At 45.7% G+C, this 70,430-nt stretch overlaps 1 protein-coding gene across 1 annotated transcript; it reads left to right on the top strand.

The window, feature by feature from the left end:
- Window positions 1-18,903: 18,903 nt before the first annotated feature.
- Window positions 18,904-43,905, top strand: LOC141198612 (uncharacterized). Its single transcript, XM_073663045.1, has 9 exons — window positions 18,904-18,942; window positions 31,730-32,015; window positions 33,252-33,324; window positions 37,805-37,886; window positions 38,016-38,195; window positions 38,278-38,401; window positions 38,485-38,582; window positions 38,777-38,867; window positions 42,254-43,905. Exons 4-9 carry the CDS (start codon window positions 37,809-37,811, stop codon window positions 43,756-43,758), a joined length of 2,076 nt encoding a protein of 691 aa, XP_073519146.1. The 5' UTR covers window positions 18,904-18,942; window positions 31,730-32,015; window positions 33,252-33,324; window positions 37,805-37,808; the 3' UTR covers window positions 43,759-43,905.
- Window positions 43,906-70,430: the final 26,525 nt, after the last annotated feature.

Raw genomic sequence — 70,430 nt, 5'->3', positions numbered from 1 at the left:
TGCAGCAGACACAACAGCACACTGCACATTGTTCATGATGCTGCAAACTGAAAAATATAAAATGAAAACATGAGAAAAGTTAAAAAAAAAAATAAAGCAATAAATGCATTCCATTCCGTTAGCGCGCATGCCAGAAAACATGCTGTACGGGTGTGCACACACGAGACCCCCTAAAGTGGCTGCCCATGCAAAAGCATATGTACACAGATAGAAGCCAAGCCCTCCCTCCCTCCAGAGCAATGATAGCAGATAATTAGTAGGTGTCCTATAAATTAAGAAGGTAATGGGAACGCATTTGAGACCCCAAACGATACTTATCGTGCACAGAGATAGATGTCAGAAGAACCGTTGAAGAATCGATGTGGAGCGCAGCCCAGAGAACTCTACTACAAGCTGCAATCCACCACGCAGTCAGGAACAAAGGACGGAAGCGCTACTATGTTCCCTTCTGTTTAAGACAAGGCCGCCCAATCAGAACGCAGTAGCGACCACCAATCGGAGTTGAGGGGTGCGGAAAAGGCAACGCAAATGCACGCCTATGTGTCTCAATTCTGAGTCGCTTACTAGGTCGTTGGTAAGGTGTCAAACGCACCGATGCATGCTACCCAGCGGGATTTCAACGATCAAAAAAAGGTCCAGACCTTTCCGACACGACCAGCGATTTCACAGCAGGGGCCTGCTCGCTGCTATGTGTCACTCTAAGCGAGATCGCTACTGAGGTCGCAGTTGCGTCACAGAACTTGTGACTCAGCAGCGACCTCGCTAGCGATCTCACTTAGTGTGACGGTGCCTTTAGGCTGTGGGGCAGAGAATGTTGTGCCACATGCAGTTTTTCTGTCTTTTCGCCCCTTCATTAATGTGGCTGCCTCTCCCATATCCTCCTCACCCGACTCCTCTGCTCCGGAGGCCATGCACAGCTATGGGGTAGCTGCTATAAGAAGATCATTGTCACCTGCTGAGACCTGTGTTTCTGTGGGGGCAAATTGCTCCAGCCTGACCACCACTTCCCTCCTCCTCATCTCCCCTGCTCAATCTGTCTCCAGATTACCTTAACCATGGTGTCATCTTGGAGCTGAGAGCCTGCTTCTCCCACCATTTTTCTGTAGCTTTTCCTTGTCATTTTTATCCCCCGCAGCAAAGTACCTACACACTAAACAAGATATCCGGTAGATGAATGGTGATTTTCAGGATGATATCCAGGTCCTATATCAGATACATAGCTAGATGTTCTGCAGGACCTCCTCCATCTCCTTATTCTCACATGCCGTCAAGGTGGTTCTCCTTTTACTTGGTCTCCAAGGAGGATAAACAAAGTACTGCTGCTTTCTGTGTGAATGGGATAGTCTTGCAAGAGAATATCACTACTATAACAGAGACTGGCCTCCCTGACATTCACTTCAGCCAGGGAGTAAAAATGTCCTGCATCCAGAGGTTGTTGACCCACCTAAGATTTTTTTACCACCATTGCATATCACATTGGGCCTAATGAAGAACAATGTAAAGGCAATGGATAAAAATGTAAAGACATTCAAGTATCTCATTGACAAATTTACAAGGTTAAGTGAAGCAAAAAAAAAGATAGGAGTCTTTATTGGACCTCAGATTTGTAAGCTTCTTCAAGATGAGGAGTTTCCCTGTTTGTTGCAGTGCAAGGAAAAGGCTCCATGGGTAGCATTCACATCAGTGGTAACAACTTTTTGGGGAAACTCAAGAGTAAATAACTATGAAGAGTTGGTGGAAAATCGCCTCAAAACATATAAGAATCTTGGCTGTAACAAGTCATTAAAGATTATACATTTGCATCTAAACTTCGCAGTGAGCGACGAGTGATAGATTTCACTAAAATACTGCGGCTATGGAGAAAAGATATCAAGGAAAATGGAATCCATCAATGCTTCCAGATTACTGTTGGACAATTGCTGCAGGGTGTTACCTAACCTACTAAGCATAGTATTAGATTGTGTCATAATTGGTAGCAGATGAGGAATGTTGCTCACCTTATGGGGTTATGCATACAGGCACAACTCCAGGATAATATATAATCTGTATTAATACTTGATAGCGGTCTGCTGCCACCTTGATATACCATGGAGGATCCTCCAAAAGGTTCTAACATTAATTTGGCAGGTAACGTTCCTCAGTTTCTGAAGCTACTTCCCCTTATCGGGTGGATGAGTGGGTTGCAGACACAATGCGGGATTTGGAAACATTTTCAACACTTATCAGTGAGTTCATTTCCAAACAATTGGACAATAAACCACTCTAACACACAGCTTAGTGAAATATAATGTGGATATAAAAGGAAGTATGTTCCTGCACGCCATTTGGTAATAAATTAGGACACAAAAAATAGGAATGTATTTTAATATAACATTGATCCTGTTTATATAAAAATTAAAAAAAATATAAAAAAAAATGTATAAAAAATAAGTAAAAAAAAAAGAAGAATGGCACAATACCACCTGCCCCATATATAGAAATGTTGTTTACCTAAGGCTAAGTGCCCACGATGCAGAAATGCTGCAAATTTTTTTCGCTTCACCCTGGCAGGAAAAACGAATGCGGTTTTTACATGTGCTTTTCCTGCCAGGTAGAAGCGTTTGTGAAAAGTTTTTGCATGCGTTTCCGCATGCGGATTGACAAGCGCTTTCCAGGCGATTTTAGCATCACTTGGAAAGTGCTTGACAACTTGGTCACACTATATAAATCCATGCAACCGGCATGGATTTATATAGTGTGACCAAGTAAATAGTTAAAAAAAAAGAATAAGAATGATAAAAAATTAAAAATAAAGATTATACTTACCTTCCGATGTTCCCCGGTGTTTTCTCCGCTCCGTCCGGTCTATTGTATGGGTCGCGGTGGTGAGAAGGACCTGTGGTGACGTCATTGAGTCATGTGACAGGTCACGTGACCGGTCACATGACTAAATGACGTCGTGGCAGGTCCTTCACACCACCGCGATACCATTGGGCAGTGAAGAAAACATAATTATATTTTTACCTCAAAAAAATGTTTTACCCTCAGATTTTACATTTTCACACAGGGCAATGGGTAAAAATGGTGCCGAAATGTGTCACACAATTTCTTCTAAAAGTGGCAATACCCCATATGTGGCTGTATCATACCACTTAGCCATACGGCGAGATCTGGGGGGGACGGGGCGCTATTTGACAATTGGAGAACAAATTATTGTAGAATAGGCATTTGGATTTGGGAGCACAAAATTTTCTGAATTTCTTTAGGGGGGCAAGGGCCATTTCGCTTTTCCAGAGCCTTTCTGCTACCAGTAACTTGGAAGTCCCTTATATTTTTAACAGATGACGGACCTGAGTGGGGACTAGCTTTTTTTGAGGACCGAGTTGAAGCTTTTATTGGGAACATTTTACGTAACATTTATCCGGCGCTCTAGGCTAAGCACATACATCGGGGTTTCCATCTAAATTTCCAAGTGATGTAATTCATATGAAACCCCTGCAATACGCGTCAGTGCCCTGGGCTTTAAGAGCATGACCCGTATTAGTACGTCATCGCGCGCGCACACAGGCTGTGCGGGTGCGATCGCCGCCAGGTGTCAGCTGATTGTCACAGCTGACACCCGGTACTATGTGCAGGGAGCGGTGCCGCACCGCTCCCAGCACATTAACCCCCGCAATGCTGCGATCGAAGTTGATCGCAGCATTGCGGAGGCAAGGGGAGGTGATCGGTATACTCATCTCCTCTTCCGGCCTCCAGCGCTGTCTGCCGCGGCTTCCCGGGTGTTGCCATGACGACCCAATGTCGTCATGACAACATCCGGGTCACCAGACAGCAGTAAGATTGTTTGGACATGCGCAGTGCATCTCCAAACTATCTTCTCCCTGTCCAGCGCTGACTGCCTGCATGGCTCAGGGATGGTGCTCCATCCCTATGCTGTGCAGGCGATCAGAATAAAAAAAGTGAAAGTCCCACAGTGGGACGAAGTAAAAAAGTGTAAAAACTCCCAGAAAGTGAAAAAAAAATAGTAAAAATATTTAAAAAAAAAAATAAATAAATAATCCACTAAAAATAAAAATATAATGTACCCATCAATAAATATTATTATGAAAAAAAACAAACAAACAATAAAAGTACACATATTTGGTATTGCCGCGTCCATAACGACCTGGCCTGGCCCACTAGTTAACCCCTTCAGTGAACACGGTAAAAAAAAAAAAAAAAACAGAGCAAAAAACAAAAGCTTTATCATCATACCGCCAAACAAAAAATGGAATAACACGCGATCAAAAAGACAAATATAAATAAAAATGGTACCGCTGAAAACGTCATCTTGTCCCGCAAAAAACAAGCCGCCATACAGCTCCATCATCCGAAAAATCAAAAAGTTACAGCTCTCAGAATAAAGCAATGCAAAAAAATAATTTTTTCTATAAAATAGCTTTTATTGTGTAAAAGTGCCAAAACATAAAAAACGATATAAATGTGGTACCGATGTAAACGTACTGACCAGAAGAATAACGCTACCTTATCAATTTTACCACACGCGGAACAGAATAAAAAAAAAAAAAAAAAAAAAATTCCTGAATTGTTGCTTTTTTGTTTATTCTGACTCCCAAAAGCTGGAATAGAAAGCGATCAAAATACGTCACATGCCTGAAAATGGCACCAATAAAAATGTCAACTCATCCTGCAAAAAACAAGCCATCAAATGACTGTCGGCCAAAATATGGCGATGCAAAAACTAGATTTTACAAAATGTGTCTTTTAGTGTGTGACAGCTGTGAATCATAAAAACCCAATATGATTCTGGTATCGCTGTAATCGCACCGACCCGAAGAATAAAGTAATCTCATCACTTATACCGCACGAGGAACGGCGTAAAAAATAAACGAACGCTAGGGCTGGGGTAGGGGTTGTGCTAATGTTAGGGTTGGGGTTGTTTTTTTTTTTTCAAAAGTAAAAAAAAAAAAAAAAAAAAGAAAAAAAGATGACGATATGGCAACTAGTGTTGAGAGCAAGTGCTCGCTACTTGAGTTTGTATCGGGTGCTCGGGTATGCACTGAGCATCGCGGGTGATCGAGTCTCTGCCCCATATGCTTCGCGACCAAAAAAACCTCGCGTGGATTGCCTGCCATGCACGAGCGATCCCCGCATGTTTTTTTTAGGGTGTCTAATAACCGTGAAACATGTGGGCGGGGACTCGAGCATTTCACTTGAGCACCCGTGATACATGGTGCATACCTGAGTACCCGATGCAAACTCAAGTAGCGAGCACTTGCGCTCAAAAGTAATGACAACTTATTCAATATGATGACCTAATGTTATCAAATTCTGTGTCGTACCTCTGGGTTCAAAATGTTCACTATACCCCTTAATAAAATCCTTGAGGGGTATAGTTTCCAAAATGGGGTTACTTGTGGGGGAGCTCCACTGTTTAGGCACATCAGGGGCTCTCCAAACGCAACATGGTGTTCGCTAACAAATTGAATGGAAAATCGGCTCAAATTGTTAGCGGACACCATGTTGCGTTTGGAGAGCTCCTGATGTGCCTAAACAGTGGAGCTCCCCCACAAGTGACCCCATTTTGGAAACTAGACCCCCCAAGGCACCTATCTAGATGCATAGTGAGAACTTGGAACCCCTAGGTGCTTCACAAATTGATTCGGAAAAATGAAAAAATATTTTTTTTTCCACTTTTTAATTTTTACGAATATATTTGTGAAGCACCTGAGGGTTCCAAGTGCTCACTATGCATCTAGAAAGGTGCCTTGGGGGGTCTAGTTTCCAAAATGGGGTCACTTGTGGGGGAGCTCCACTGTTTAGGCACATCAGGGGCTCTCCAAACGCAACATGGTGTCCGCTAACAATTTGAGCCGATTTTCCATTCAATTTGTTAGAGGACACCATGCTGCGTTTGGAGAGCCCCTGATGTGCCTAAACAGTGGAGCTCCCCCACAAGTGACCCCATTTTGGAAACTAGACCCCCCAAGGCACCTATCTAGATGCATAGTGAGCACTTGGAACCCTCAGGTGCTTCACAAATTGATTAGTAAAAATGAAAAATTGGAAAAAAAAAAACTTTTTCAATCAATTTGTGAAGCACCTAGGGTTCCAAGTGCTCACTATGCATCTAGATAGGTGCCTTGGGGGGTCTAGTTTCAAGCAAATTTTACAATCAAAAAGTCAAATGGCGCTCCTTCCCTTCCGAGCCCTGCCGTGCGCCCAAACAGTGGTTTTTCCCCACATATGGGGTATCTGCGTGCCCAGGGGAAATTGCACAACAAATTTTGGGGTCCATTTTTTCCTGTTACCCCTGCGAAAATAAAAAAAATTGGGTCTAAAGTAACATTTTTGTGAAAAAAAGTTAAATGTTCATTTTTTTCTTCCACATCCCAAAAATTCCTGTGAAGCACCTGAAGGGTTAATAAAGTTCTTGAATGTGGTTTTGAGCACCTTGAGGGGTGCAGTTTTTAGAATGGTGTCACTTTTGGGTATTTTCTGTCATAAAGACCTCTCAAAGTCACTTCAAATGTGATGTGGTCCCTAAAAAAATAGGTTTTGTAAATTTTGTTGGAAAAATGAGAAATCGCTGGTCAACTTTTAACCCTTATAGCTCCCTAACAAAAAAAAATTTTGGTTCCAAAATTGTGCTGATGTAAAGTAGACATGTGGGAAATGTTATTTATTAACTATTTTGTGTGACATATCTCTCTGATTTAAGGGCATAAAAGTTCAAATTTTGAAAATTGCTAAATTTTCAAAATTTTCGCCAAATTTCCGTTTTTTTTCACAAATAAATGCAAGTGATATCGAAGAAATTTTACCACAATCATGAAGTACAATATGTCACGAAAAAACAATCTCAGAATCAGGGGGATTCGTTGAAGCGTTCCAGAGTAATTACCTCATAAAGTGACAGTGGTCAGAATTGTAAAAATTGGCCTGGTCATTAAAGTGCAAACCACTTTGGGTTGTAAAGGGGTTAATTCGCTGAGGTTATAATATCAAAAATGGAGTCACTTTATGGGACTTCTACTGCTCTGGTTTTCTGCCATTTTGTCACATTAGGGCTTCTGCAAATGGTGTGTTCCATCTCCTCTGGGATCTGCTCCAGCGACGTCTTCTTCTCTCACCAGGAGTCTTATTCATCCTGCAGGTGGCGCTGGTGATTGAGGAGACGTCAGAACTAGAAGCTCTGGGTGGCGCAGGCTCTGTCCAGCCACTAAGATTAGGGTGCCTGGTACCTGTAGTACTATCCAGTCTGGCAGTATGGGTGTGTGCTGTCCAACTGGAGTAATCTGCTCCCTGTTTCAGCCATTTGGAGAGCACCGCACCCTACTAAAGCTGGAAGCATATTGCTGGAAGCTGCTAGATACAGCCTTGTTCTCCTCTGGTTCAGTCCTCTGTGCTCAGCTCCCGGCTTGTGGATTTGTTTCCTGTTGTGATCTCGGCCCGTTTACTGACTACTCTTGTGTCTTCTGATTTTGTATTTTCTCTGCCCTCCTGGTTCTGACCCGGCTACCTGACTATTCTTCTTGTCATCTTACACCACAGAACATTAGATAACACTGTGGCCCAAGCTTAGGGGGTCTCTGTGTAAGTCCAGATCCATGTAGAGGGGTTAAAGGGTGATGAGCAAGGCAATTCGTGGGATCTGGAAAATGAAGTAGATAGCACCAAGCCTGTTTGTGGGGGCCATCTTTTGAACTGCTAGGTGACCATGAACAGTGCCCCCAATACATTGTGCCTGCAAACTATTCAAGCAAGATCTGCATTCAAATAGCTAAATGGCGCTCCTTCCCTTCTTAACCTGCCATGTGCCCAGACAGTAGTGTACAACCATATATAGAGGATTGTCGGATTCAAGAGAAGTTGGTAAATAATTTGTAAGGTCCATTTGTTTCCTATTATCATTTGAGAAGAAAGTTATCACCACATAAAGTGACACGCGTCAGATTTGAAAAATGGGGCCTAATTAGGAACAAAAAACTGGCTGCAGGAAGAGGTTAAATTAGAGTATTTTAGGAACTAACTACTATAGTCAAAAACTGACTATAGACAATAACACATCTACTGAAATGATCAAACTCAACACTTCATGAGTAAAAAATGAGTAACTAGTGGTGAAACCTCTCTGGGGTAATTGGAGTATGGGGCTCGACGGCTCTTGGCAATCTAAACTATCGTAAGGAACAATATTTTCTGTCAGATAAGTTTCAGGCTGCGTGCCCACGTAGCGTTTTTCAAGCGTTTATGCTGCGGAATTTCCGCAGCGTAAACGCTTGTGAAACGCTAGGTCATCCGCACCCCATGGTCCCCAAGGGGATTCCGCAACTTCTATGCACATGCTGCGGATTTTTCCGCAGCATTTATGCTGCGTTCAAAAATCCGCAGCATGTTCATTCTTTTTACGTTTCCGCAAGCGGAATTGCCATTTCCAATGCATTAAAAAACGCAAGGCAATTCCGCATGTGGAAATCGCGCGATAAACGCGTGCGGAATTCCGCATGCGTTTTAACTTGCAGAAATGAAGCAGAAATTTTCTGCTTCATTTCTGCAACGTGGGCACATAGCCTCAAGAAGAAATATTAGACATTCAAAGAGAACTTTTTCTAATAGTGCAGAGCTGAGGTGTCTTAAATTTAGCCCTCGGGCATTGGGAAGACGTAATGGAGACCTTCTTTTAAAGACTACCAGGGAGTTACAGACTCACATAATTGAGGCAGGCCGATCCCACCACAATCAAACTATCATACAAAATGACAATAAAGAAAAAACATCCTCAACAAGAACATATGTATGAAGGGAGAGCTCCAACACTAAACTGGAGTTGCACTCAACCATTGCATGAGCTGGACCATTGGAGCTACCATGAGTCCTGACCAGAAGAGTAGAGAAAGTATTAGCGCCCCCATTTCAGGAGAGATTGTGCAGTAATCTGAATTCCTTAGAATAAAAAACATAATGTAATTTATGACGTGGAGTGATTCCATGAAACCAGGGCTCGAGCCATGCCAACACATCTCCTGCAGGCGTGAATAAATGTATATTACAGCCATCAGCCAGGCACAGCTTTGAGATATATCATGGCACAGGTGTAATGTTTTTTATAATAATATTTTTTATTTTTATATAGCGCCAACATATTCCACAGCGCTTTACAGACATTATCATCGCTGTCCCCAATGGGGCTCATAATCTAAATTCCCTATCAGTATGGTCTTTGGAGTGGGGAGGAAACTGGAGAACAAGGAGGAAACCCACGCAAACACAGGGAGAACATACAAACTCCTTGCAGATTTTGTCCTTGGTGGGACTCGAACCCGGGACCACAGCGCTGCAAAGCCACTGTGCTGCCCTTTTTATTTTTTATGAAGTCTTATCACAATCCTCTTTGAAGTTAGTCAGTTTTAAAAGAAATTGAAAAGTATAAAGGGAAACTCTGTTGTTATTGTGCAGAAAATCACAATTGGCCCTCACTGCACATTTAATGTTGTCGATCATAAAAGTAAAGTTTGGTCAGAAAGACTGGACCTGGTCTTGTAGGGACCATATGAGAACATTCAGCAGCACAGAAAGGACTTTCAATGCCCGAAGTCATTTGAACAGTTTTGCTTTGGGTGGAGGAGAAAGTTTTGGTTTAGAAGCAAAATGGTGATCACACGATTGTGATACGGCCGGACTACACCACCGATAAAGCAGCCACAGCCTGTGACTGAGAAGAATCTGTGACTTCTCTGTATTCAGTGGTTACTACTCACCTGGACAGTTATCTGTAGGAATCTCCTCTTTACATCGCTCATCACCCCTCACATATGTCTCTGTAGTATTAATATGGGTCAGAGCTTCACCCTGAAACAAATATTGTAAAAGTCACAGACAGATGGAGAAGTCACATCTATGATCAGCTCTAATCCTGCCATCTCCACCGTCCTCATTACACAAGTATAAAACATATAATACTGGTGGATAAAACAAGACTCAACACAAAAGTTTCACGGCCGTATACACATCATAGGGGAGATCTCATGACACCTTCTCTCCATCTACCTGATGATCCTGAGGAACATTGGGCTCTTCTTGTTTACAGTCCTGTGGAAGAAGAGGACGGGGATATCTCTCTGGTATTGTCCTCTTACTGGATAGATCTGGAGGAAACACATACAGGGACTGAATTCATTCTTTACATACAGATAATTATAGGCCGTGTGTATTCAGTCCTGTCTATTACCTGGTGATGTGAGGGGCTGGGGAACCTCCATCATGACGTCCTTGTACAGATCTTTGCGTCCTTCTAAATACTCCCACTCCTCCATGGAGAAATAGACAGCGACATCCTGACACCTTATAGGAACCTGACACATGCAATGATACTGTCACCCCCCCGATCCTTTCATAGCATTACTGTATAATGTCCCAGCATTCCCAGCAGTGTCACCTCTCCAGTCAGCAGCTCAATCATCTTGTAGGTGAGTTCTAGGATCTTCTGGTCATTGATGTCCTCATGTATCAGGGGGTGAGGTGGAGGCCCTGTGATTGGGCTCAGGGGTTTTCCCCATCCCTCAGACACAGGGTCCTGACAGCGCTCACTAGAGGTCTTCTTCACTACTGTGTAATCCTGGTGATGGAGAGACACATTACTAAATCTCACTCCAGACATTTCCAGAGTCCTCACCTCTCCAGTTCTGTCCATCTGTTATTCCCATAGATAAGAATGATGTAATGTGACGCCATCAGAATCTCTCACCTCTCCAGTAAGCCGGAAGAGGATCTCTAGGGTGAGGTGTAATATCTTCTCTGCCATCTTGTCTATGTCCATATCCATCTTTGATGGGATAATCAGCAAAATTCTCTTATATAGAAGATCTTCACTGAGAGGATCCGATATTGTAGAGACCTGAATGAGAAGATGATGAGCTGATGTAACATCATAAAAATCCTGTGTAATAATACAATTACTGGAGATAATAAGGGAAACATTTGAGGAGATTTATGTTTTACAGTATTTAGTTTTCTGCTTTACATCTAGTAATAAAACCTATATATTTTAGGCCACAGACAACAAGCAGTTTCTTCCTCGGAGTCTATAGCTGAATACGTTTCTCACAAGATGGTGGTTTGATGGCTTTACGCGATGGTTGTTTGTTCTCGGCCCCGACCCTTTCACAACTCCTGTTTCCTGGTTTAATCGCAAGAGAAACACATAATGAGAACCTGGCTTACACCTCTGGGTTTTCACAAATGCAGCATTGATAAATGTCCACCATGTAAATATGCCGAACACAAGAAATAGATTTAATCACATTAAATAAAAACATTTCATTAAACAATTTATGTGGATGGGAACCAGCTAAGCCGCATTTTGTCCACAGCTATTATGTCACTGTTCACACCACACAGACCCCCTAAAAGAGTCTCCGTGTAATGGGGGATCCCCACATACCTCCACCTGCAGAGCCACCACCACATATATGGCTGCTCTGTGTGCACAGGACCTGTGATGAGGTCACAGGAGGGGAGGAGTCAGGGGTCACATGATCAGGGGCCTCAGTGGATGCACAGTGTGAACTGTGCTTCTCCTGTACAGTGATATCCAGAGTGAAGGTGCTACATGGAGACGTCTCCACAGTCAGTGACATTTCCGGCATTATTTGCCCCTCACTACTGGCACAATGACCCCGCTCCGCCATGGACACTTCTCCGGCCAATTGGCGGCAGATTTAAAATAAGTACGCCACCGTCGGGAGACATATTCTAGAATACCCGATGCGTTAGAATCGGGCCACCATCTAGTATGTTATAAATGTGCACCCTTTAGAGCCTTTCATGTGGAACTAAAGGGTGTTTAGCCTAATAAATAATTTAAAAAAACGACATGGAGTCCCCTTATTTTTGTAGCCAGCAAAGGAAAAGCAGACAGCTGAGATCTGATATTATCAGATTGGGAAGGTCTCTGGTTATTGGTCCCTCCTCAACCTAAAATTACTTACGATTATGTCTTTTTGTCTTTGCTCTTCCTGATTGCCCTCATGCGTTGACAATTGGTGTAAAGTGTCTTGGGATTGATGTAAGCTGTAGTTTGTCAAAAATCACAGCTGGCATCAGGCCCTAGTGTTAGTAATGGAGATGTGTCTATCAGACAACCCCATTACTGACCTAGTAAGTGTTAAATAGTTCATTATGGATATTCATTTTATTCTTAAATCTGAGTTCTATACATCAGCCATCGTGTCTAGTTGACATGCGCTATTTGTGTGTGTATTTTTAGTTCACTACCATATGTAGAACAGGTGTGCCATACGACTGACTATAAAAGCCCATGGTGCAGAAAGGGGGGGCTCTCTCTCGCTCTTCCCATTCCACAGAACACAGAAGAAGGATCTGTATGCTGAGGAAGCAGCTGACATGTAGGCCCGGACACGTGCTGGACAAAGATGTGATTTACCAGCCAGGATCCAAGGAAAGATGGGTGAATCTCAACAATTAAGCTAATTATGGACAAATGGACAATTACTTTATAACTAATTATTGTATGTACCTGCTGCAATCTGATTCTTTTTAATGGACAATCCAAGAATAAATCGATACATTTTTTTATAAGAATATCGTGATATTGATACTTTGAGAAGTCCTCAGTAGAAAAAATAATACAGAAATGAGTATTATTTAACACTTATGAAAAATATTCCCCACATCCTGCATTGAACTACTGTACCCAATGTATTATATATTTTAGGAGTTGGAGTCGGTCCATTTTATAGCGACTTCAACTTCGACTCCACTAAAATGGGCTCTGTCTCTGACTCCACAGCCCTGGCGAGGACTGCCAAACACACACGGCTCCGCTCTGTACGCCTCGTACATGCGCGGCTCCACTCTGTACGCCTCGTACACGCGCGGCTCCGCTCCATACGCCTCGTACACGCGCGGCTCCGCTCCGTGCGCCTCGTACACGCGCGGCTCCGCTCCGTACGCCTCGTACACGCGCGGCTCCGCTCCGTACGCCTCGTACACGCGCGGCTCCGCTCCGTACGCCTCGTACACGCGCGGCTCCGCTCCGTACGCCTCGTACACGCGCGGCTCCGCTCCGTACGCCTCGTACACGCGCGGCTCCGCTCCGTACGCCTCGTACACACGCGGCTCAGCTCCGTACACCTCGTACACGCGCGGCTCCGCTCCGTACACCTCGTACACGCGCGGCTCCGCTCCGTACACCTCGTACACACGCGCGGCTCCGCTCCGTACACCTCGTACACACGCGCGGCTCTGCTCCGTACACCTCGTACACACGCGGCTCTGCTCCGTACACCTCGTACACACACGGCTCCGCTCCGTACACCTTGTACACACGCGGCTCCGCTCCGTACACCTCGTACACACGCGGCTCCGCTCCGTACGCCTCGTACACACGCGGCTCTGCTACATCCACACTGTAAACCCCTCCTGACCCCACACATAAACTTCAGCTCATCCAGCACCATGACAACCAGCACAGCAGAGTCCTGCATCCACTGAGGCCCCTGATCATGTGACCCCTGACTCCTCCCCTCCTGTGACCTCATCACAGCTCCTGTGCGCACAGAGCAGCCATATATGTGGTGGCGGCTCTGCAGGTGGAGGTATGTGGAGATTCCCCATTATTCTCTATTATTTCTTCCTCTTCCTTCTATGTCGCCTCCATACTCTGCAGCGCTGTACACACATTGTTATCACCGTCCCCATCGGGCCTCACTCTTTCCTTAGTCTTTCTTCACATTTGCCGCCTTCTCCATCTGTGTAATGATGTTTTCATCCATTTTTAGGAATATTTAACCCCTTGGCATCGGGTGATTTAAAGATTTTGTGCTTTAGAACTGAATTCACTTTAAAATGCACTGACAAAAGAGAAAACCCTTCATGAAATGTCCGGTGTGAATGAGCGGCGATGTTTTCCTCCCGGTCGGTGCGATACCGAAATTAAGAAGAATTTATTATTATTTATTGGTTAAAATAAAATTCTGAATTTGGGGAAGAAGGGGAAGGATTTATAATGTTTATTGTTTTTATATATATTTTTATAGATTTTCAGTTATTCCCCATTCGGCCCCTGCGCATCCCCCCTCCCACCTCCATAAGGCTATAACCATCCATGGGGGCCTAGATCCAGGGGCTAGCTGGCACATTATATCCCGGGGTTACAAGCCGTAGCCCATGAGAAGCGGCCCGTCCCTAATGGCCACCATCCACAGGACTATAGTTAGGTGAATCGATGGGATCCGCCAGCAGTCTAATGTGTATGGGCGCTTTCCTATTCCTATGAAGAAGATGATGTTGGAGAGAAAAGGACCCGAAGCTTTGGATTTCCGGAGGCCGATTCTTTTGTTCTCAGGGAGATAAGCGAATGCCGGAGCAGCTCTCTCATAGAGAACACAGAAGCTCGGAGCAGAGACCAATGTTCTAGTGTATGGGGGAGTCACGGAAGATAGATTTTGGATGTATCTGATGTGTTTGGGGCCTTTATCTATTTTCCTTTGGCTGCCTTATAAAGGTAACTGAGTTATTAGACTTTAAAGCAGCCACTATTAACCCCTTGATGAAATATGAAGTACTAGGTATGTCAAATGCTAGCTCCCTGACATTCATGCAGGCTCGTAAGACAAGCCCGCGTGTTTGCCAGCAGATGATGGCTGTGATAATCAGCCATCATCTGACCCACTGTTAAATGCCGCTGTTAATCTGTGACAGTGGCATTTACAGCGCGTCAACAAGGGGGCGCACTGTTCTAACTGTTCATCGGCCCTCCCCCGATGCGATCGTGTAACACCGATGGGTCGTCGTGACAGCCAAGGGTCAGCTGAAGACCCTGTGCCTGTCATGACAGTACTCTTGTGAAAGCCAACCTGTGACCTGTGCCTGCCATTGATAGGAGACTTATCATTTATGATTTTTGCTATACACAGCAATACTGTGGCATTGCTGTATATAGCTCAAGCGATCAGATGATCTCAGGGGGAATAAAACATTTTTTAAAATATGCAAAAAATGAATAAATATATTTATGTGTGTGTGTTCAAATCACACCCCTTTTTGCCTAATTAAAAATTAGGAAATAAAAAACAACAACACCTATTTGGTTGATATCGCTACGTTCATAAAAATCAGATCAAGATATAAAATAAATTAATCCAATCTTGACTGAAAAAAAACAGAAATGTAGAAATTTTTGCAAATTTATTAAAAAAGAAAAACTGAAATATCACATGGTCATAAGTATTCAGACCCTTTGCTCAGTATTGAGTAGAAGCACCCTTTTGAGCTAGTACAGCCATGAGTCTTCTTGGGAATGTTGCAACAAGTTTTTCACACCTGGATTTGGGGATCCTCTTCCATTCTTCCTTGCAGATCCTCTCCAGTCCCGTCAGGTTGGATGGTGAACGTTGGTCGACAGCCATATTCAGATCTCTCCAGAGATGCTCAATTGGGTTTAGGTCAGGGCTCTGGCTGGGCCAGTCAGGAATGGTCACAGAACTGTTCTGAAGCCACTCCTTTGTTATTTTAGCTGTGTGCTTAGGGTCATTGTCTTGTTGGAAGGTTAACCTTCGGCCAAGTCTGAGGTCCATAGCACTCTGGAAGAGGTTTTCATCCAGGATATCTCTGTACTTGGCCGCATTCATATTTCCTTCAATTGCAACCATTCGCCCTCTCCCTGCAGCTGAAAAACACTCTCATAGCATGATACTGCCACGACCATGTTTCACTGTTGGAATTGTATTGGACAGTGATGAGCAGTTCCTGGTGTTCTCCACACATACCGCTTAGAATTATCACAAAAAAGTTCTATCTTCGTCTCATCAGACCAGAGAATCTTATTTCTCATAGTTTAGGAGTCCGTCATATGTTTTTGAGCAAACTCTATGCGGGCTTTCATAAGTCTTGCACTGAGGAGAGGCTTCCGTTGGACCACTCTGCCATAAAGGCCCGACTGGTGGAGGGCTTCAGTGATAGTTGACTTTGTGGAACTTTCTCCTATCTCCATACAGCATCTCTGGAGCTGGCTCTTCTCCCACGATTGCTCAGCTTCGCTGGACGGCCAGGTCTAGGAAGACTTTTGGTGGTCCCAAACTTCTTCCATTTAAGGATTATGGAGGCCACTGTGCTATTAGTAACCTTGAGTAATGCAGAAATTGTTTTGTAACCTTGGCCAGATCTGTGCCTTGCCACAATTCTGTCTCTGAGCTCCTTGGGCAGTTCCTTTGAGCTCATGATTTTCATTTGATCTGACATGCACTGTGCGCTGTGAGGTCTTATATAGACAGGTGTGTGCCTTTCCAAATCAAGTCCTATCAGTTTAATTAAACACAGCTGGACTCCAATGAAGGAGTAGAACCATCTCAAGGAGGATCACAAGGAAATGGACAGCATGTGACTTAAATATGAGTGTATGAGCAAAGGGTCTGAATACTTATGACCATGTGATATTTCAGTTTTTCTTTTATAATTTGCAAAAAATTCTACATTTCTGTTTTCTTTCAGTCAAGATGGGGTGCAGAGTGGACTTTAATGAGAAAAAAATGAACTTTTTAAAATTTACTAAATGGCTGCAATGAAACAAAGAGTGAAAAATGTAAAGGGGTCGGAATACTTTCCGTACTCACTGTATATATTGTATCAGAGAAAACTTACCGCATAGAAATAATAACAGATCCATACTCGCTATGTAGATACAGTAACACAATCAAGCTTGCTACATTGATACCACAACAATTGTATAATAAAAAGCGTGTGGCTTGGAAACTGCTGTTCTAATTGTGCTGCATTCAAGCAGCATTGTGATAACAATAGTGAACATTACATGAGGGTCTTAGTAAAGTCCCCACACACCAATTATTTTTTTAATTCACCTAAAAAAACTGATAGGAAGGTTATGTGTACATAAGTCTCTGAATCATAATGGGGATTATTTGGGAAGCCTGGGGAACCTGACATGATCGAGAGGAGATGAGTTTAATGACAAACATATGAAAACATCATGTCTGCATAACCTGTGATTTCGTACATCATAAGACACAATATGTATATCCACATCATTCCATATAAACAGCACATAATTGACAAAGTTGTATCCTTTTTTTGTAGTAGACACATAAATATATAAAAGCACATATAGTGTATGTGCAGATCTTATCATTCATACACCCACATATAGACAGGCTTACAGTATATGTAGCCACACAGAGAGTCAGCACTTGTGAGGGAGCCAGCAGGCAGATGCCCCCTTGCCCATCCCAGCCCTGCGGTAATAGTAATACACCCCAACCCTCCCCAATTGCCATAGACAATAATAATGCTCAACTTTGTTCCCCTCCACAGTTATTGTGCTCAACAATACTAAGGGCTCATTTAGACGTCTGTGCAATGTATGACCGTGGATCTCCTGACCTGAGCATGACGACTTCATAGAAGTATATACAGCTCCATGGTGAAGTCCCGGTGATAAGAAACAGGGAAGGGTCGATGCAATGTTCCCACCACCTGGTGGAGTTGATCCCGTCAGGCTCAACTGTGATGAGAGAAGTAGCACAATGGTATTCCTCGTATAGACTGCTTCTCCACTGTTGAAGTCAACAGAAGGAGGCAAAAAATGAGGAAAAAAGCTTTATGATGGTCCTAGGAAGATGTCAGATCGATTTTGAAACACATTGCTATCTTTTAATATGTTTGTTGTTTTTCTACACCTTCTCATCCTTGTCTTCAGCATGACAGTGCCCACCATAAAGCTTCTTTTCTCATTTTTTACCTCACAATTATAGAAATATATGAGGCTGTCACGCTCCGGTCAGGAGACTCGCGGCCAGCCCATGCATTGTAGTCTGTACTTGGACATTAGAATGAGCTGTAACGAGGTTGTTTTTATCCTCTTTGCTGTAATGTATAGGACACAGTTCAGACTGAACTTTCGTCAGTCCTCATAGAGCAGAGACGCTTAGCATGTGATACCAATAGAGCTCACAGTATTAGAAATATTTATTTTTTCTCCCACCACATATTCAAAAAACCTCATGGAAAAAAGGCGGCCATATTTACCAAAACCAAGATGCTGTTACACTGACTCACTTCTCACGGACAAGCCGCGAGTCAGGATAGTCAAGGAGTTCGAGGTCAACAGCCAGGAGAGTACATTATAAAAAGAGGGAAGATACAAAGGCCTAGTCAGGTCACAGTCCAGAGTCAGAATTCCAAGGTCAGCATGTGTCAAGGCAAAAGGGGTAATACAAACTGGAAGTCAATAGGGAAAGCCAGGGTCCAGCAACAGAAGATCAGAATGTCTGAATTCAGAGCATAAAGTGCAGAGGGAACAGACCACATTGAGCTGAAAGCTACTACCAGCAGCTATCGGGGACTTACAGCTCGGCTAAGTAGCTGGGTAATTACTAGAAACAGGGAACACCTGAAGTAAACTCAGCACCTCGCAGTCTCAGATTGGGCGGCTGAGCTGTCAATCAAAGTACCGACAGCTCAGCACGTCCCTGCACTAGATTGGATGACTGAGCTGTCACTCACTGCGTCCAAGACACACTGAGCGGAGGAATCGTGACAGACACAATATCAACTACACTGCAGGACACAACAGTCCCCATGATAAAGGCGGAGGCAGCACAGGTGCAAAATAGATGAAACAACCACTTACACCGACTGTTCATGGAAGGGCGGCTGCGTAGTATTATCTGTGTGACTGGCGCCCTATATCGGCCTTATCCATCTGCACTTATAAGTGTGGTACATAGTGTCTGGCCTATAACCTAATAGAGACGCTCACCACACACTTAACACTTATACAGGCTCCATCCTGCAGGGTACAGCAGAGTCCTGTATACACTGAGACCCCTGATCATGTGACCCCTGACTCCTCCCCTCCTGTGACCTCATCACAGGTCCTGTGCGCACAGAACAGCCATTTATGTGGTGGCGGCTCTGCAGGTGGAGGTATGTGGAGATTCCCCATTATTTTCTATATCGCCTCCATACTCCGCAGCATGTACACACATTAATATCACCATCCCCATTGGGGCTCACACTCTCTATAGACTTTATTCACACATTGCATTTTGCAGCTACAAAAACAATTAGATTTTTACATTTGTCTGACCTCCCAACTGTCAGGGAATATAAAGAGGGATAGATTGTACATCATGACATCTTAGTCCACGTCCATAACCATTCCTCCAACCCCTAACCACACCCATTACCATTTAATTCTACCCTGAACACATAAAGTAAATGGACGACCCCTTTACACTTAAGCCGTCTCCTCGGTGTTCCTTTCTATCCTCAGACCATCTCCTCTGCATTTTTTGTCGGTCTTCTCAGCGCTCCTCTTTACTCTCAGGCCGTCTCCTCGGCGCTTCTCTTTACTCTCAGGCCATCTCCTCAGCACTCCTCTTTACTCTCAGGCCATCCCCTCAGCGCTCCTCTTTACTCAGGCCATCTCCTCAGCGCTCCTCTTTACTCTCAGGCCATCTCCTCAGTGCTCCTCTTTACTCTCAGGCCATCCCCTCAGCGCTCCTCTTTACTCAGGCCATCTCCTCAGCGCTCCTCTTTACTCTCAGGCCATCTCCTCAGTGCTCCTCTTTACTCTCAGGCCATCTCCTCAGTGCTCCTCTTTAATCTCAGGCCATCTCCTCAGCGCTCCTCTTTAATCTCAGGCCATCTCCTCAGCGCTCCTCTTTAATCTCAGGCCGTCTCCTCAGCGCTCCTCTTTACTCTCAGGCCATCTCCTCAGCATTCCTCTTCACTCTCAGGCCTTCTCATCAGCGCTCCTCTTTACTCTCAGGCCGTCTCCTCAGTGCTTCTCTCTACACTCAGGCCATCTCATCAGCACTCCTCTTTACTCTCAGGCCATCTCCTCAGCGCTCCTCTTTACTCTCAGGCCATCTCCTCAGTTCTCCTCTTTACTCTCAAGCCATCTCCTCAGCGCTCCTCTTTACTCTCAGGCTATCTCCTCAGTGCTCCTCTTTACTCTCAGGCCATCTCCTCAGCGCTCCTCTTTACTCAGGCCATCTCCTCAGCGCTCCTCTTTACTCTCAGGCCATCTCCTCAGCGCTTCTCTTTACTCTCAGGCCATCTCCTCAGCACTCCTCTTTACTCTCAGGCCATCTCCTCGGCGCTCCTCTTTACTCTCAGGCCATCTCCTCGGCGCTCCTCTTTACGCTCAGGCCATCTCCTCGGCGCTCCTCTTTACTATCAGGCCATCTCCTCGGCGCTCCTCTTTACACTCAGGCCATCTCCTCGGCGCTCCTCTTTACTATCAGGCCATCTCCTTAGCGCTCCTCTTTACTCAGGCCATCTCCTCAGCGCTCTCCTTTACTCTCAGGCCATCTCCTCAGCGCTCCTCTTTACTCTCAGGCCATCTCCTCGGCGCTCCTCTTTACACTCAGGCCATCTCCTCGGCGCTCCTCTTTACTATCAGGCCATCTCCTTAGCGCTCCTCTTTACTCAGGCCATCTCCTCAGCGCTCTCCTTTACTCTCAGGCCATCTCCTCAGCGCTCCTCTTTACTCTCAGGCCATCTCCTCAGCGCTCCTCTTTACTCTCAGGCCATCTCCTCGGCGCTCCTCTTTACTATCAGGCCAATCTCCTTAGCGCTCTCCTTTACTCTCAGGCCATCTCCTCAGCGCTCCTCTTTACTCTCAGGCTATCTCCTCAGCGCTCCTCTTTACTCTCAGGCCATCTCCTCAGCGCTCCTCTTTACTCTCAGGCCATCTCCTCAGCGCTCCTCTTTATTCTCATCTGGTCTCCTCAGTGCTTCTCTCTACACTCAGGCCATCTCATCAGCACTCCTCTTTACTCTCAGGCCATCTCCTCAGCGCTCCTCTTTACTCTCAGGCCATCTCCTCAGTTCTCCTCTTTACTCTCAAGCCATCTCCTCAGCGCTCCTCTTTACTCTCAGGCTATCTCCTCAGTGCTCCTCTTTACTCTCAGGCCATCTCCTCAGCGCTCCTCTTTACTCAGGCCATCTCCTCAGCGCTCCTCTTTACTCTCAGGCCATCTCCTCAGCGCTTCTCTTTACTCTCAGGCCATCTCCTCAGCACTCCTCTTTACTCTCAGGCCATCTCCTCGGCGCTCCTCTTTACTCTCAGGCCATCTCCTCGGCGCTCCTCTTTACTCTCAGGCCATCTCCTCGGCGCTCCTCTTTACGCTCAGGCCATCTCCTCGGCGCTCCTCTTTACTATCAGGCCATCTCCTCGGCGCTCCTCTTTACACTCAGGCCATCTCCTCGGCGCTCCTCTTTACTATCAGGCCATCTCCTCGGCGCTCCTCTTTACACTCAGGCCATCTCCTCGGCGCTCCTCTTTACTATCAGGCCATCTCCTTAGCGCTCCTCTTTACTCAGGCCATCTCCTCAGCGCTCTCCTTTACTCTCAGGCCATCTCCTCAGCGCTCCTCTTTACTCTCAGGCCATCTCCTCGGCGCTCCTCTTTACACTCAGGCCATCTCCTCGGCGCTCCTCTTTACTATCAGGCCATCTCCTTAGCGCTCCTCTTTACTCAGGCCATCTCCTCAGCGCTCTCCTTTACTCTCAGGCCATCTCCTCAGCGCTCCTCTTTACTCTCAGGCCATCTCCTCGGCGCTCCTCTTTACTATCAGGCCAATCTCCTTAGCGCTCTCCTTTACTCTCAGGCCATCTCCTCAGCGCTCTCCTTTATTCTCAGGCCATCTCCTCAGCGCTCTCCTTTACTCTCAGGCCATCTCCTCAGCACTCCTCTTTATGCTCAGGCCATCTCCTCGGCGCTCCTCTTTACTCAGGCCATCTCCTCGGCGCTCCTCTTTACTCTCAGGCCATCTCCTCGGCGCTCTTCTTTACGCTCAGGCCATCTCCTCGGCGCTCCTCTTTACGCTCAGGCCATCTCCTCGGCGCTCCTCTTTACTCTCAGGCCATCTCCTCGGCGCTCTTCTTTACGCTCAGGCCATCTCCTTAGCGCTCCTCTTTACTCAGGCCATCTCCTCAGCGCTCTCCTTTACTCTCAGGCCATCTCCTCAGCGCTCCTCTTTACTCAGGCCATCTCCTCAGCACTCCTCTTTATTCTCAGGCCATCTCCTCGGGACTCCTCTCTGCCCTCAGTCTGTCTCCTCATCGCTTTTCTATGCTCCCAAGCAGTCTCCTCAGTGCTTCTCTCTACACATAGGCTGTCTCCTCAGTGTTCCTCTCTGCTCTCAAGCTGCCTCCTTTGCACTCATCTCTAACCTCAGGCTGTCTTCTTACCACTCATCTCTTCCTTCAGGCTGTCTCCTGAGTGCTTCTCTCTATCCTCAGGCTGTCTCCTCAGCGCTCCTCTTTACCCTCAGGTCATCTCTTCAGCGCTTCTCTCTGCTTTCAGAACCTCTACTCTGTGCTCTGCTCTCAGGCCGTCTCCTCAGTGCTCCTCTCTGTATTCGGGCCATCTCCTTTCTTCTCTGCTCTCTGGATACCTCCTTAGTGCTCATATCTAACCTCAGGCCATCCCCTCAACACTCTTCTCCACTTTACGGCTGTCTCCTCAGCGCTCCTCTCTTCCCTCAGACCATCTCCTCAGCATTCCTCTCTTCCCTCAGACCTTCTCCTCAGCGTTCCTCTCTGCTCTCAGGCCATCTCAACATTATTCCTGTCTGAGGTTCATTACAACTCTGAACATCACAATGTGCCCTGTACCAGCAGAGAGGAGTATCATAGAAGAGGTTTCCCCTTTCAATCTTCTGTACACAATCTACGAGTCTGTGTAACAAATACTATAATCAGCATTACTCACCTTCCCCTGCTCCAGTGCAGGCTCTCTGCTGCTCGGGTCTTCTTTATAGGCTGCAGTGGTGATGTCATGTCTTTAGCGTGTGTGACAACTGCAGCCAATCACTGAGCTCAACTGTTCATACTGAATATATTGGCATCAGTTCTGAGATCAGTGGTTGACTGCAGCGGTCTAATGCTCTACAGGTGTGATGTCACCAGGGCGGAAAATTTAGTATCTAACAATTTTTCCGTGTCGCCATTTTCTGAGACCTGTAACTATTTTCATTCTGATTTTCGATGAACCGTTTCAATGATTATTTATTGTTTTCTTCTTTTTGTTGATACAATTTTGGAGGAAATATGACATTTTAGTAGCTTTTTATTACATTTTTATGTGGAATTGTGGTGGCCAAAAACATTATTCCTAGTTTTTCGATTTTTACCATATGCGAAAAAATATTTCAAAATGTTATTAATTCAGGCAGTTATGTACATGGCAATACCGAATATTTTTTTAATGTACTGGGTAGCACGGTGGCTCAGTGGTTAGCACTGCAGCTTTGCAGCGCTGGGGTCCTGGGTTCAAATCCCACCAAGTACAACATCTGCAAGGAGTTTGTATGTTCTCTCCGTGTTTGCGTGGGTTTCCTCCGGGTTCTCCAGTTTCCTCCCACACTCCAAAGACAACTGATAGGGAATTGAGATTGTGAGCCCTGATGGGGACAGCAATAATTATGTATGTAAAGAGCTGCAGAATATGTTCGCGCTATATAAAAGTAAAGATTCTTATTATTATTATGTATTACATTTTGCTATTTACTTTGGGGGGGCAGAATCATATAAACATTTATTGCTTGTGTTTTTTTATATTTTGTCTTATACAGTACAGACCAAAAGTTTGGACACACCTTCTCATTTAAAGATTTTTCTGTATTTTCATGACTATGAAAATTGTACATTCGCACTGAAGGCATCAAAACTATGAATTAACACATGTGGAATTATATACTTAACAAAAAAGTGTGAAACAGCTGAAAATATGTCTTATATTCTAGGTTCTTCAAAGTAGCCACCTTTTGCTTTGATGACTGCTTTGCACACTCTTGGCATTCTCTTGATGAGCTTCAAGAGGTAGTCACTGGAAATGGTCTTCCAGCAATCTTGAAGGAGTTCCCAGAGATGCTTAGCACTTGTTGGCCCTTTTGCCTTCACTCTGTGGTCCAGCTCACCCCAAACCATCTCGATTGGGTTCAGGTCTGGTGACTGTGGAGGCCAGGTCATCTGGCGTAGCACCCCATCACTCTCCTTCTTGATCAAATAGCCCTTACACAGCCTGGGGGTGTGTTTGGGGTCATTGTCCTGTTGAAAAATAAATGATGGTCCAACTAAATGCAAACTGGATGGAATAGCATGCCGCTACAAGATGCTATGGTAGCCATGCTTGTTCAGTATGCCTTCAATTTTGAATAAATCCCCAACAGTGTCACCAGCAAAGCACCCCCACACTATCACACTTCTTCCTCCATGCTCCACGGTGGGAACCAGGCATGTAGAGTCCATCTGTTCACCTTTTCTGCGACGCAGAAAAGGTGAACGGATGGACTCTACATGCCTGGTTCCAACCGTGAAGCATGGAGTAGGAGGTGTGATGGTGTGACCATCATTTATTTTTCAACAGGACAATGACCCCAAACACACCTCCAGGCTGTGTAAGGGCTATTTGACCAAGAGGGAGAGTGATGGGGTGCTACGCCAGATGTCCTGGCCTCCACAGTCACCAGACCTGAACCCAATCGAGATGGTTTGGGGTGAGCTGGACCGCAGAGTGAAGGCAAAAGAGCCAACTAGTGCTAAGCATCTCTGGGAACTCCTTCAAGATTGTTGGAAGACCATTTCCAGTGACTACCTCTTGAAGCTCACCAAGAGAATGCCAAGAGTGTGCAAAGCAGTCATCAAAGCAAAAGGTGGCTACTTTGAAGAACCTAGAATATAAGACATATTTTCAGTTGTTTCACACTTTTTTGTTAAGTATATAATTCCACATGTGTTAATTCATAGTTTTGATGCCTTCAGTGTGAATGTACAATTTTCATAGTCATGAAAACACAGAAAAATCTTTAAATGAGAAGGTGTGTCCAAACCTTTGGTCTGTACTATATATAATATAATATAATATAATATATATATATATATATATATATGGGCAGAGGAAGTGGGGGGTTAGGTAAGGTTGCAGCTGGACACGTTGTGGATGAGGGGAGGTATGTGTCCTCGAGGTACCAAGCTTCGGTGATGTAGTACCCGGAGAAGCAGGCTCCAGCACACATAGTGCTGAGAGGGAGTTAATGGGCCCGGATTAAAGGGTCGGGTTTTATGAGCAGCTGAAAGAGCTGGGGGATCAGCTGCTCACTTACCTCCAGTCCAGGTCTTGGAAGGCCTGATTTAAGACAGCTGCGCCTGTCTCAGTGTGCTGTGTGTTGTGCAAGGTGAGCAGACCTTGCATGTGCTGCTCAGAGTCTGCTGGAGGCAGAGAAAAGCATCTGCATTTAAACGGCTGAGGCCGTGCTCTATATGGACCTGCTATTTTATGTTTTGTTCTGTTATACCTTTTTGGAACCTGAAAGAGGCTGTGATATTTTTGTCTCCTGCCTGGTTTATGGACATTTAATAAACCACCAGTTTGTTTGAACCTATGGACTGCATCCCTGTGTGAACCAGCGCCTACCGTAGAGCTGACCCCTCACAATAAATAAATATATATATATTTTTTTTTTCATTACTCTCCTTAGGTGTCCTGCCTATTTTTCCCACTTACACATAGTGCTATAACCATCTATAGTGCCCTATAAAGTAATAGCCCCCCCCTTCTCATTGCCTTATACAGTAATGATCCTCATCTTTGTTACCCCATAGTTTTAGTGCCCCACACCACTAATAGGTTTCTTCTCCTCTTTTGCTGTATTCTACAGGATATGGTTGTAATCATTTATTTTTTGTAACACCTGAGCATTCACTTCACCGTGCTAGGTGCCACCATGCCAGTGTTTCTTTTTGTATTGCCATAAAAAAACAGTGCACCCCTAATACGCATTGAAATAACTGAGAGATTTAAACTTGCTTATAACATATCATAATCACAATGGAGACAAGCGTCAGAATATTGCCCAACTATTTTCACTTTTTGGCTTTGTCAGGGGTGAGATGTGGAATCCACGTTCTATGGATTGAGGGATGATTCCTGAACATTGCACCCATAGCTTATAGCAGGTGAGAATAAAAAATAGTTTTCTTGATCACTTTGAAACATACTGTAACGGGTCTGGGAGGCGGAACCTCTGAGCTACTATACAAGGGGGCGGTCCTTGTAAGGGAGCGGGTGGCGACCAGGGTAGACGGGCAGGCAGTCACAGCAGGTGACCGGGACAGTCTCTGAATGAACGGACAGGAGGTCACAGCAAGTGACCGGGACAGTCTCTGGATGAACGGGCAGGAGGTCACGGCAAGTGACCGGGGCAGTCTCTGGATGAACGGGCAGGAGGTCACGGCAAGTGACCGGGGCAGTCTCTGGGTAAGGATAGGTACGACCTGTGGCGGCAGATGATAGACGTGAGCTCCCAGGTGAGCAGTCGAGAGTCTCTGGATAAACGGGTGGTCACAGCATGTGACGGCGGAGCCTCCAGGAAGACCAACAGACAGGTAGCAGATGAGCGCTCCCAGGTGAGCGGGCAGGAGTCTCTGGACAGGCGGGTGGTCACAGCACGTGACGGCAGAGCCTCCTGGTAGGCTAGCAGACAGGCAGCAGATGAGCACTCCCAGGTGAGCGGGCAAGCTGGTCCTTAGACAGACTGACAGGAGTTGGAAGGCAGACCGTCGGACCTCAGGCAAGCAAGCAGGTAGAAGATGTGCGCTCCCAGGTGAGCGGGCAAGCTGGTCCTTAGACAGACTGACAGGAGTTGGAAGGCAGACCGTCGGACCTCAGGCTAGCAGGCAGGTAGCAGGATATCAGGCAGGAATTAGACAGCAGACTGGCAGGAATCGGGCAGGTATCTGGCAGGTAACTGGCAACGGGACCTGAGGGCTGAAGCAGAGTAGTGAACAGTGCTACAACATTGCTCGGGCACCTCCATTTTGGAGGAGGTGCCTTTTATATGGGAGGTCCTCCGGCAATTGGCCGGGGACTCCTTAGGACAGCGCGCGCGGTCCTTTTAAGAGAGGGGGAGCGCGCGCGCCCTAAGCACACTGCCGGGGAAGGAGCCCGTGCCGGAAGCAGCGGGGAGAGAAGCGCTGGAGGACGCCGCGCCAGGAGCGGGGAGGTGAGAGGGACGGCGTCTCTGCCTAGAACGGGGCAGAGACGCCGGTGCTACAGTACCCCCCTCTTTAGGCCCCCTCTCTTTTTGGCCAGAAAGAAATTTCTCAAGGAGAAGCGGGGCGTTGATGTTCTCCCTGGTTTCCCAAGTTCTCTCCTCTGGACCAAACCCCTTCCAATCTACCAGAAAAAAGGTTTTTCCTCTTACCCTCTTGGAGGCCAGAATACTCTCTACCTCAAAGATGTCATCAGCGGAAACCGGAGCAGGAGGGGCACCTGGATTTTTGGAAAAAAAGTTAAAGACAACGGGTTTGAGGAGAGATACGTGGAAGGAGTTGGGGATCCGTAGGGTGGCCAGGAGTTTTAATTTGTAGGCCACAGGGTTAATTTGCCTGAGGACTTCGAAGGGGCCGATGAATCGAGGACCCAACTTGTAGGAGGGTACTTTGAGCCGCACATGTTTGGATGAGAGCCAAACCTTGTCTCCCGGACGGAATTGGGGCGGATCCAGACGTCTCTTATCAGCATATCTCTTCATCCGCTCAGAGGAGAGAAGAAGAGCGGACCTGGTGCTCTCCCAAATAGTAGAAAATTCGCTGACAAGAGACTCCGCAGCAGGGTTGTCCACAGAAACGGAGACAGGAAGTGGAATCCGGGGATGTTGGCCACCGACTATAAAGAACGGGGATTTGGAAGAGGACTCGCTCTCATGGTTGTTATAAGAGAACTCGGCCCATGGTACGAGATCCACCCAGTCCGAGTGGTGAGCATCAACGAAGTGCCGGAGGTAGCTGGTCAAGATCTGATTGATCCGCTCCACTTGACCATTGGACTGAGGGTGGTAAGCGGAGGAGAAATCCAGGGTAATGTCCAGCAGCTTACATGTGGCTCTCCAGAAGCGAGAGGTGAACTGAACCCCACGATCCGACACGATGTGGAGGGGCAGACCATGGAGACGGAAGATGTGGCGGATAAAGTCTTTAGCCAGCTCGGGTGCAGACGGAAGACCAGGCAGGGGAATGAAGTGGGCCATCTTAGAAAAACGGTCAGCGACAACCCAAATGACAGTACAACCGGCAGAAACTGGAAGGTCGGTGATAAAGTCCATAGCGATGTGTTGCCAAGGAGCAGCAGGTATGGGAAGGGGCAGGAGATGGCCGGCAGGTAGATGTCGGGGAACTTTGTTACGGGCACAGGATGAACAGGCCGCGACGAAGTCTACCACGTCCTTACGCAGGGTAGGCCACCAGTAATGCCGGGTAATGAGTTGGAAGGTCTTCTTTTGGCCAGCATGGCCAGCTAGTTTAGAAGAATGTCCCCAGCGAAGAACCCTCTCCCGATCTGGCACAGCTAAGAACGTCTTACCGGGTGGAAGACGAGTCAGATCCAAGGGGGCCACATTCATCACCTTGGAGGAGTCGATGATGTGCGTAGGTTCCTCCTCTTGATCGGAGGACAGGAAGGACCGGGACAAGGCATCAGCTTTGACGTTCTTGTCCGCCGGACGGAAATGAAGAATGAAGTCGAAGCGGGCAAAAAACAACGACCACCGGGCCTGGCGAGGATTGAGTCTCTGGGCATTTTGGAGATATGCCAGGTTTTTGTGATCCGTGTAGATAATTACCGGGTAGAGAGCCCCTTCAAGCAGATAGCGCCACTCTCCCAGTGCCAATTTGATGGCTAGCAATTCACGGTCTCCTATGGAGTAGTTGCGCTCTGACGAGGAGAAGATTTTGGAGAAGAAGCCGCACGTTACCATTCTCCCGGTAGAAGACTTCTGGGTGAGCACCGCTCCGGCTCCGGAGGAGGAGGCATCAACCTCCAGGTAGAATTGTTTATTACAGTCCGGACGGTGCAGGGCGGGAGCAGAGGCGAAGGCTTTCTTTAGGGAAAGGAAGGCCTCCTCGGCTTCAGGCGACCATGTCCTGGGGTTAGCCCCCTTACGGGTAAGTGCAGATATGGGAGCAGTCCGAGACGAGAAGTGTGGGATGAAAAGACGATAGTAATTAGCGAAGCCCAGGAATCGCTGTATCGCCTTCAAACCTTCAGGACGAGGCCATTTTAAAACGGAAGAGAGCTTCTCGGGATCCATTTGCAGACCTGTTTGGGAGATGACATAGCCCAAGAACGGAAGGGAGGTCTGATCGAAGAGACACTTCTCGTATTTGGCATAAAGGTGGTTCTGCCGAAGCCTAAGCAGGACCTGACGAACATCCCTCCGGTGTGTGGGGAGATCCGGAGAGAAGACCAAGATATCGTCCAGGTATACCACTACGCAGCAGTACAGGAGGTCACGGAAGATGTCGTTGACTAGTTCCTGAAAGACCGCGGGAGCATTACAGAGACCGAAGGGCATCACAAGGTACTCGTAGTGACCGTCCCGGGTATTGAATGCCGTCTTCCACTCGTCTCCTTGACGGATACGGACCAGATTATACGCTCCTCGTAGATCCAGCTTGGAGAAGATCCTGGCGCCCTTGAGACGGTCAAACAATTCGGAGATGAGTGGCAGGGGATATTTGTTTTTTACCGTGATGAGATTGAGTCCTCTGTAGTCAATACAGGGACGTAGCGAGCCGTCTTTCTTTTTGACAAAGAAGAATCCGGCTCCAGCCGGGGAGGTAGATTTTCGGATAAATCCCCTAGCCAGATTCTCTTCAATGTACTCAGACATGGCTCGGGTCTCGGCTGCAGACAACGGGTAGATACGCCCACGGGGAGGAGTGGTGCCAGGTACCAGGTCGATCGGGCAATCGTATGGCCTATGGGGTGGCAACGTCTCAGCTTCCTTCTTACCGAAGACGTCCGCATAGGGCCAGTAGGGAGCCGGGAGACCAGGTAAGTTAGCTGGAGTAGGCTGAGGGCGAAGTGGATGGACCGGGACCAGGCAGGTCCTATGGCAGTCAGGACCCCATCGGAGTACTTCACCGGACCGCCAGTTCAATACGGGTTCATGTGTCTGGAGCCAAGGTAGACCTAGCAACAGGGAGTGAGAAAGTCCGGACAGCACATGGAATGAGATCTCCTCAGAGTGCAGCATTCCCACCTGCAGGGTTATGGGTTCAGTGACGAGCAGGATGGTCTCCGAGAGAAGTCTTCCATCCACGGAGGCGACTGACAATGGTTCAGCCAGGGACTTGGTGGGAATATGGTATCTCTCTACCAGAGACTGGGAGATGAGATTTCCAGCAGCTCCAGAATCCAGATGGGCGAGTTCAAAGAGACGGTTCTCTCCCCAAGCAATAGAGATCGGTAAGGTCAGAGACGGAGAGGGCTTACTTTTGTCTAGGACGACCTCTCCGAGTGGTCCTAGACACTGGCGTTTCCCGGTTTTTCCGGGCAGGAACGGATGAAGTGCTTCATACTGCCACAATAGAAACAGCTTCCCTCGGCTCAGCGAGATTCTCGGCGAGAACCGATCATCTTGGTCTGGTCGACCTGCATAGGCTCAGGAGAGTGTACCTGAGGAGAGACGGAGGGAGTGACGGGTTTCTGAAAAGTAGGATCTAGACGTGGAAACCTCCTCTCACGGGTGACCTCTTTGGCACGCTCCTGGAACCGCAGGTCAATCCGGGTGGCAAGAGTTATTAGGTCATCGAGAGTGGTAGGAATGTCCCGACCGGCAAGTTCATCTTTAATACGGCCGGACAGACCCTCCCAGAAGACGGAAACCAGAGCGTCATTATCCCAGGCCAGCTCCGAAGCAAGGGTACGGAACCGTATGGCATATTGGCCCACGGTGAGACTTCCCTGATGGAGGCGTAGCAGAGATGATGCAGATGAGGTCTTCCGTCCGGGTTCGTCGAAGACTTTCCGGAAAGCCGTGAGAAAGGCAGGCAAGTCGGACACCAGAGGGTCTCATCTCTCCCATAGAGGATTTAGCCAGGCCAGGGCCTCCCCGGTGAGATGGGACATGATGAAGGCAATTTTGGCCCGGTCGGAGTTAAACTGGTGAGACAGGAGTTCAAAGTGCAGGGTGCACTGATTTATGAAGCCCCGAGCCTGGGCGGAGTCGCCTCCGAAACGAGGAGGTGCAGAAAGCCGGGGTCCGGGGTAGGATACCATGTTATTAGTGGGCAGTGGAGCTGCCGGATTGCGAGTCATGGCACTGGCGGTGGTTGCAGGCAGAGCAGTCAGAGTGTCCAGGCGAGAATTGACATTCCGCAGGTGACCCAGGATGGACTCCTGTTGGGACCTCTGACGGGACAGTTCATGACACAGGTCCGAGAGCGAGGGAGCTTGGGTGCCACCGGGTTCCATGGCCCGAGCAAACTGTAACAGGTCTGGGAGGCGGAACCTCTGAGCTACTATACAAGGGGGCGGTCCTTGTAAGGGAGCGGGTGGCGACCAGGATAGACGGGCAGGCAGTCACAGCAGGTGACCGGGACAGTCTCTGAATGAACGGACAGGAGGTCACAGCAAGTGACCGGGACAGTCTCTGGATGAACGGGCAGGAGGTCACGGCAAGTGACCGGGGCAGTCTCTGGATGAACGGGCAGGAGGATGGACTCTACATGCCTGGTTCCAACCGTGAAGCATGGAGTAGGAGGTGTGATGGTGTGACGGTGCTTTGTTGGTGACACTGTTGGGGATTTATTCAAAATTGAAGGCATACTGAACCAGCATAGCTACCACAGCATCTTGCAGCGGCATGCCATTCCATCCGGTTTGCGTTTAGTTGGACCATCATTTATTTTTCAACAGGACAATGACCCCAAACACACCTCCAGGCTGTGTAAGGGCTATTTGACCAAGAGGGAGAGTGATGGGGTGCTACGCCAGATGTCCTGGCCTCCTCAGTCACCAGATCTGAATCCAATCGAGATGGTTTGGGGTGAGCTGGACCGCAGAGTGAAGGCAAAAGGGCCAACTAGTGCTAAGCATCTCTGGGAACTCCTTCAAGATTGTTGGAAGACCATTTCCAGTGACTACCTCTTGAAGCTCACCAAGAGAATGCCAAGAGTGTGCAAAGCAGTCATCAAAGCAAAAGGTGGCTACTTTTGAAGAACCTAGAATATAAGACATATTTTCAGTTGTTTCACACTTTTTTGTTAAGTATATAATTCCACATGTGTTAGTTCATAGTTTTGATGCCTTCAGTGTGAATGTACAATTTTCATAGTCATGAAAATACAGAAAAATCTTTAAATGAGAAGGTGTGTCCAAACCTTTGGTCTGTACTATATATAATATAATATATATATATATATATATATATATATATATATATGGGCAGAGGAAGTGGGGGGTTAGGTAAGGTTGCAGCTGGACACGTTGTGGATGAGGGGAGGTATGTGTCCTCGAGGTACCAAGCTTCGGTGATGTAGGACCCGGAGAAGCAGGCTCCAGCACACATAGTGCTGAGAGGGAGTTAATGGGCCCGGATTAAAGGGCTGGGTTTTATGAGCAGCTGAAAGAGCTGGGGGATCAGCTGCTCACTTACCTCCAGTCCAGGTCTTGGAAGGCCTGATTTAAGACAGCTGCGCCTGTCTCAGTGTGCTGTGTGTTGTGCAAGGTGAGCAGACCTTGCATGTGCTGCTCAGAGTCTGCTGGAGGCAGAGAAAAGCATCTGCATTTAAACGGCTGAGGCCGTGCTCTATATGGACCTGCTATTTTATGTTTTGTTCTGTTATACCTTTTTGGAACCTGAAAGAGGCTGTGATATTTTTGTCTCCTGCCTGGTTTATGGACATTTAATAAACCACCAGTTTGTTTGAACCTATGGACTGCATCCCTGTGTGAACCAGCGCCTACCGTAGAGCTGACCCCTCACAATAAATAAATATATATATATTTTTTTTTTCATTACTCTCCTTAGGTGTCCTGCCTATTTTTCCCACTTACACATAGTGCTATAACCATCTATAGTGCCCTATAAAGTAATAGCCCCCCCCCCCTTCTCATTGCCTTATACAGTAATGATCCTCATCTTTGTTACCCCATAGTTTTAGTGCCCCACACCACTAATAGGTTTCTTCTCCTCTTTTGCTGTATTCTACAGGATATGGTTGTAATCATTTATTTTTTGTAACACCTGAGCATTCACTTCACCGTGCTAGGTGCCACCATGCCAGTGTTTCTTTTTGTATTGCCATAAAAAAACAGTGCACCCCTAATACACATTAACATAACTGAGAGATTTAAACTTGCTTATAACATATCATAATCACAATGGAGACAAGCGTCAGAATATTGCCCAACTATTTTCACTTTTTGGCTTTGTCAGGGGTGAGATGTGGAATCCACGTTCTATGGATTGAGGGATGATTCCTGAACATTGCACCCATAGCTTATAGCAGGTGAGAATAAAAAATAGTTTTCTTGATCACTTTGAAACATACTGTAACGGGTCTGGGAGGCGGAACCTCTGAGCTACTATACAAGGGGGCGGTCCTTGTAAGGGAGCGGGTGGCGACCAGGGTAGACGGGCAGGCAGTCACAGCAGGTGACCGGGACAGTCTCTGAATGAACGGACAGGAGGTCACAGCAAGTGACCGGGACAGTCTCTGGATGAACGGGCAGGAGGTCACGGCAAGTGACCGGGGCAGTCTCTGGATGAACGGGCAGGAGGTCACGGCAAGTGACCGGGGCAGTCTCTGGGTAAGGATAGGTACGACCTGTGGCGGCAGATGATAGACGTGAGCTCCCAGGTGAGCAGTCGAGAGTCTCTGGATAAACGGGTGGTCACAGCATGTGACGGCGGAGCCTCCAGGAAGACCAACAGACAGGTAGCAGATGAGCGCTCCCAGGTGAGCGGGCAGGAGTCTCTGGACAGGCGGGTGGTCACAGCACGTGACGGCAGAGCCTCCTGGTAGGCTAGCAGACAGGCAGCAGATGAGCGCTCCCAGGTGAGCGGGCAAGCTGGTCCTTAGACAGACTGACAGGAGTTGGAAGGCAGACCGTCGGACCTCAGGCAAGCAGGCAGGTAGAAGATGTGCGCTCCCAGGTGAGCGGGCAAGCTGGTCCTTAGACAGACTGACAGGAGTTGGAAGGCAGACCGTCGGACCTCAGGCTAGCAGGCAGGTAGCAGGATATCAGGCAGGAATTAGACAGCAGACTGACAGGAATCTGGCAGGTATCTGGCAGGTAACTGGCAACGGGACCTGAGGGCTGAAGCAGAGTAGTGAACAGTGCTACAACATTGCTCGGGCACCTCCATTTTGGAGGAGGTGCCTTTTATATGGGAGGTCCTCCGGCAATTGGCCGGGGACTCCTTAGGACGGCGCGCGCGGTCCCTTTAAGAGAGGGGGAGCGCGCGCGCGCGCGCCCTAAGCACACTGCCGGGGAAGGAGCGCGTGCCGGAAGCAGCGGGGAGAGAAGCGCTGGAGGACGCCGCGCCAGCAGCGGGGAGGTGAGAGGGACGGCGTCTCTGCCTAGAACGGGGCATAGACGCCGGTGCTACACATACACTGTGTGCGCAATTATTAGGCAAGTGAATATTTTGACCATATGATCATTTTTATGTAGATTTTCCAAATACAAGCGGTATAAACTTAAATGTTTAGTGGATGAAGTAGATCAGGTGATGTGTATTGTAATGAGGGGTGTGTGGCCTATGGATATTGAAACCCTTTATCAGGGGTGTACAATTATTAGGCAGCTTATTTTTCTCCGGCAAAATGGGCCAAAAACTGTTTTAACTGACTATAAAAACTCAAAAATAGTTAAGTCTTACAGAGTGATGCAGCACTCCTTAAATTGCTCAGATATTGGGTGTGATCACAGAACCTTCAAAAGTGTATAGGGTCACAAAAGGAAAAAAAGAATAGCATTAGCTGCAAAAGATTTCTGAAGACTCAAATGTGAAGCAACCAGGAAGATATTATCCTCTTGTGCTGTCATATTCCAGAACTGCAGCCTCCCTGGAGGCCCAGAAGTGCAAGATGTTCAGTGCTCAGAGACAAGGCTGAGGCTGAATACCGACCACCACTGAATAAGACACAAGGAAAGACTTGGCCAAGAAATAGCGGAAGACAGATTTTTCAAAGGTTTTATGGACTGATGATAGTGACTTTTGACGGACCAGATGGATGGGCCCGTGGCTGGATCAGTAATGGGCACAGACCTCGACTTCGACTCAGATGCTACCGACGTGGAGGTGGGAACTGCTATGGGCTGGTATTATTACAGATGAGCTAGTCGGACCTATTCAAGTTGAAGATAGATGCAAAATCAACTCCCAAACCTTCTGCCAATTTTTAGAAGACACTTTCTTTAAACAGAGGTACAGAAAAAATCTTCATCTTTAAAAAAAAACAGGATTGTTCTGCAGGACAATGCTCAATAGCAGCATCAAAGTCTTCACTGCTCAGTACCTGGAAAGGTCTTAAAGATGAAAGACTAATGACATGACTTTTTCCTCTCTGGACCTAAACCTTCCTGAGAACTTTCGAGCTTTTCTTAAACTCGAGATTTATGGTGAAGGAGAACAGTCCCCTCTCTGATCAGTGTCTGGGACTATGGTTGGTGCTGCCCACAAAGATGAACGTCAACAAAGTAAGAAACGAATGGACTCCATGGATGGATGGCTTATCACTGGTGTTGAGAAGAATGGTGGCTATATTGGTCACTGATATATATTTATTAAATGTCAGAAATGTATACTATAACAGATGAAAATAAACAATTAAGATGGAAAATTTACATTTTTCATATAGTTGCATAATAATTCTGGACACAGAGATATTCTGCTAAGACAACACCTCACTTTTACTTTCTTAAATATTCAGGTTTCAGGTTTATTACCCTTTGGATTGACCAACAACACTGGAGATGTTAAGGCTGTGTGCCCACAATGCGTTTTTTAAGCGTTTCCGCAGTGGCAAAAACGCTGCAGAAACACTTAAAAAACGCATGGTAGAAGGCCTGCCATGTTCCCAAATGATAATCCGCATGTGCTGTGCACATGCTGCAGAAATTTCCGCTGCGGATTATCATTGCGGAATAAAATGCAGCACTACCAATTATTTTGCGGAAGTGCTGCGTTTTCGCCGCCATTGACTTGCACTGGAATGCATGTATTCCGCTTCACTAGATAAGCACATGCGTTCAATGTGCGGATGGTACCCGGGTGTGGAGGACAGAAAAAAAAAAAAAAAGAATAAAATAAAAAATAAATGTTATACTTACCTTCTGACGGCCCCCGCTGTGCTCGTCCTCCCATGCCGGCAACTCACGGTGGACTGGAGGACCTGCGCTGACGTCATAGTCATGTGACGGCAGGTCCTTCAGTGTACCGCGATCTGCCTGCAGCCAGGATGGAGCGAAGCAAAATAGGATATGGACAATGCAGATTGTGCAAAAAGAATATAGTTTATTCAGCCGTCCTTTTAATAGTCAAAAAAATTGCTATACACAAACATATACCATCCTTTAGTTATTCATAGTCCAAGAATATTGTGATCAAGCATTCACTCTCAGGTAAGGATGGAGTGCTGCCCGGGACCCTAACACCTGCATCCAACACACCACTCCAGGCCAGCCGGGGGGGGTGCAAGATGTCTCTGGTTCTTGCTGAGCCACTTCCCTTGGCTGGAGTGGAGGGGAACCAAGTGAGGGGGAACCATGTAGTGGGTGTGGGTGGAGGACGTAGATTATGGGAGCACTTCAGTAGCTGTATAAAAAGGGGAGCCATCTTAGAAAGACAGTTCAGTCAGAGGAGGAGAGTGTGTGGAGCAGAGGCTCTGCAGGAGCTCTGCTCCAGAGCGGGCCTAGTGAGAGGCCCAGGACTGAGAGAGAAGAAAGAGAGAGAGGGAAGAGGAGCGGGAGCAGGAGAAAGGCTCCAGGAACAGAAGAAGGGATCCTAGGGGTACGGGAAGTGCTGGAGGCCACCCGTACGCCCGAATCTGCCAGGCGGTGAAGGAATCAAGCCGCAGAGGGGACCGGCCCCTTAACTAGTGGAGAACTACAAGGCTCAGCTAGGAACCGGAGGCTGCTATACTTGCAATGTGCACTGGCCCCATCCGCAATTATGTCGCCGAGAAGGGGGCCACAGAGGGTCCAGGGGACTGCAGGTCGCCCAACAAGACCCGAAGCTACTGGATTGGGACACTGATTGTGAGGCGCAGGGCAGGAGGGTGAGAGCCAGTGCAGGAAGACGACTGAGAAAGGCACACAGAAGGGGGTCCTGTTAAGTGCTCCTGAATTATCTGGGGGATTGCTGAACCCCTGCTTGGTGAACGCAGCGTGACGTGGGAGGCTGTAAGCTGGACAGTGCAACCTGAGGAACTTAAGAACTGTGAGTAAACTTGGAAGACTGCACCCCACTGTCTCTGTGATTATTGCCTTGCACCATCACCCCCTGCACTACAGCGCCCAGCATAACCTATAACATCAACACTGCCCTGGAACTAAGCTCTACCTGTGGAGAGCCACACCATCCCTGCTGCAGTAACATCAGAGGACCTGCTCCACAGCGGCAGCTCTCTTTAGCCGCATACCACAGGTGGCGTCACGAACTTTGTACATAAATCCCCTGTAAATATTCCCTTATTGAATGACCACCCTGGGTCACGGACCGGGTCACCGCCACTGTGACATCTCTCATAGCAACAACTGGCCCGGCACCGAGTACCCCACGTCAATAGCACATCGGTATCTCTGTATGACCTGAAGATGTATGAAGTGCTCTACCACATTATTGCTTTATACCGGCATCACAATGCTATTAATTATTTTTATTACACAGAATTTTATATATTTTAAACCAACTCATCTTCAATCCACTCAGATTCCCACAATATGAGATACTAATAATTTATCTATATAATTTTCCTATAGAAGAATGGATAGAGACAGAAAGAAGATGGTGGAGAGGATATTACACCTCACCCTAGAGATCCTCTTCCGGCTTACTGGAGAGGTGAGAGATTCTGATGACGTCACATTACATTATTCTTGTCTATGGGAATAACAGATGGACAGAACTGGAGAGGTGAGGACCCTGGAAATGTCTGTAGTGAGATTTATTAATGTGTCTCTCCATAACCAGGATTACACAGTAGTGAAGAAGACCTCTAGTGGGCGCTGTCAGGACCATGTGTCTGAGGGATGGGAAAGACCCCTAAGCCCAATCACGGGGCTTCCATCTCACCACCTGATACATGAGGACATCAATGACCAGAAGATCCTAGAACTCACCTACAAGATGATTGAGCTGCTGACTGGAGAGGTGACACTGCTGGGAATGCTGGGACATTATACAGTAACGTTATGGAGGGATCGGGGGGTGACGGTATCATTGTATGTGTCAGGTTCCTATCAGGTGTCAGGATGTCGCTGTCTATTTCTCCATGGAGGAGTGGGAGTATTTAGAAGAACACAAAGATCTATACAAGGACGTCATGATGGAGGTTCCCCAGCCCCTCACATCACCAGGTAATAGACAGGACTAAATACACACGGCCTATAATTATCTGTATGTAAAGAATGAATTCAGTCCCTGAATGTGTTTCCTCCAGATCTATCCGGTAAGAGGACAACACCAGAGAGATGTCCCCATCCTCTTCTTCCACAGGACTGTAAACAAGAAGACCCCAATGTTCCTCAGGATCATCAGGTAGATGGAGAGAAGGTGTTATGAGATCTCCCCTATGATGTGTAGACGGCTGTGAAGGTCTTGTGCTCAGTCTTGTTTTATCCACCAGTATTATGTGTTTTATACTTGTGTAATGAGAACAGTGGAGATGGCAGGATTAGAGCTGATCATAGATGTGACTTCTCCGTCTGTGACTTTTACAATATTTGTTTCAGGGTGAACATATGACCCATATTAATACTACAGAGACATATGTGAGGGGTGATGAGTGGTGTAAAGAGGAGATTCCTACATATGACTACCCAGGTGAGTAGTAACCACTAAATACAGAGAAGTCACAGATTCTTCTCAGTCACCGGCTGTGGTTGCTTTATCGGTGGTGTAGTCCAGCCTTGTTATAATCGTGTGATCACCATTTTACCTCTAGACCACAACATTTTCCGCCATCCAAAAATGTTCACATTACTTTGTGTAATTGTGAAAGAACTTTTCTGTAGAACTTACAACCTGGAGGATCCACCTACCCCCTGGGTTTAGTAAATGCTGACCATTACCTGCCCAGATCTGTAAACTACAAAGCCAAATGACAGCATAGGTAGAATGTGCTGACAAGTGAGAAAATTACTTGAAGAAAAATTATGATGGACCTCTAAGAGAAAGCGGAGGGTAATGATGGTGTTGGCTTCCTAGAACCCTGATATCTTCTTGGATGAATCTACCTTCTCTCCCTTCTGTGCTGCTGAATGTGCTCATATGGTCCCTACAAGACCAGGTCCAGTCTTTCTGACCAAACTTCACTTTTATGATCGACAACATTAAATGTGCAGTGAGGCCAAGTGTGAATTTCTGTCCAATAACAACAGAGTTTCCCTTTATCCTGAGTTTTCAATTTCTTTTCAAACCGACTAACTTCAAACAGGATTGTGATAAACTATACAGAAAACATTACACCTGTGCCATGATATATCTCTAAGCTGTGCGTGGCTGATGGCTGTAATATACATTTATTCACGCCTGCAGGAGATGTGTTGGCATGGCTCCAGCCCTGGTTTCATGGCTTCACTCTGCGTCATAAATTCCATTATGTTTTCAATCCTAAGGAATTCAGATTACTGCACAATCTCTCCTGAAATGGGGGCGCTAATACTTTCTTTACTCTTCTGCTCAGGACTCATAGTAGCTCCAGTGGTCCACCATAAATGAGTGCGACTCCGGTTTAGATCTGAAGTTCTCTCCCCTGATAAATACGTTGTTGTTAGGGATGTAACATATCTTTTATTCTGTATTTTTTTCCATGTTCATTTTGTATGATAGCTTTATTGTGGTGGGATTGGCCTGACTCACTTATGTTTCTCTGTAACTCCTTGTTAGTCTTTAAAAGTAGGTCTCCATTACCTCTTCCCAATGCCTGAGGTCTAAATTTAAGACACCTCAGCTCTGCACTATTATGAAAAGTTCTCTTTCAATGTCTAATATTTTTTCTTGAAAGTCATCTGACAGAAAATATTGGCCCTTATCATAGTTTAAATAATGAAGAACCACCGAGTCCCATACTATAATTCCCAATACCCACAGTTTCAAGTGGACCCTAAAAACCCATTTCATTGGACTGGCGTATCGCCTCCACACACTATCTGTCCATCCCAGTTGTCCGTCCCAGTTTTCTCCCATATTAAAATCTTCTTCAATTTCAGGATCATACCAACCATGCGCTTAATAGCCTCGGTCAGGACTGCACACATACTGGCAGGCGACCAGTCCATGTATTATTTATCCTATTTAGTATATTAAGGCTGCATTATACAATATATGTACATTCTACCTTTTGTGTCTCCCCCATTTCCTCATAGACTATAAGCTTGCAAGCAGGGCCCTCACTCCTTTCGATATGAGATATGCTTATTTTGTATTGTTGTATAAGTCCCCCCTAAAATTTGTAAAGTGCTGCGGAATATGTTGGCGCTATAAAAATAAACATTATTATTATTATTACCCCAGAGAGGTTTCACCACTAGTTACTCATTTTTTACTGATGAAGACTTGAGTTTGATCATTTCAGTAGATGTGTTATTATCTATAGTCAGTTTTTGACTACAGTAGTTAGTGCCCAAAATACTCTGATTTAACCCCTTACTGCAGCCAGTTTTCTGTTGCTAATCAGGACCCATTTTCAATTCTGACGTGTGTCACTTTGTGGTGATAACTTTGGAATTCTTCTCAAATGATAATAGGAAACAAATGGACCTTACAAATTATTTTCCACCTTTTCTTGAATCCAACAATCCCCTATATACGGTTGTACACTACTGTCTGGGCACATGGCAGGTTAAGAAGGGGAGGAGCGACATTTAGCTATTTGAATGCAGATCTTGCTGGGATAGTGTGCAGACACAATGTATTGGGGGCGCTGTTCATGGTCACCTGGCAGCTCAAAAGATGGCTACCACGAACAGGCTTGGCGCTATCTACTCCATTTTCCAGATCCCAGGGATTGCCTTTCTCATCACCATTTAACACCACTACATGGATCTGTTCTTACACAGAGACTCCTAGGCTTGGGCCATGGAGTTACCTGCTGTTCTGTAGTGTGAGATGGGAAGAAGAATAGTCAGGTAGCCGGGTCAGAACCAGGAGGACAGAGAAAATACAAAATCAGAAGACAAGAGTAGTCAGTAAACGGGCCGAGGTCACAACAGGAAACAAATACACAAGCCGGGAGCTGAGCACATAGGACTGAACCAGAGGAGAACAAGGCTGTATCTGGCAGCTTCCGGCAATATGCTTCCAGCTTTAGTAGGGTGCGGTGCTTTCCAATTGGCTGAAGCAGGGAGCAGATTACTCCAGCTGGACAGCACACACACCCATACTGCCAGACTGGATGGTAATACAGGTCCCAGGCACCCTAATCTTAGTGGCTGGACAGAACCAGCGCCGCCCAGAGCTTCTGACGTCTCCTCCATCACCAGCGCCGCCTGCAGGATGAATAAGGCGGCGCCTGGTGACAGAAGCAGATGTCCCAGGAGCAGGTCCCAGAGGAGATGGGACCCACCATTTACAGAAACCTTAATATGACAAAATGTCAGAAAACCAGAGCAGTAGAAATCCCCATAAATTGACTTCATTTTGGAAATTATAACCGTGAGTGAATTAATTTATAGGAGTAGCGATTATATTGACTTCAGGCACCTTCTGGAAATTAGCATGCAGTGGATGGTGGAGAGTGAAAATTGCAAATATACTATTTTAATACCCAACACATAGTGTCCAGATTGTGCTCCAGGAGACACACAGCGTAAATTAAGTGGGTTCTTCTCACTATAGTAATGCCAAATACATGGATGATAAATGTGGTTTGGGCACACTGCAAGGCTCAGAACGAGCGGGAGATTTGACTTTGGCAGAGCGGATATTGCTGGATTGGTTTATTGATGAGTAGAAGTTTTTATTGGTATCATTTTTGCCTACATAACATTTTTTGGTGGCTTCTTATTCCATATTTTGGAGGCTGAATGAACAAACAGTTCAACACTACGCTCCACTGGTTTATTCTATGAGGTTTTCTATTAGACTGTGAACTGTCATTCTGTCAATAACTTGTCATTGCTACCGACAATTTTAAGTAGAAATGGTAAAAAATATAAATTTCAAGGATATTTTATTCAAAGTTAATAATTGTTTTTTTTTCTTGGCAGACGACTGTACCAGGAGATCAGAGGGACAGGAGATTTTTAAATCGGATGATCTTGAGATCCCACAGGATACAATTGAAGTGCATATCAGTACTCCAGGTTTACCATCATCCCTTCACAGCAAAGATCTGTCATCTGATCCTATGAAACAGGTCCTATCTTCTGATTCATTTCCGACTACTAAGGAAAGTCAAAATAAAAAAATAAGCATTAAAAAACGAGCTGCTCCTAAAGCAAAGAAGACATTTTCAGAAAATGGAAATAGTTTTACCCTCGAAAAGTCTATTCTTAAACATCAAAAAATTCACACAGTGGACAATAGATTTTTTTGTTCCAAATGTGGGAGATGTTTTAAACAGAAATCAGATTTTGTGAAGCACCAGAAAACCCACACAGGGGAGAAGCCTTTTTCATGTTCAGAATGTGGGAAATATTTTAACCATAAAACAAGTCTTGTTACACACCAGAGACTTCACACAGGGGAGAAGCCTTTTTCCTGTTCAGAATATGGGAAATGTTTAAACCAGAAATCAGCTTTGGTTAAGCACCAGAGAACTCACACAGGAGAGAAGCCTTTTTCATGTTCAGAATGTGGAAAATATTTTAATCGTAAAATGATTCTTGATAGCCACAAGAGAACTCACACAGGGGAGAAGCCTTTTTCATGTTCAGAATGTGGGAAATGTTTTAACCAGAAATCAGCTGTTGTTATACACCTGAGAACCCACACAGGGGAGAAGCCTTTTTCATGTTCAGAATGTGGGAAATGTTTTAGCCATAAATCAGTTTTGGTTAACCACCAGAGAACCCACACAGGGGAGAAGCCTTTTTCTTGTTCAGAATGTGGGAAATGTTTTAACAATAAATCGGTTTTGGTTAATCACCAGAGAACCCACACAGGGGAGAAGCCTTTTTCATGTTCAGAATGTGGGAAATGTTGTAACCAGAAATCAGATTTGATTAACCACCAGAGAACCCACACAGGGGAGAAGCCTTTTTCATGTTCAGAATGTGGGAAATGTTTTAACCATAAATCAGATTTTATTAAGCACCAGAGAACTCACACAGGGGAGAAGCCTTTTTCATGTTCAGAATGTGGGAAATGTTTTAACCATAAATCAGCTTTGGTTAATCACCAGAGAACCCACACAGGTGAGAAGCCTTTTTCATGTTCAGAATGTGGGAAATGTTTTAACCATAAATCAGCTTTGGTTAATCACCAGAGAACCCACACAGGGGAGAAGCCTTTTTCATGTTCAGAATGTGGGAAATGTTTTATCCAGAAATCAACTTTGGTTAATCACCAGAGAATTCACACAGGGGAGAAGCCTTTTTCATGTTCAGAATGTGGGAAATGTTGTAACCAGAAATCAGATTTGATTAAGCACCAGAGAACCCACACAGGGGAGAAGCCTTTTTCATGTTCAGAATGTGGGAAATGTTTTAATCAGAAATCAGCTTTGGTTAATCACCAGAGAACTCACACAGGGGAGAAGCCTTTTTCCTAATCTTTTTCTTTTTAATCCAATACATTTGAGATTTTTTTCATTAGCTTTTTTTTTTTTTACAAAACAAGAAACCAGTTCATACAATAATAAAATAACATACAATAGGGATGACATACATGCATCTCTCCTGTATATCCTTTCAGCTTGCCCATTACCGTCTGATAACTTTCAGTCACTATATCTTACAATTAACATTCCACATTCTTGAAATCTCTTATATAACCATAGTATTGTAATAAACATTATAATCCTATACACATATAGGTGTGCTATATTACCCATACCACATGTATATTGGAATTCCTTTACATTACAATGAAACATTAGACCTCGCCAATACTTCTCCCAAAAGTCATTGTCTCTCCAACAATAACCCCCTTGATGGCATTCCAGGTTTATCCAACCATAAGCCCCATATTTTCTCAAACGTATTCATTCAGTTATGTTTTTTATATACCCCTTTTTCTAATCTGATAATATTATTTATCCTATTTTTGAGTTCACTAATTTCTGGAGGTGAGGGGTGCAATCCATTTGGATGCAATATGTTTCCCAGCTTGAAATAAAATATGCAGCATTTGAAACAACATATACTGGAAGCCTGTGCTAGCATTTCTTCTGCGGTGTTGCTGTCAGTGTGTCAAGAGTGGGATAAGAGGGTTGCATTGACATTCCAACACAATGGGCAGCACTTTGAACACATTTTATAAGTGGTCATAAACTTGTAAAAAATTCATGAAAGAATAAAGTTATGTTAAAAGCAAGCTCAACATTGTTTTTCTTATGAAATTATCAATAAGTTTGATGTGTCACATGACCCTCTTCCCATTGAAAAAAATAAAGTTGGATCCAAAATGGCAGAATTCAAAGTGGCCGCCATGGTCACCACCCATCTGGAAAAGTTTTCCCCCTCCCATATACTAATGTGCCACAAACAGGAGGTTGATATCACCAACCATTCCCATTAAATTTAGGTGTATCCAAATAAATGGCCCACCCTGTATATATCAGTAAATCGTCAGCATAGAGTGAAACTCGTTCATCTAAGAAACCATATTTAAAGCCTACAATATCCGGACTAGCACTCAACATACAGGCCACAAGTTCAATGGCCATCGCGGAAAGGAGGGGAGACAGGGGGCATCCCTGCCGTGTGCCCCTCCCCAACGTGATTGTAGCAGATAAGAGACCGTTAGTTCTTATTTTAGTCTGAGGTACAGAGTACAAAACCTGTATGTATGATAGGAATTTGGGACCTACCCCAAACCTTTTCAGAACCTCCCACAGGTATTTCCATTCTACGCCATTGAATACTTTAGCTGCATCGAGAGAAAGAAAGAAAGAATAGCTTTATGTCCTATTATTACATCTGATTTCTGAATATTCAAAAAAAACCTTCGTAAATTCATTGCTGTGGACCAGTTTGGCATAAAGCCTGATTGATCCTGATGAATAATCTCTGTAATAATGTGAAATAATCTATTTGCCAGGGCCTTTGCAATAATTTTAGTGTCTACCGATAGAAGAAAAATGGGACGATATGACAGCATAGATTTTGGCATGTGACCAGATTCTAAAGCTTCATTAAAAGTATCTAATAGTTTAGGGATTAGGAGATCCTTATATTCTTACATAGCAGTCGATCAGAGCCGGGTGCCTTTTCATAGGCAAGGGACTGTAATGCATCCTCAAGATCAGGCATTGTCAGTGGGTTTCCTAGGTAGGAGCTACTTTCCTCTTTAAACTTAGGTAATTTTATATCCTCAAGAAACAATCCAAGTTCGTCCTCATTTCCTCTAAATCTTGATTCATAAATACTAGAATAGTAAGTATGAAAGGCATTTAGCACATTATTGTTTCCTGTTGTGGTGTCTCCATTTTTCGTGACATAAGATGGACCCTCCTGTGATTTATCTACGGTAGAGAGAAGATGCCTCACACTTTCCCCCTGTTCAAAATATTTTTGCTTTGTAAAGAACTGCTTGTTTTCCACCTTAGAGATAAAGTGATCATGAAATAATCTCTGAGCTGCCTCTTACTCCCGCCCATTACCATCTGACGGGTTTAGGGTGTATTAAACCTCAGCCTGTTGTACCCCATTTTGGAGATCTTGTGTGAATTCTTTAATTTTAGCTTTGTATCTAATAATATCTCTTATAAGTGTTCCTCTACCATAGGCCTTCATGGTATCCCATAGTATTATTATTATTATTATTTTTTTTTAACATTTTATTGGTTTTATTGTAAAGATAATACAAAACACATCCAAACATAAACACAAGAAGAAATCAATCCAAATGGGTCTTGCTGTTGATTCTTGAGCTTTCAGCCATACGTTGTGACATAGACCAATCCTTCCTTTCTAATTTGTTCTTATTCTCATCCTCCTTCCTTTCCCTGATCTACATGCTATTGATTATTAATCTTTGTCTAACCATTTCACACCTTTATGCAAGTTGGTTTCTCATTATGTTCTAATATCTGTTACTTTTCCCAATAGATTCTTATGTATCAAACAATATTTGCAGAACAAGAATACAAAAAGACTTAGGTATACTAATAGATCATAGACTGAACATGAGTCAACAGTGTGATGCAGCAGCAAAAAAGGCAATTACAGTTCTGGGATGTATTAGCAGAAGCATACAGTCTAGATCACGTGAAGTCATTATCGCACTTTACTCCTCTTTGGTCAGACCTCATCTGGAATACTGTGTCCAGTTTTGGGCACCACATTTTAAAAAAGACATTGACAAACTGGAGCAAGTTCAGAGAAGAGCGACCAAAATGGTGACCGGTCTGCAAACCATGTCCTTTGAGGAGCGGTTACAGGATTTGGGAATGTTTAGCTTGCAAAAAAAAAGACTGAGAGGAGACTTAATATCTGTCTACAAATATCTCAAAGCCTGTCACATTGTAGAAGGATCATCTTTATTCTCATTTGCACAAGGAAAGACTAGAAGCAATGGGAGGAAACTGAATGGGAGGAGACACAGATTAGATATTAGAAAAAACTTTTAAACAGTGAGGGTGATCAATGAGTGGAACAGGCTGCCACGAGAGGTGGTGAGTTCTTCAATGGACGTCTTCAAACAGAGGCTGGACAGACATCTGTCTGAGATGATTTAGTTAATCCTGCTATGAGCAGGGGGTTGGACCAGATGACCTAGGAGGTCCCTTCCAACTCTACCATTCTATGATTCTATGAATCATCTGTTGGGTCTTGTAGGAGCTTTCCTGGGGACCCTCTCAATGTCTCAGTGTGATACCAAACAGAGTTAACAAACGACGTTACAATATGTGATTTCTTCTTGATTACAGTGTTTTCCAATAAAAGTTTTCCATTTAACAAAGTATTTGCTCGTGAGTTTCTTATTTTTTTCTGCTTCTATTCTTTCTAAATATAATAGATTTTTTAATTGTAAGGTGAAATCCTGTAAAGTCGGGATTGAAGGTTCTAACTAGCAGCCTAGTAACATACGGTTTGCCAATAGAACCAAAACATAGAATAATGGAGGGATCTTAAACGGAGAACTTCCTTCTTTTGTTTTCTCTCTAGGCCAGCAGTGAAACAATATCATCGTAAGAGGGAGTTGTGTTTTAAAGTTCCACATTTCTTTAATGCAATCTAGAATAGCCCCCAGAAGATGCGTAGTTTTGGACACAGCCAAAAGTCCATGTAACAAGTCCGTAGAAGGGGTTTTACATTTAGGACAATAAGTAATTCTATCAGGTTTAATGTGCGTTTTGGGGAGATCAATGGCGTATCTTGCTTTATGAATGATCTTAAAACGGGTTTCCCTCCACATCTCATTACTTATTGCTTTACTGTTTTTCCCCAACCCTTTCTTATCTTAACTTCAATGTCTTGATCATTAAATTGTTTCTCCCAGTGTTTGAAAAAAAATTCAGTATTTACTCCCAACATCACATCCCTCATTGCATTGTATAAGAGAGAGATAGATGATGACGTCCTCGTGGCCCTCACTAAGCAATCAAAGTCATTAGTAGTAATTTCTAGGGAGGTGTCTTTCAGGTGACTCAGGATAGAGTGTCTAATTTGTTCCAATTGTAATGTCTGATTAGGGCTTAGATGAAATTTCTCAATCCACTCATCCATCTTGATTTTTGATGTTAATCCCTCGTTTATTTAAAAAAATTCTATGATATCCTCTTTTAAAGAATTACCCACCAACATTAGCCAATATGGATTCAGTCGTCACGGGCATTTCATTGCCCCCTCTATTCCTCTGTTCTCAATTGCGCACATATCGGAGAATGGTCTGAGATTCCCCTGGGTAACTATTTCACTTCATGAATTAACGGGTTCAGAGACTCTGTTCCAATTGCCAAGTCAATCCTTGACAAGGAATGGTGTGACATTGAGTATCATGAATATTGTCTAATTGATTTCTCTGTCTCCAAATATCCACATACCCAATTTCTGAAAATAATCTAGGCATCCCCGTAGAGGAGGCAGAGTCCAGGGTCGGTCTGGCCTGGCGGGAAATCGGGAAATCTCCCGGTGGGCCCCGACATGAGAGTGAGAAAATTGGTGGCGGGGGCCCTTTAAAAGTGTGAGCCCTTTAAAAGCGCGGCTGAATCAAATGTAGTGTCGCGCGCACGGCACATTCATTAGTGACAGCGGGCCTGCAGTGATGTGCATGCAGCATACTTACCACGTGACTCTCTGACACTAAGAGGATGGACTCTTTCTGGGCGGTGACACGCACCGCGCTCTGCTTTCCCGCTGGCTGGCAGACTGTGGTGTGGTGTCAGGTGACACTGACGCCGCTCTCTTCTGGCTTGTGATACGCCGCTCCCGCGCTCTGCTTTGCTTTCTCTCTGCTCCGGGGCCGTCCTATGATACGCCGGCGCCACCGAACCCAACGTCTCGCTCTGCTCTCCCTGCTCCCGGGCTTCTCATACGGTCCCATCCCGGCTCCATATCTGCTCTGGCCTGCTCCCCTGTAGTAATACCGGCTCCCGACCAGGTGGTGGCACCGGAGCACCGCCCCCTTCTCTCCTGCTCTGACTCTGGGCTTTTTAATACCGGCTCCGGTGCTGGATATGTGGAATGTGGCCTGGCCTGGAATTGGAAACAAGGCTGCAGGCCTACAGCTGTCACTGCTTCAATTTCATGTCAAGAGCACCGTGCCAAATAGTAAATAACGTTTCTATGGGTGAGTTATATGACTGTGTGTGTGTGTGTGTGTACAGTGTGTGTATATGCCTGTGTGTGTACAGTGTGTGTGTGTACAGTGTGTATATGCCTGTGTGTGTATATGCCTGCGTGTGTGTGTGTATATGCCTGCGTGTGAGTGTATATGCCTGCGTGTGTGTGTGTGTGTATATGCCTGTGTGTGTATATGCCTGCGTGTGTGTGTGTATATGCCTGCGTGTGTGTGTCTGTATATGCCTGCGTGTGTGTGTCTGTATATGCCTGCATGTGTGTGTATATGCCTGCATGTGTGTGTGTACAGTGTGTGTATATGCCTGTGTGTGTACAGTGTGTGTGTGTACAGTGTGTATATGCCTGTGTGTGTATATGCCTGCGTGTGTGTGTGTATATGCCTGCGTGTGTGTGTATATGCCTGCGTGTGTGTGTATATGCCTGCGTGTGTGTGTGTATATGCCTGTGTGTGTGAGTGTATATGCCTGCGTGTGTGTGTGTATATGCCTGCGTGTGTGTGTGTATATGTCTGCGTGTGTGTGTGTATATGCCTGCATGTGTGTGTGTGTGTGTGTGTGTACAGTGTGTGTATATGCCTGTGTGTGTACAGTGTGTGTGTGTACAGTGTGTATATGCCTGTGTGTGTACAGTGTGTGTGTGTACAGTGTGTATATGCCTGTGTGTGTATATATGCCAGTGTGTGTGTATATGCCAGTGTGTGTATATGCCTGCGTGTGTGTGTGTATATGCCTGCGTGTGTATATATGCCTGCATGTGTGTGTGTGTGTGTGTGTGTGTGTGTACAGTGTGTGTATATGCCTGTGTGTACAGTGTGTGTGTGTGTACAGTGTGTATATGCCTGTGTGTTTATATATGCCAGTGTGTGTGTATATGCCTGCGTGTGTGTGTGTGCCTGCGTGTGTGTGTCTGTATATGCCTGCGTGTGTGTGTATATGCCTGCGTGTGTGTGTGTATATGCCTGCGTGTGTGTGTCTGTATATGCCTGCGTGTGTGTGTCTGTATATGCCTGCATGTGTGTGTGTATATGCCTGCATGTGTGTGTGTACAGTGTGTGTATATGCCTGTGTGTGTACAGTGTGTGTGTGTACAGTGTGTATATGCCTGTGTGTGTATATGCCTGCGTGTGTGTGTGTATATGCCTGCGTGTGTGTGTGTGTATATGCCTGTGTGTGTGAGTGTATATGCCTGCGTGTGTGTGTGTATATGCCTGCGTGTGTGTGTCTGTATATGCCTGCATGTGTGTGTGTATATGCCTGCATGTGTGTGTGTACAGTGTGTGTATATGCCTGTGTGTGTACAGTGTGTGTGTACAGTGTGTATATGCCTGTGTGTGTACAGTGTGTGTGTGTACAGTGTGTATATGCCTGTGTGTGTACAGTGTGTGTGTGTACAGTGTGTATATGCCTGTGTGTGTATATATGCCAGTGTGTGTGTGTATATGCCAGTGTGTGTGTATATGCCTGCCTGCGTGTGTGTGTATATGCCTGCGTGTGTGTGTGTATATGCCTGCGTGTGTGTATATATGCCTGCGTGTGTGTGTGTGTGTGTACAGTGTGTGTATATGCCTGTGTGTGTACAGTGTGTGTGTGTACAGTGTGTGTGTGTACAGTGTGTATATGCCTGTGTGTGTACAGTGTGTGTACAGTGTGTATATGCCTGTGTGTGTATATATGCCAGTGTGTGTGTGTATATGCCAGTGTGTGTGTATATGCCTGCCTGCATGTGTGTGTGTATATGCCTGCGTGTGTGTGTGTATATGCCTGTGTGTGTGTGTGTATATGCCTGTGTGTATATATGCCTGCGTGTGTGTGTGTGTGTGTGTACAGTGTGTGTATATGCCTGTGTGTGTACAGTGTGTATATGTCTGTGTGTGTATATGCCTGCGTGTGTGAGTGTATATGCCTGCGTGTGTGTGTGTATATGCCTGCGTGTGTGTGTGTGTATATGCCTGCATGTGTGTGTATATGCCTGCATGTGTGTGTGTATATGCCTGCATGTGTGTGTGTGTGTGTGTGTGTGTACAGTGTGTGTATATGCCTGTGTGTGTACAGTGTGTGTGTGTACAGTGTGTATATGCCTGTGTGTGTACAGTGTGTATATGCCTGTGTGTGTATATATGCCAGTGTGTGTGTATATGCCAGTGTGTGTATATGCCTGCGTGTGTATGTGTATATGCCTGCGTGTGTATATATGCCTGCATGTGTGTGTGTGTGTGTGTGTGTACAGTGTGTGTATATGCCTGTGTGTACAGTGTGTGTGTGTGTACAGTGTGTATATGCCTGTGTGTTTATATATGCCAGTGTGTGTGTATATGCCTGCGTGTGTGTATATGCCTGCGTGTGTGTATATGCCTGCGTGTGTGTGTCTGTATATGCCTGCATGTGTGTGTGTATATGCCTGCATGTGTGTGTGTGTGTGTACAGTGTGTATATGCCTGTGTGTGTGTATATGCCTGCGTGTGTGTGTATATATGCCTGCGTGTGTGTGTGTATATGCCTGCGTGTGTGTGTATATGCCTGCGTGTGTGTGTGTATATGCCAGTGTGTGTGTATATGCCAGTGTGTGTGTATATGCCTGCGTGTGTGTGTATATGCCTGCGTGTGTGTGTATATGCCTGCCTGTGTGTGTGTGTGTGTATATGCCTGCATGTGTGTGTGTGTATATGCCTGTGTGTGTATATGCCTGCGTTTGTGTGTGTGTGTGTATATGCCTGCGTGTGTGTGTATATGCCTGCGTGTGTATATATGCCTGCCTGTGTGCATATATGCCTGCGTGTGTACAGTGTGTGCGTATATGCCTGCGTGTGTACAGTGTGTGTGTATGTATTTGAGTGCCTGCATGTCTACGTGTGTATATGTGTCTTCACACGTGTGTGCGTACTTCCCTGCGTGTCTGCATTTTTGTGTGTGATTGTCTGAGTGTGTCGGAGCATGACTGCGTGTGCATTTCTGTGTGTGCTTGCCTGCGTGTGTACGTGTCCCCATTTCTGTGAGTGTGTATCTGCGTGTGTATATTAGGGCTCTTTCACGTGTCCTGATATTTAAGGGACTGGAGATATCCGTGTCCACCTGTGTGTCATCCGTGTGACACGTACCGGCGCTTGGCAATCAGTGTACAGTTAGCGCTGTTCCCAAGAGCCGGGTGCTGAGCGTTGCCCTCATCATAGATCCCTGCCGGCGCTGCGATCAGCAGCAGCAGGGTCAATGATGAGAGTAGTAGTCTACTCCCGCCGTGTCCAACTGTAAAAATAGGAATAAAATTAAAAAATCCTTATACTCACCTCTCCTAAGTGTCACCCACTGTAATCCGTGCGAGCGCTCACGCCGAGGAAAACAACTCCTGCAGCGAGCGGGCCCCGGAGCTGTGCTCAGTGATTGACAGGGCACCCCTTGTTGAGCGCAGCTCCGGGGCCCGCGCGCTGCAGGAGTCATTCTCCTTGGCATGAGCGCTCGCACGGATTACAGCGGGTGACACTTAGGAGAGGTGAGTATAAGGATTTTTTTTATTTTATTCCTATTTTTACAGTTGGACACGGCGGGAGTAGACTACTACTCTCATCATTGACCCTGCTGTTGCTGATCGCAGCGCCGGCAGGGATCTATGATGAGAGCAGCGTTCAGCACCCGGTGCTTGGGAAGAGCGCTGTCATCAGTGTGTGGGACGTTTTGCAGGAGGTGCAGCAGGTAAAAACATTCATTTGAATGGGTCTGCATGTACCAATGTCTCTGGTACGTGTGGAAACTGTCATCGCATGTACTGACGTGTGAAAGAGCCCTTAGTATGTGTCTGTGTGCACTTGTTTTCGTGTGTGTAAGCGCGCTTCTGCATGTCTGTGTGCTCTTCCGAAGATTTATTATATTTGGGGAGAGATGGGAGAGAAATTTTAGGAGACAGAATGGGGAGATGTGTGAAATAACTAGGGGAGGTGTGGGAATGGGTGCGGGAACAGAATGGGGAACGGGGATGTATGAGGAAACAGTACGGAGAGTGGGGGAATAGTGTGAGGAGACAGTATGGCGGGAGAAAAGTGTGAGGTGACACAGCACAGAGACTAGGTAGTGTGGGAAGGTATGGAGATGCGGCAGTATGGGGGAAACAGTGTGAGGGCACAGAAAGGGGGGAACAGTATGCTGAGGAGGGGGGAGTGTGATGAAGGGGCACAGTATAGAGACTGGGCAGTATAGGGGGGACACAGTGCGAGAGGACAATGTGAAGAGGGGGCCCAGTATGGTAAGGAGAGGACAGTGTGGAGAGCAGGTACCATAAGAGGGGTAGAGTGTATGTCATGTTTTGTGCAGGGAGCATTGTAAGAGTTAGGTTTATTCAGGGGCTCAGTGTAGATATTTTTATTCAGGAGCATTATGACTCTGCTATCTTTAAGGGCATCGTGTCGGGATGTGCTGCAGAAGACCGGAGAAGATGGAAGTCTGCAGAGACGAGCTGTGGATGAGAAAAGTCCTCAAGGGGTCTGGACAAGATGGAGACGAAAAGAAAGAGAACGACTCTAATCAGAGAAGACATCTCAGGTAAGATACCTGGATGTAAATGTTCATTTGTGATCCTGCCTGTGTCTCATCAGTACTGCGGTTCCTGTATGGTCCGCAGTCTGATGATGACTGATAGCAACTCCCAGTATCTCTATTGTTAATTACATACTGGGAGTTGTAGGTTTATGCGATACAAAGATATATGGGTCTGACCTGACATTACAAATGATGGTGGTTCTGATGATGTATTCATGTACTGATGTGTTTGTGCACACCTGCGTATCTGGAATAATATGTATTTTTGTAAGATGCGTGTATGTAACTGTGCATTGTGGTGTGTAATAGCATTCATATGCTTGAGGCACCTTTACTAAATCTATTAAGTCTCTTTCACATGTGTAAGGGAATTCCATTTGTCTTTCCACATTTAGGAACAGACAAGTGAAATTTGCTAACCTTGTCATAACTGTCACCATTGGGATGTGCTTGTATGGAGCGGGTTCAGGAGCTGAGCCTGCTCCATACCGGGCAGATGTCGGCTGTGTTACATAGCCGGCATCTGCCTGTAACAGCAGTGATCAGAGCTCGTCTTGATTGCTGCTGTTTTGAGTATTTAAGTGCCCTTGTCAATCACTGACAGCGGCATTTAGATAGCACAATGGCCGGTGCATGCAGTCACCTGTTCCCTTCAGCCCCCTGTGATGCAGTTGCAGGTTCCTGATGGGTTGCCAGTAGTGCTGAGTGAGCGTGGTCGGATAAGAGACATTACAGTCACCACGAACTACAAAGTGAGCGTGCTGCAATAACTTCCGGCACTTTGATTGTGACACTTCCATGGAGCCCAACCTCAGGCTGAGCTTCATTGAATGACTAACATGGTAGCTGCACCTGGCAACTAGTGCTGAGTGAGTTTGGTCGGATAAGGTGTGATCCCAGCATGCTCGGGTGTTATCCGAGTATCTTGTAGTGCTCTGCTAATATGCTCGAGTCCCCGGGGTAGCATGTTTTGCGGTGATAGACAGAAGCAACACATGCAGGGATTACCTAACAAACAGGCAATTCCTGCATGTATTGCGTCTGTCTACCTCCGTAAAACATGCTACCCCGAGGACTCGAGCATAGTAGCAGAGCACTACAAGATACTTGGATAACACCCGAGCATGCTGGGATCACACCTTATCCAACCACGTTCGCTCAGCACTAGTTGCCAGGTGCTGCTACCATGTTAGTCATTCAATGAAGCTCAGCCTGAGGTTGGGCTCCATGGAAGATGTCACAATCAAGGTGCCGGACATTATTGCAGCACCCTCACCGACCCTATGACAGGAAGCGAGTGGCGGCAGGGAGAATAAAATGTAATTTTCTCCGTGTAGCCAATGCTTTTCCAATAAGCCATCTAACCAGGCTTTACACCCTATTTACCTGCAGATTACCCCTATATCTGCAGATAAATAGCATTTTTCAAGGTGACAAGTTACCATTAAAGGGACTCTGGCAGTACGGAATGACTGTTCGAAGAAAGTCCTGCCGCTTGGTGCTCCACAGCGCGGCCAAACATGTAATTATAGTACATTATAGAAAAACATAACAAGTAATAAAACCGTTTAGGTGGGCTGTAGTGTGGGCCCCTAGAGTCAGTTCCCCTGGTGGGCCCTAGGCACCCCAGTCCGACCCTGATTGTACTGATTCTATATCTTCTTCTGGAAAAGTTTTAAAGGAAAATAGATGCGTGGTGGAGATTACCATTATCAGCTGTAGGAAGAGGGAACTTATTAAAAATTATATTGATGCCCCAACTCTTATACATCCTGCATAATGCCCCTATTTGTATCCATAATTCCCATTTTCAGAAAATTCATAGCAAGTTTCGTTCTCTTATATGGAAAAAAAATTGTCTAGGATAAAATTTGAATAACTAGGAATCTGGTGGATTGGCGACTCCTAATGCACTGGTATATAGTGGGGAAAAAAGTATTTAGTCAGCCATCAATTGTGCTTCCATTTAAAAAGATGAGAGGCCTGTAATTGACATCATAGGTAGACCTCAACTATGAGAGACAAAATAAGAAAACAAATCCTGAAAATAAATTGTCTGATTTAGAAAGAATTTTTTTTTCAAATTTTGGTGTAAAATAAGTATTTGGTACATTACAAACAAGCAAGATTTCTGGCTCTCACAGACCTGTAACTTCTTCTTTAAGAGGCTCCTCTGTCCTCCACTCATTACCTGTAGAACTGGCACCTGTTTGAACTTGTTATCAGTATAAAAGACACCTGTCCGCAACCTCAAACAGCCACACTCCAAACTCCACTATGGTGAAGACCAAAGAGCTGTCGAAGGACACCATAAACAAAATTGTAGCCCTGCACCAGGCTGGGAAAACGGAATCTGCAATAGGCAAGCAGCTTGGTGTGAAGAAATCAACTATGGGAGCAATAATACAAGACCACTGATAATCTTCCTTGATCTGGGGCTCCACACAAGATCTCACCCCGTGGGGTCAAAATCATCTCAAGAATGGTGAGCAAAAATAGCAGAACCGCATGGGGGGGACCTAGTGAATGACCTTCAGAGAGCTGGGACCAACGTTACACAGGCTACCATAGGTAACACACTACACAGCCAGGGACTCAGATCCTGCAGTGCCAGACGTGTCCCCCTGCTTAAGCCATTACATGTCTAGGCCCGTCTGAAGTTTCCTAGAGAGCATTTGGATGATCCAGAAGAGCATTGGGAGAATGTCATATGGTCAGATGAAACCAAAGTAGAACTGTTTGGTAGAAACACAACTCGTCGTGTTTGGAGGAGAAATAATGCTGAGTTGCATCCAAAGAATACCATACCTACTGTGAAGCATGGGGGTGGCAACATCATGCTTTGGGGCTGTTTCTCTGCCAAGGGACCAGGACGACTGATCCGTGTACATGAAAGAATGAATGGGGCCATGTATCATGAGATTTTAAGTGCAAACCTCCTTCCATCAGCATGGACATTGAAGATGAAACGTGGCTGGGTCTTTCAGCATGACAATGATCCCAAGCACACCGCCAGGGCAATGAAGGAGTGGCTTCGCAAGAAGCATTTCAAGGTCCTGGTGTGGCCTAGCAAGTCTCCAGATCTAAACCCTATAGAAAACCTTTGGAGGAAGTTGAAAGACCGTGTTGCCCAGCGACAGCCCCAAAATATCACTGCTCTAGAGGAAATCTGCATGGACGAATGGGCCAACATACCAGCAACAGACGTCATTTTCAGGATTTGTTTTCTCATTTTGACTCTCATAGTTGAGGTCTACCTATGATGTCAATTACAGGCCTCTCTCATCTTTTTAAGTGGGAGAATTTGCACAATTTGGTGGCTGACTAAATACTTTTTTCCCCCATTGTATTATATGGCAGCGGAATTGCAACATTTGGGTGGGTGGCAAAGCGCTGCAAACCCAAATAGTATTAAGCGGTTAATTACCTCAGGAACACCGTGGAATATTCCTATTCATATAGTGGAACTGAATGACCTCGCACACAAGAAATCACTATACCCTACACTTGCTCTACTCTACAAGGTCTGGGATAGGGGTAAAGATATAATGGAAATAGGAGACTGCAATGAATCTACACCTATATGGTTTAATAATAAATATGCAGAGTTCTATAAATTAGAGGGATTTCGGAGTTGGGAGGATAAAGTAATATATACAATATAAAACATATTGTCTGAAGGGAAACTTAAGTCCTTTGATCAATTAAAGGGGAAATTTGGGTTGACAAACAATTCTATAAATATTTACAGTTTCGGCATTCATTTAATGCACAATCAAGATGGACTCCCTTTTGGGTAGAAAACACCAAGGTTACTTACCGGTAGCTGGTTTTTCCTGAGCCCATGACAGCACACCTGGAGAGAGGGATCCGCCCCACCAAGGACAGGAAACGGTACCTCTCCCTCGCTTCAGTTGTTTACAGAGCATTGAGAGGACCTCCCAAAGAGGTTAGGCATAAAACCATCACCTACAATATATATACATATATATAACACCCAAAACAGTGCACACCAGGGTGTGAGAAACAGAAAAAATAGGGAGGGAAACTACGGGTGCTGTCATGGGCTCAGGAAAAAACAGCTACTGGTAAGTAACCTAGGTGCTTTCCCCTCACCCATGACAGCACACCTGGAGAGAATTTTGGAGAATTATGAGCACCCTAGGGAGGGACCACCACCTGAAGTACCCTTCTCCCAAAGGTAAGGTCAGAGGAGGACAGATCCAACCGATAGTGTTTAAAGAAGGTGGATGGTGTAGACCAAGTAGCAGCTCTACATATCTGATCGATTGAGACGTCTGCCCTTTCCGCCCAGGAGGTTGCGACGGCTCTGGTGGAATGAGCCCTGACATTGTCCGGGGCCGGAACTCCTGTGGACGTATATGCTAGACAATTGGCCTCCCTAAGCCACCTAGAAATGGTACCCTTGGACACCCCATGACCTTTCCTATTCCCCTGAAAGGCCAGGAACAAGGAATGGTCCTATCTCCATACACTAGTCATGTTAATGTACTGTAGTAGTGATCTTCTAACATCTAGGTTATGGAATCTAACTTCCCCTGGGTTTTTAGGATTGCTGCAAAACGAGGGAAACACAATCTCCTGGTTACAGTGAAATCTAGATACCACTTTGGGAAGGTATGCTGGATCTGGACGCAAGGTGACCCTATCATCATAAATTTGTGTGTAGGGAGGATTAACCGAAAGGGCCTGCAGGTCACCCACCCTACGAGCAGACGTTAAGGCCACTAAGAGGATGGTTTTAAGGGTGAGGATCTTTGGAGAGACATCCTGTAGGGGTTCGAACGGGTCACTGGTAAGTGCGTTCAAGACCAAATTCAGGTCCCAGGAAGGAACTCTTAGGGACCGAACCGGTCTGGCTCTGGCACAGGACTTGATAAACCTCGAGACCCACCTGTTCCCCGCCAAGTTACAATTATAGAGCGCCCCCAATGCCGACACCTGAACTTTAAGAGTCCCCGTGGCTAGACCTAGGTCGCGCCCCTTTTGCAGAAGCTCCAGGATTCCCCTGATTGGAGGCTTGTCTGATAAAGGGGTATCTATAAATTCTAGGAATTTACTCCAGACTCGGTTATAAATTTTAGTCGTTATTGGTTTCCTACTACCCAGCAAGGTAGAGACTAACCATGGTGAAAACCTCTTGCTACTTAGTAGTGACATCTCAAATTCCACGCCGCAAGATGGAAACCTCTGCCTTGGGCGTGGAATACTAGTTCCTGAATGAGAAGGTCCGGCCTCTCTGGTAGAACCCAGGGATCTGAAATCAACATTAGTCGAAGCAGGGAGAACCAAGGCCTCTTGGGCCAAAAAGGGGCTATAAGAAATACCCTTGCGCCTTCCTCCTGAATCTTCCTCACCACTACTGGAACCATTACTAACGGGGGAAAGGCATAGGCCTTCCTGAACTTCCAAGGGATCTGGAGGGCATCCACGGCATGGGGACTTTCTGCTGGATTTAAGGAACAGAATCTGTCTACCTTTCTGTTTGCTCTTGTGGCGAACAGGTCTATGTCTGGCTGCCCCCATAACTGGACAATCTGTTGGAAGACCTCCGGGTTTAAGCTCCATTCCCCCTGTCTTAGGGTATGGCGGCTGAGAAAATCTGCCTTTACGTTTTCTACCCCCTTTATGTGAAGGGCACTGAGGGATGGGAGGTGTTGCTCTGCCAGATGAAGGATTCTGTCTGCCACAGCCATCAGAGAGCGTGATCTTGTTCCCCCCTGATGATTCACATAGGCTACTGATGTCCGGTTGTCGGACCTGACCTGGACGTGGTGACCCTGAATGTGAGGAAGGAAGCCTATGAGGGATCTCTCTACTGCCCAAAGCTCTTTTATGTTTGAGGATGCCCCCATCTCATGGTATGTCCAGTGACCCTGTATTGAGAGCTCTGCCAGATGACCCCCCATCCGGAATTGCTCGCATCGGTCGTACTCACCCGATCTACTGGTCTGGACCACTGTACGCCTGAGGTCAGATTTCCCCTGTCTGTCCAACATGAAAGGGAATCTACAGCTTCTGGGGAGAGAGAGAACTTGCTTTCTAAATGCCCGTTGAAGGACCTCTGCGCTGACACGACCTCCCACTGAAGAAGTCTCATATGCCCCTGAGCCCATTTGACTGCTGGGAGACAGGCCGTCATAGAGCCCAGGAGGGACATTGCCTCTCTTAGGGACATCACTGGAGATCGCATGGCTTTCAAGACTAAAACGAGCAATTTGTGGACCTTGTCTTCTGGGAGGAAGCAGGCTTGGAAATGAGAGTCTAGGATTAGACCTAGGAAGGTCTGAGCCCTTGAGGGGGTTAGTTTTGACTTTTGGGAATTTACCAACCACCCTAGCTGATGCAACACAGTCGTGACTTCTAGAAGTTGACTGGAGCAGTGGACTTCTGATTTCCCTACTATTAAGAAATCGTCTAAACAGGGCACGATCACTACGTTCTTGATTCGTAGAAAGGCTGTTACTTCCGCTATTAGTTTTGTAAATATTCTCGGGGCTATGGAGAGGCCGAAGGGTAGGGCTGCAAACTGAAAATGCCTCTGCTCTTCCTGAATGAATTGGGACGTGATAATAAGCGTCCTTCAAGTCTATTACTGCCATAAAGCAATTGTGGTGTAAGAGCTTCACTGCCGAGCTCACTGACTCCATCTTGAAGGTCTGGTGTTCTATTAACTGGTTCAGACTCCTGAGGTTGATGATGGACCTTAGGGACCCGTTGTTTTTTTTTTTTTTATCATGAACAGAGGGGAATAGAATCCCTTCCCTCGTTGTGGTATCGGCACTTCGAGAAGGACTCATTTCCTTACTAGCTCTAATATTTCTGCTTCCAGTATTATCTGTTCTTCCTGGGGGAACGACAAAGGTCCGACAAGGGATCTGGCTGAACCGTATCTTCAGGCCACCAATTACAATGTTCAAAATCCAGGGGTTTGCTGTAATTGCTTTCCAAGCTGGAAAAAAGTGAGAAAGCCTCCCCCCAACCTCCGGCTTGGCGTCATTGGGAGGATCTCTTTGTATTTGAGGAAGATCCCCCAAACATATAGCCCGACTCCTTTTTGGACTTGGTCTCCCATCTTCTCCTGTCTCCTGGAGGGCGACCCTGATTAAATTTCCTCCTCCGAAAACCAAACCTTTTTGAGTCCCCTGAAAATCCTGGGAACGCTTTGTTTTTATCGCCCGCCTTTGCTAAAAGGTCTTCCAACTTATGGCCAAACAGGAGTCTACCATCACACGGGAGGGAACACAATTTATGCTTTGACTGTAGGTCGCCTGGGCAACCTTTGAGCCACAAGGCCCGTCTGGCAGCATTAGATAGACCTGCTACTCTTGCCGAAAGCCTGACAGAGTCTGCTGAAGAGTCCGCCAGGAAGGCCGATGCTGCCTGCATTAGGGGTAGATTTGAAAGGATTCTATCCCTAGAGACCTTTTTATCCTTAAGTTGGTCCTCCAACTGTTGGAGCCACACCATTAGGGATCTTGCCACACAGGTGCCCGCTACCGCTGGCTTCAGGCCTCCTGCTGCAGCTTCCCAAGTATGACGCAGAAAAGAGTCAGCCTTTTTATCAAGGGCATCTTTTAGGATGCCTGAGTCCTCCAAGGGCAGGGAAGATTTTTTGGACGACCTGGCTACAGTCCCGTCAACTTTGGGGATCTTATCCCAAGGCTCAGAGTCCTTCTCTTCGAAGGGGTACCTTCTTTTAGAGAAGGAGGGTAAGGCCCCTGATCTTTCTGGTCTCTTCCACTCTCGGTCAATGAGGCCCTGAATTTTAGTGTTTACCGGAAAGGAGCGTCTCTTTTTTTCTCCAAGGCCCGCAAACATAACGTCTTCCCGGGATTTGGATGCTTTCTCCTCCCCCCGACCCATGGTTGATCTGACTGCTCTAACCAGTCTGTCCGTACTCTCAATGGGGAAACAGGGTCTACTGTTATCCGATGAGGAAGAGGATGATGAATCACTCAGCCACAGATCCTCGGACTGGGAGGAATCAGAGTTGGAGGAGACATCTCTATGGGATCTTTTCTTCCCTCTAAGCAACCCCTTAAGGGACCCCTGAACCTCTGCGTGGACTATAGATTTCAAATTAGATGCGAAATCCAGGGAATTTTCCGCTACAGTTTTAGCAACGCAGTTCGGGCAAAGCGGCTTTTGCCAATCTATGGGAAGGGAAGTTTGGCATAGGGCACATATTCTGTGCTTTTGCTTGGAACTACTCTTCTTAGGCCCCTATAAAAGGAAGCACATAAGAGACTTCCCATAACTAAAAGGTGACATTCACGAAGATCACTCACCCCTGGAAGTCACAAACGGGTACCGGATTCGGAGGCTGTAGCGGAACTGATGATTCCTTTCTGGATGGACCAAAGGCGCTTGACACCTTGCTCCTGCGGCTGCCACTGCGATTGCTCGAGCGGCTGTCAGTGTGAGAGGCATCCCTCTGCTTCTTCCGTTGCTGAGGGGGGGGTTAGCTGCTGCTCTTGGCTATCCTGGTCAGCCATGCTTCAGAAGCGTACCACGCTTCCAGGATAACCCCCCCTCCTAAAATAGGGCCATCCAGCACCTCCTCCGGTTCATGGGCCCTCCCCCCTTCCCAAGCCGGAGCTCCATCGAAAAAAAACGGCCTGGAATGCTTCACAGGGCGCCGCCATCTTGGATCGGGCGCCGCCCCCTGACGTCATCTGGCACGCCTCTCCCAGCGCCGTGACGTCAGGCGTGTCATACCCGGAAGTTACTGCGCGGCCGGCAGAAGCCGCAGGGGGAGGTCTACGGGAGGACGGAGCCTGCCTCACCGCGTGCGCCCACTCGGACGCAGGACCCCAGGGGAGCTGCGGACGGCACTTCTGGAGACTGGAAGCTGGTGCACAGGCCAGTGCCCGCTCTTCCACACTGGAACAGCCCCAGGTAAGTCTTCTTTCTTCCAGACAGGTTCCCCATCAAGGACAGGAAACCAACTGAAGATAGGGAGAGGTACCGCCCTTTTATTTCAGACAGTTTCCTGTCCTTGGTGGGGCGGATCCCTCTGTCCAGGTGTGCTGTCATGGGTGAGAGGAAAATAATACTTTTGTTAAGTTGGTATTAGAGAAGGGAAATACTAAGGGTCGTATTTCTGATATTTACTGAGTCCTTCTAGATAATTATTTAAAAATATTTCCTTCTCCAGCTAGACAAAAATGGATGGAGATATAGGTCCAATTTCTGAGGATCAATGGAGAGCGGTATTAGAACTGGTACCCCAATTATCTGTAAATGAGACACAGAGATTTTCCCAGATCATATTAATACATAGGAAATATAAGACGCCTAGATTCCTATGTAACATAGGATACCGGACTGCTGCTGAATGTCCAAGATGTAACATGGATGCTGCGGGCCTATTACATCCGCTATGGGAATGCCGGGAGTTAGGTAAATACTGGAAAGGAGTTCTGTCTATTATAAAGAGGGTATATAAAATAGATATTCAACCAGACCAAAAAAATGCCTATTAGGTATATTAGAGGATGATATGGAATTTAACCCAATTTCAATAGGGATTTCACATATTTTATTTCAAGCTAGGAAACATATTGCATCCAAATGTATTAACCCCTCACCTCCAGAAATTAGTGAACTCAAAAATAGGATAAATAATATTATCAGATTAGAAAAAGGGGTATATAAAAAACGAAACTCAATGAATAAAATAGAGAAAATATGGGGCTTATAGTTGGATACACCTGGAATGCCATCAAGGGGGTTATTGTTGGAGAGACAATGACTTATAGGGGAGGTGGGGGTATTGGCGAGGTCTAATGTTTCATTGAAATGTATATTGGAATTCCCTAACGTGGTATGGGTAATATAGCAAACCTATATGTGTATAGGATTATAATGTTTACTAGATGGTGGCCCGATTCTAATGCATCGGGTATTCTAGAATAGGTATGCGGCCGACCGGGCGCAATCAGCAGAGCTGTGTTTAAACTTTGCGCCAAAATCGCTGATTGGTCGAGGCCGGCAACCGTGACCAATCAGCAAAGCGGTGTTAAAATTTGGCGCCTAAATCGCAGATTGGTCACGGCCGGCGGTCGCGACTAATCAGCAGAGCGGTATTTAAATTTGGCGCCAATAATGGTGATTGGTCACGGCAGAGACCAATCAGCAGAGCGGTGTTTAAATTTGGCACTAATAATGCTGATTATTCGCGACAGGTAACCGCGACCAATCAGCAGAGCGGTGTTTAAATTTGGCGCCAATTTCTCAGCTTGGTCGCGGCCGGCCACTGCGACCAATCAGCGGAGCGGTGTTTAAATTTGGCGCCAATATGGCTGATTGGTCACGGCCGGTGGTTGCGACTAATTAGCAGAGCGAGATTTAAATTTGGCGCCAATAATGATGATTGGTCGCAGCCGGCGACCGCGACGAATCAGCAGAGCGGTGTTTAAATTTCGCGCCAATATTGCTGATTGGTCGCGGCCATCGACCGCTACCAATCAGCAGAGCGGGGTTTAAATTTTGTGCCAATACTGCTGATTAGTCGTGGCCGGCGACCGCAACCAATCAGCAGAGCGGGGTTTACATTTGGCGCCAAAATTGCTGATTGGCGCGTCCGGCGGGTGCGAGCAATTAGCAGAGCGGGGTTTAAATTTGGCCCCAATACTGCTGATTTGTCACGGCCGGCGACCGCGACCAATCAGCAGAGCGTTGTTTAAATTTGACACAAAAAAAGCAGATTGGTCGCGGCCGGTGGTTGCGACCAATCAGCAGAGTGAGGTTTAAATTTGGCCCCAATACTGCTGATTGGTCGCGGTTGTCGGCCGTGACCAATCAGCAGAGCGGTGTTGAAATTTTGCGGAAATACTGCTGATTGATCTCGGCCAGCGACCGCGATCAATCAGCAGAGCGGTGTTTAAATTTGGTGCCAAAATCGCTGATTGGTCGCGGCTGGCGGCCGCGACCAATCAGCAGAGCGGTGTTTAAATTTGGCGCCAATCTCGCTGATTGTTCGCGGCTGGCGGCTGCGACCAATCAGCGAGCTTGGCGCCAAATTTAACCAACGCTCTGCTCATTGGTCGCGGACGCCAGACGCGTCCAATCAGCGAGATTGGCGCAAAATTTAAGCAACGCTCTGCTGATTGATCGCGGTCGCTGGCCGAGATCAATCAGCAGTATTGGCGCAAAATTTAAACACCGCTCTGCTGATTGGTCGCGGTTGTCGGCCGTGACCAATCAGCAGTATTGGTGGCAAATTTAAACCCCGCTCTGCTGATTGTTCGTGGCTGGCGAACAATATTACAAGAAATAACAAGAACAAGAAATATTCCTCTATTTCTTAGATTTGTGTCTAATAAAATAGATTTTTAAACTTGAGCATATATCTCTTCATTTTCCTGGACTAGCATGTAGCCCAGGGATGTGTTTGTTTAGATTGATTTAGAAGTGGTATGCAATCTTTATTTATTTTTCTATGGGATTCTTGTGTTAATTGTACTTAAAATGCCTGTAGGAATGGCAAGTTATTGACAGAATGACAGTTCACAGTCTAATAGAAAACCTCATAGGATGAACCAGTAGAGCGTGGTGTCCATCTGTTTCTTCATTCTGCCTCCAAAATATGGAATAAGAAGCCATCAAACAATGTTATGTAGGCAAAAATAATACCAATAAAAACTTCTAGTCATCCCACAAAAAACAAGCCCCCACTCAAGTCCATCATCTGTCAATGGAAAACAGAGCCTTCCACATTATTAGTGGCTCAAAGGCTCTTGAAAAGCAACATGGCTTCCATAACCCAATCCAGCAATATCCGCTCTCCCGAAGTCAGATCTCCCCCTCACTTCTGAGCCTTGCAGTGCGCCCAAACCACATTTAACATCCATGTACTTGACATTACTATAGTGAGAAGAACCCACTTAATTGATGGTGTGTGTCTCCTGGAGCACAATCTGGGCACTATGTGTTGAGCAATAAAATGGCATATTTGTAATTTTCACTCTCCAACATCCACTGCGTGCTAATTTCTGGAAAGTGCCTGTGGGGTCAAAATAGTCACTACTCCTATAGATTATTTCACTGAGGGTTATAATTTCCAAAATGGAGTCACTTTATAGGGATTTATACTGCTCTGGTTTTCTGACATTTTGTTATATTAGGGCTTCAGCAAAAGGTGTGTCCAATCTCCTCTAGGATCTGCTCCTGCGATGTCTGCTTCTGTCACCAGGAGCCGCCTTATTCATCCTGCAGGTGGCGCTGGTGATGGAGGAGATGTCAGAACCAGAAGCTCTGGGTGGTGCAGGCTCTGTCCAGCCACTAAGATTAGGGTGCCTGGGACCAGTAGTACTATCCAGTCTGGCAGTATGGGTGTGTGTGCTATCCAGCTGGAGTAATCTGCTCCCTGCTTCAGCCATTTGGAGAGCACCGCACCCTACTAAAGCTGGAAGCATATTGCCGGAAGCTGCTAGATACAGCCTTGTTCTCCTCTGGTTCAGTCCTCTGCGCTCAGCTCCCGGCTTCTGTATTTGTTTCCTGTTGTGACCCCGGCCCATTTACTGACTACTCTTGTGTCTTCTGATTTGGTATTTTCTCTGCCCTCTTGGTTCTGACCCGGCTACCTGACTATTCTTCTTCCCATCTCACTCCACAGAACAGCAGGTAACACCGTGGCCCAAGCCTAGGGGGTCTCTGTGTAAGTCCAGATCCATGTAGAGGGGTTAAAGGGTGATGAGCAAAGTAATTTATGAAATCTGTAAACGGGGTAGATAAGGCAAGCCTGTTCATGGTGGCCATCTTTCAAGCTTCCAGGTGACCATAAACAGCGCCCCCAATACATTGTGTCTGCAAACAGCAAGATCTGCATTCGAATAGCTAAATGTCGCTCCTTCCCTTCTTAACCTGCCATGTGCCCAGACAGTAGTGTACAACCATATATAGGGTATTGTCAGATTCAAAAGAAGTTGGAAAATAATTTGTAAGGTCCATTTGTTTCCTATTATCCTTTGTGAAGAATTTCAAAGTTATCACCATATAAAGTGACACACGTCAGATTTGAAAAATGACCCTGATTAGGAACACAAAACAGAGGATTATTGAAGTCAAAAACTGTGAGTATAGACAATAACACATCTACTGAAACGATCAAACTGAACAGTCTTCATCAGACAAAAATGAGTAACTAGTGGAGAAACCTCTCTGGGGTAATTGGAGTATGGGGCTCGGTGGCTCTTGGCAATCTAAACTATCATAAGGGACAATATTTTCTGTCAGATGAGTGTCAAGAAGAAATATTAGACGTTCAAAGAGAACTTTTTATAATAGTGCAGAGCTGAAGCGTCTTAAATTTAGATCTTGGACATTTGGAAGAGGCAATGGAGACCTTTCTGAAAGACTATCAGGGAGTTACATAAGTGAGGCCGGCCGATCCCACCACAATGAAATTATTATACAGAATGAACTTGTGAAAAAAGAAAGAATATAAAAACATGTAACATCCCCAACAACAATGTATGTATGAAGGGAGAAATCCAACACTAAACTGGAGTCACACTCATTTATGGTGGACCATTGGAGCTACTATGAGTCCTGACCAGGAGAGTAGAGAAAGTATTAGTGCCCCCATTTCAGGAGAGATTGTGCAGTAATCTGAATTCCTTAGGATGAAAACATAATGGATTTATGACGTTGAGTGAATCCATGAAACCAGGGCTGGAGCCAGCACATCTCCTGCAGACGTGAATAAATGCATATTACAGCCATCAGCCACGCACAGCTTAGAGATATATCATGGCACAGGTGTAATGTTTTCTGTATAGTTTATCACAATCCTGTTTGAAGTTAGTCGGTTTTAAAAGATATTGAAAAGTCAGGATAAAGGGAAACTCTGTTGTTATTGTACAGAAATTCACACTTGGCCCTCACTGCACATTTAATGTTGTAGATCATAAAAGTGAAGTTTGGCCAGAAAGACTGGACCTGGTCTTGTAGGGACCATATGAGCACCTTCAGCAGCACAGAAGGGAGAGAAGGTAGATTCATCCAATAAGATATCAGGGATCTAGGAAGCCAACAGCATCATTACCCCCCGCTTTCTCTTACAGGCCCATCATAATATTTTTCTTCAAGTTATTTTCTAACTTGTCAGCACATTCTATGTACACTGTCATTAGGCTTTGTAGTTTACAGATCTGGGCAGGTAACAGTCAGCGTCTACTAATCCTAGGGGGTAGGTGGATGCTCCAGATTGTAAGTTCTATAGAAAAGGGCTTTCACAATTTCCCAAAGTAAATTGAATATTTTTGGACAGAGGAGAATGTTGTGGTCTAGTGGCAAAATGGTGATCACACAATTGTGATACGGCTGGACTACACCACCGATAAAGCAGCCACAGACAGGGACTGAGAAGAATCTGTGACCTCTATGCATATAGTGGTTACTACTCACCTGGGCGGTTATCTGTAGGAATCTCCTCCTTACACCGCTCATCACCCCTTACATATGTCTCTGTAGTATTAATATGGGTCAGATTTTCAACCTGAAATAAATATTATAAAAGTCAAAGACAGATGGAGAAGTCACATGTATGATCGGCTCTAGTCCTGTTATCTCCACCATTCTCACTACACAAATATAAATCATAATACTGGTGGATAAAACAAGACTGAACAAAAAACCTTTACAGCCGTCTACACATCATAGGGGAAATCTCATGACATCTTCTCTGTATCTACCTGATGATCCTGAGGAACATTGGGATCTTCTTGTTTACAGTCCTGTGGAAGAAGAGGACGGGGATATCTCTCTGGTGTTGTCCTCTTACTGGATAGATCTGAAGGAAACACATAAAGGGACTGAATTCATTCTTTACATACAGATAATTATAGGCCGTGTGTATTTAGTCCTGTCTATTACCTGGTGATGTGAGGGACTGGGGAACCTCCATCATGACGTCCTTGTACAGATCTTTGTGTCCTTCTAAATACTCCCACTCCTCCATGGAGAAATAGACAGCGACATCCTGACACCTTATTGGAACCTGACACATACAATGATACCGTCATCCCCCCGATCCCTTCATAGTGTTACTGTATAATGTCCCAGCATTCCCAGCAGTGTCACCTCTCCAGTCATCAGCAGCTCAATCATCTTGTAGGTGAGTTCTAGGATCTTCTGGTCATTGATGTCCTCATGTATCAGGGGGTGAGGTGGAGGCCCAGTGATTGGGCTCAGGGGTCTTCTCCATCCCTCAGACACAGGGTCCTGACAGCGCTCACTAGAGGTCTTCTTCACTACTGTGTAATCCTGGTTATGGAGAGACACATTAATAAATCTCACTCCAGACATTTCCAGAGTCCTCACCTCTCTAGTTCTGTCCATCTGTTATTCCCATAGATAAGAATGATGTAATGTGAAGTCATCAGAATCTCTCACCTTTCCAGTAAGCGGATCTCTAGGGTGAGGTGTAATATCCTCTCCACCATCTCCATCTTGTCCCTGTCCATATCCATCTTTGATGGGTAAATCAGGAAAATTTTGTTATATAGAAGATCTTCACTGAGAGGATCCGATATTCTAGACACCTGAATGAGAAGAAGATGAGCCGATGGAACATCATAAAAATCCTGTGCAATAATACAACTATTGGAGATAACGAGGAGAAACATAAGGAGATTTATTATTTGACAGTATTTAGTTTTTTCTTTACATCTAGTAATAAAACCTATATATTTTAGGCCACAGACAACAAGCAATTTCTTCCTCGGAGTCTGCAGCTGAATACGATTCTCATAGACTCACTGTCAGGGAGATTTTGAGAAAATATTAACAATTTTTCCCAAACCCCTCTTCCCTCTTACCCCTCCCTTATCAACCATTTGGACCAAACCAACTGTTTCCATGCAATTTAACACACACAGCAGAAGTCACTTGTAGACAAATGCAGCACAAAAGGTGCTACTGACCCACTTAAATTGCATCTCCCCTTAGCACAGACCTGGGATAGATTGACACCTTCCAGCAGGGGCAGAGATTGAAGAAAAACTCATTTAGGCTTCAAAGGGGTTTAACACAAACTCTAGGATGTCCGGAGCTGATACGAAATATGGAATATTGGAAGTTCCATAACTCCGCTAACGATGGGACCCATATTTTTAGTGGCAGGGTCAGCCAAGGAACAATATGCTTATTTTTTCGTACCTGTGAGCCCCTCTGGGTAGCTGGGGTGCAAACAAAATAACAGACCACAACTATGTCATGAGTGGTCTCTAAAGGACGGTAAATTCATAACGGAAAAAATGGTATTACTTCCGGGCTTCTGCGATCAATCAACGATAAGTTATCACAAAAGCCAGATATTCTAATAAAAATATGGAGGCTGGTATCCAGACCACGTAATGTCATCCCAGGTGCTGTGTGGGCAGGTCTCCCCTTAGGCATAAAAGAATCCAAAGAGGATGGATGAGTATTCATTGCCAGTGGGGTATAAATACTATAATAAATGGATCTTGTTCGATAACAGTCAAATCAATTAGTGGGGCGCCCCCCTCCAGCTAAACAGAATTGTCTCTGCGATCTGTCTATTAAGTCTTCTTTAATCCTGTTTATATTGTGTAACTGTATATTCTGTACTGTATTGTCCCCTTTGTAAAATCCTTGTATATTTTTCATAACACTGCCTTCTTTTTGGATTAAATATAAAATGTAATAGTCCGGTTTCTTTTGCTCTGTAATCGTTCCCTCCCCCGAAGCCATATACGCTACCAGAATGCAGGCGTCCGACCAGGCCTGTATTATATTTCAAATCTGGCAGGTGGTGGCAGCGAATAATAATAATTGGGTTATTGTGAAGGTGACAGTGACCGTACGGGGGCATATACACATATCCCTACAGAGTGACGACAACGGTGAGAGATTATGTGATCTCCCCGGTGTCGTCTCTTTGTGAGTTCATGACACCTTCTATA

Source organism: Phyllobates terribilis, unplaced genomic scaffold, assembly GCF_046119375.1.
Source record: "Phyllobates terribilis strain yellow unplaced genomic scaffold, ASM4611937v1 Scaffold_98__1_contigs__length_5973952, whole genome shotgun sequence".
NCBI lineage: Eukaryota > Metazoa > Chordata > Amphibia > Anura > Dendrobatidae > Phyllobates > Phyllobates terribilis.
The sequence above is the reverse complement of the archived record's forward strand: the minus strand, read 5'-3'. Positions and strand labels throughout refer to the sequence as shown.

Bases quoted from the DNA above. Each gene is read 5' to 3' on its own strand.
- LOC141198612 (XM_073663045.1), top strand. From the start codon at position 37,809: ATGGATAGAGACAGAAAGAAGATGGTGGAGAGGATATTACACCTCACC. The intron at 38,196-38,277 runs GTGACACTGCTG...TGTATGTGTCAG, and splicing joins TTGAGCTGCTGACTGGAGAG to GTTCCTATCAGGTGTCAGGA. The intron at 38,583-38,776 runs GTAGATGGAGAG...TATTTGTTTCAG, and splicing joins ATGTTCCTCAGGATCATCAG to GGTGAACATATGACCCATAT.